This window comes from Dioscorea cayenensis, chromosome 15 (genome assembly GCF_009730915.1).
Source record: "Dioscorea cayenensis subsp. rotundata cultivar TDr96_F1 chromosome 15, TDr96_F1_v2_PseudoChromosome.rev07_lg8_w22 25.fasta, whole genome shotgun sequence".
NCBI classification, from domain to species: Eukaryota; Viridiplantae; Streptophyta; class Magnoliopsida; order Dioscoreales; family Dioscoreaceae; genus Dioscorea; species Dioscorea cayenensis.
The window spans coordinates 21,766,801-21,825,934 of NC_052485.1; the positions used below are offsets into that span (position 1 = coordinate 21,766,801).

At 34.3% G+C, this 59,134-nt stretch overlaps 5 protein-coding genes, 1 long non-coding RNA gene and 1 pseudogene across 10 annotated transcripts; 3 read left to right on the forward strand and 4 right to left on the reverse strand.

The window, feature by feature from the left end:
- Positions 1-3,800: 3,800 nt before the first annotated feature.
- LOC120277978 lies at positions 3,801-8,486 on the reverse strand. 3 transcript variants are annotated; one of them, XR_005541535.1, is made up of 4 exons: positions 8,367-8,486; positions 5,142-5,404; positions 4,424-4,492; positions 3,801-4,319 (listed from the first exon to the last, which is right to left on the reverse strand). It is a non-coding gene; the product is annotated as an uncharacterized LOC120277978 (long non-coding RNA). The 3 variants fall into 3 exon arrangements; XR_005541536.1 differs by lacking the exon at positions 4,424-4,492; XR_005541534.1 differs by having other exon boundaries at positions 3,801-4,492.
- Positions 8,487-11,044: 2,558 nt separating this feature from the next.
- Positions 11,045-15,108, forward strand: LOC120277318 (serine/threonine-protein kinase SRK2E). Of its 2 annotated transcripts, none has more exons than XM_039284110.1 (9): positions 11,045-11,476; positions 12,039-12,113; positions 12,203-12,304; positions 12,389-12,442; positions 12,527-12,619; positions 12,773-12,865; positions 13,682-13,786; positions 13,859-13,957; positions 14,599-15,108. In XM_039284110.1, exons 1-9 carry the CDS (start codon positions 11,333-11,335, stop codon positions 14,875-14,877), a joined length of 1,044 nt encoding a protein of 347 aa, XP_039140044.1. In that variant the 5' UTR covers positions 11,045-11,332; the 3' UTR covers positions 14,878-15,108. The 2 variants fall into 2 exon arrangements, with proteins under 2 accessions (XP_039140044.1, XP_039140045.1); XM_039284111.1 differs by having other exon boundaries at positions 12,410-12,442.
- Positions 15,109-15,204: 96 nt separating this feature from the next.
- On the reverse strand, positions 15,205-18,437 carry LOC120277317 (nucleobase-ascorbate transporter 3). 2 transcript variants are annotated; one of them, XM_039284108.1, is made up of 14 exons: positions 18,270-18,437; positions 17,722-17,819; positions 17,425-17,601; positions 17,206-17,306; positions 17,041-17,116; positions 16,897-16,956; positions 16,625-16,809; positions 16,442-16,538; positions 16,284-16,370; positions 16,141-16,199; positions 15,931-16,022; positions 15,777-15,854; positions 15,529-15,689; positions 15,205-15,457 (listed from the first exon to the last, which is right to left on the reverse strand). In XM_039284108.1, the coding sequence occupies exons 1-14, from the start codon at positions 18,412-18,414 to the stop codon at positions 15,239-15,241; spliced, it is 1,635 nt and encodes a 544-aa protein (XP_039140042.1). In that variant the 5' UTR covers positions 18,415-18,437; the 3' UTR covers positions 15,205-15,238. The 2 variants fall into 2 exon arrangements, with proteins under 2 accessions (XP_039140042.1, XP_039140043.1); XM_039284109.1 differs by lacking the exon at positions 16,897-16,956.
- A 4,313-nt stretch (positions 18,438-22,750) lies between these two features.
- Positions 22,751-23,354, forward strand: LOC120278089 (annotated as a pseudogene).
- A 695-nt stretch (positions 23,355-24,049) lies between these two features.
- Positions 24,050-27,449, reverse strand: LOC120278015. Its single transcript, XM_039284903.1, has 4 exons — positions 27,150-27,449; positions 26,724-26,794; positions 25,944-26,072; positions 24,050-24,599 (listed from the first exon to the last, which is right to left on the reverse strand). The coding sequence occupies exon 4, from the start codon at positions 24,588-24,590 to the stop codon at positions 24,165-24,167; it is 426 nt and encodes a 141-aa protein (XP_039140837.1). The 5' UTR covers positions 24,591-24,599; positions 25,944-26,072; positions 26,724-26,794; positions 27,150-27,449; the 3' UTR covers positions 24,050-24,164.
- On the forward strand, positions 24,640-25,944 carry LOC120278014. Its single transcript, XM_039284901.1, has one exon. The coding sequence runs from the start codon at positions 25,161-25,163 to the stop codon at positions 25,587-25,589; it is 429 nt and encodes a 142-aa protein (XP_039140835.1). The 5' UTR covers positions 24,640-25,160; the 3' UTR covers positions 25,590-25,944.
- Positions 27,450-33,396: 5,947 nt separating the features above from the next.
- On the reverse strand, positions 33,397-46,797 carry LOC120277797. The gene is given in 15 exon segments (XM_039284637.1): positions 33,397-33,842; positions 33,967-34,114; positions 34,201-34,438; positions 34,521-34,731; positions 34,813-34,964; positions 35,058-35,192; positions 36,818-38,129; positions 39,652-39,694; positions 42,915-43,219; positions 43,340-43,487; positions 43,572-43,809; positions 43,942-44,152; positions 44,230-44,351; positions 44,495-44,629; positions 45,428-46,797. Coding segments are annotated over 15 exon segments (4,989 nt in total). The 5' UTR covers positions 46,710-46,797; the 3' UTR covers positions 33,397-33,533.
- Positions 46,798-59,134: the final 12,337 nt, after the last annotated feature.

The window sequence follows — 59,134 nt, forward strand, 5'->3', positions numbered from 1 at the left end:
AGAAAAGAGAGTGAGATTCAATGAAAGCGGATTTCGGATCTTACCGGCCACGTGGCATTGTCGGTGATGACGTGGCTGATCGGTTCGCCGCGGGCGAGGATGTCCAGACGTGTGTCTTTTAGTGAAAGGCTGAGAATATTAAAAATAAGAAAAAGATAAAATAAAAAGAAGTGGGGCCCGGCCCAGGACGTGGAATGGGCCAGGACGTAGGGCCCACCTATCACCGGGATTCTCTCTGTTGTTTTTCCTAGTGGACCCGGCCCTGTTCCCAACTCCTGCTTCTCTTTCCCGCTTCGTCTCTTTCCCACACCCACTTTTTACTCATTTTACTTCCTTCCTTTATGTTCATAAATATAAAAAATAACCATAAATATATACATGCTGTAATTAGCCCTCAATTTCTAAATATATATATATATATATATATATATATATATATATAAAGATCATCTATGTAAAATCCCTAAATCTAAGAACGTTTTAAATCTAAACCGTTGAATTATCATCAATGGTTGATTGTTTATATAAACACTGTACAATTTTTTTTACTGTTCTAGAACGCGTTTTCCTACTGTTTATAATGAAAAGAGCCATCAGATTACCATCCAATGACTACTATGGACATCCCTAGATTTGAAATATAGAAACATCCCTAGATGATGGGTCATATATATATATATATATATATATATATATATATATATATATATATTTAAGGGTTAAAAAAACAAAGAGCGATCTTTATTGAGAAAATTATTTATTAGTCATTGTAATTTTTTAAATATCATTTACAATGACATTTCAATATTCTCTGCATTCTCTTATTTTTTAATTTAATTTTTTTAGTCCCACTCAAAAGATTCAATTTTGCTTCATGCTTATTAAATATATTTTTTATTTAACAATATATGTTTACGTGTAACCACATAAGTTAACTTAATATGTTATATTTTCATTTAATATTTATTTTTTATATTTAATATTTTAATTTTCTGTTCAATATTATATGTTTTCATTTAAACAAACTAAGAGAAGTGATATTTCGATCAACATAGCACTACTTTTATGATAAAAAAAACTAAAAAATAAATTGTCATAAATTTTTTTAAAAAAAAGAATACACAAATACCTAAATTTTTTTTTTTTTTGATAAAGTGAGAGTTGAAAAAGATGATATTAACAAATTTCTTTGAGACAATATATATTATATTATATTAATAAGGTTATCATAGAAGAATTTAAATGCACTTATTTGGTTAAATTTTTAGATATTTTATCCACCCTCTAAATTGTAATAACTAAAGCCACCACCGGCATACCTTTACCTTCTCTCTCTCTCTCTCTTTTAAAAAGATACTTTGTCCTTAGTGCACCAAAAAGCGTAATGAGTGAACGCACGGCTCAAAACGTGCCAAGATTTGGACTTGAGAATAATTAATAATTCAATGGGAAAAAGTAATAACTGTTGTTCTATCTTGTTTATTTTATTCACAAATATCACTTAAATAAAATAATTGAAGTAGTAATCAACTTGGATTAGATCCATTGTAACAGGGTCTATAAATATAGATTTATAGTTAGTGATTTGCTAGACTTGGACTGAGTTTTAATAATTTTTTTATCAAACAACAATTATCAATAAAAATGATATGTCAGATTATTAATACTAGATTTTTTTTTTTATAAAATTTAAATTTTAACTTACATAAAATGAATTTAAATATATTAAAATATTAATTTCACACTTATATCCGGCAAAGCTTGTGAATAAAATGGATAAACCAGCGATTTATTAGGAAAAATAAAACACCGAAATAACAAATAGAGCAACAAAAAGCAGTCAGAAAAAAAGCAGAGCAAAACAAAGATAAAAAGACGCTTACACGCAGTGATGACGATCCCACGACAAACGACAAAAAACGGAAGCATCAAACACCCCCAGCCTAAAACTGAGAAGATGAAGTATACCAAGAGACAACAAAGATCAACTCAGTCAGACCCGGCAAGCTTGTTAGTTTTGTATATATATATATATATATAATAACATGGACTGTGCACAGTACCAACTTGGAAAAGAGTTTGAATTGCAAGTGGACCCCTTTAATTTTAAAAAAATTAATTATAAAGGAGCATGAGCTAACTATAACTATAATTTTGGATTCTTAGAGGGGGAATAAGTTTATTCTGCCGACAATAGTAAAATTATTTAACTGGCAACGCATGCAACAACACTCAAATAAATAACCAAAGGTGAAAAAACTTATATTAAATGAATTTTTATTGTTATTTACTTAACCATAAAATGACAAAATATAAAATATGATAAAAACAATATTCAAGAACACATAAATAAAAATAAAAATTTACTTAGGAAATAATTGAGTGAAAAACTCCAAATAAAGGCAGAATTTAGGAAGACCAGGTTGGAAGGAATCTCAGATGTGAAATAAAATCTTCGGTGGAGAATAAATTTGACATGACAAAGCAGAAGACATGGGTTCCAATCACTAGTCTATTCAAACAAAGAATATAAAAAGGATTTCAAAAGGTTTGGTTGATGTCATTCTAAAGATAGATAAAAAAATAATAATAAACAAATCAATAATCAAAAGTGGTTCTAGTTCTACACATTGGCTCTCTTATCCAAGGGAATATTTAAATAGTCAATCAAGATAAGGACATGCTTAAAGAAGTATTGCATTTAAGATAACATTATGCTTTCCAACAAGAAGAAGGAATCCAAGTTATCCAACACCATCAGGGTTTTTTTTTTTTCTTGCCAACCAATCAATGCCTTAATTTGATGGATTCTAAAGTAAGCAAGACATACAAGATGTGGATTAAGGAATCTCATCTTTGCAAGGACAAACTAAGCAAGGAAACAAATACAAAACCATGATCACTCAAGTGGTGTTATTATTGTTGCTTCTCTTGAGATTCTAGTATTCTATAAGCTTCATCATGCCTTAGTTATTGAATTTACCACCAATAACAAGAGAGATTTCAGTAACAATGGTGACTTAATGATTAGATAAAAAATCATTTTTAGTTGATATACATTGTCTTTTTCAATCATATACATTCAGATGGAAAAGACTCCTGTTTTTAATGATATGACTTTAGTTTATATTAGCTCTAATATGCAAATGCTTGATCAGCTACAGTAGCTTTACAGTCACAATGGAGAAAGATAATCAAGAATATCAAATAACAAAGTTTTGAACCACTAGGAATTGGACAAGAATAGATCCTTAATCTGATGCTTTCTTTACATGTAATAGAATGGTGTATGGGAATCAACTTATGACTCAAAAGGAACATTAAATTGGTCTAAAAATAAAATAAAAAAAACTTAAATGAGAGAATCCAAAACCTTGCTTTACTTGGAATATAGTTTTCTTTGTTAATTGATAGTCAGTGGAACAACTTTGTCAAGAGCTGTCTATTTCCATGACCCAACAAACCTCATCTAGATTAGTCATCTCTTGGATTGTCTATAGGCCAATCATGACACTAAGATAATTCTAATTAGATGAAGTCCCTATATTAAATTAAGCCACTTGCATCCATCAATCAAATCATATTTGCATCAATGAGAATCTGAAATTTGACAAGGAAAGAGTGAATTGACTTGAGTAATATCCAATCTAATCTTCAATTAGAGATCAGAAGAAAAAGATAAGTCCTTAAAAGATGACCAAGTTTTCACAAATGGGCTGAGAGTGGAATAATAATTAAATCATCAGATTTCCTTTCCTCCAAACCACAGCTCTAAATAGTAAATACATAACATTCCTGATAATTTGATTGTTTGGATGAATTAGCAAATTATATTCAAGGTTAATAATAGAAAACATGAATATCCACTGAAACTGTACAAACTATTCCATCTTCAACCAATCCAGCCACTAGAGGTCAAGAATGCATAGGACCACATGAGGTCTTGTCCTTGTGTCCTGGAATCCAATTAGCTACTGAGGATGGAGAAATGGAATGTGCTTGGGTGGGTATGTGATATGAATCTCAAGCACTAGTTACTGTGTGGATTCCACTTTTGACTTTACAAGTACTGTTTGGCTTTTGGAACAGACCAAACGTTATCACACTAAGCCCACCTCTTCCTCCCACCTTATCCATATTAAAAAGATTTCTTTGACTTGCACTCCTTTGTGGTTTCAAGAATCTTCACGCTCCTCTAGACACCATCATTTGAGTTTCAGAATGAACCTCTATTATTAAACACCACTAATTATGATTCACTTTGCATAAGCATCAGCACTAATTATGGTTCAATGTTCCCTCCATCAAAAGGGTTGAGTCTGAAAGAGGACAATATTACTCTTCAGTTCTCACTATGTAGCAGAAATCTTGTTCACTATATTAATTTATTATTTAAAATGGTATTTAAACCGCTGAATTGTACAAGTTTATTCGTCTTGGCATCTTTGACTAGTGTGATATGCAGTACATTAGACATGTCTCCACATATAGTCTGAAAGAGCCAAAAAAAAAAAAATGTACAATTTAAACGCCAAAGTATAATAGCCTTCCTAATTAGAAGGACAAACATGAACAATAAGCCCACTTCATTTGGCACTGGTGGCTTTAAAACATCAAATCTATACCATAAATTGGAGGAGAAAAGTGAAAATAAATTGAATGATTTGGAAAGCAATAGAACAAGAGGAGGAATGGATGCTTTGGTCCTTTTGCTCAAATTGGACGGCTAAGAATGAGAGACAGGCTGATGCAAAGTGAGAACTAGAAACATCTCCTATAATGCACGTTGTGAAAGGAATCAATAATATTAGTGAAGAAGACGCAAGACAAGATTCCTAGTGTGCAGCTGTAGCAATTTAAGACCTGAAAGGGATCACCCCTTATGTGGCAATGAGCTGTTTGTTTCCTTTGGCTTGTGGGAAGGGATACCTTATTATTCCACCAACTCATACCAGAGAGATTCTCAAGAGGAAAAAGATATATTAAGAGTAGGTGAGTGCCCTTCAAAGGACCCACTTCACATGGACATTGGACCCCATGTTCCCTTCTATCTATCAATATGATTGGTGGCAGCATGCCAAATATGAAAGGAAATAACCAAATAAAAACATCAACTAGTTCGTCTGCATTTAAATGCATACCTGTTGTGATCTTGCTACAGATTTTGGATAAGATTGAAAAGAGTGAACGCTGGGGTAGGCCTTGCCTTGTACCTAGGATCAAAGCAATGGTCGCCGGAGATGTCCTCATCCTTCTCACTGTAATGTAGACAATAGAAATGAGGAAAAAATGTGAGAGAATCAAATGCTAAGTGGCAAACCGGCGAAGATATGCGGTGGATCTCTTGTCGGTTCTGATTAAGACTAGTAGATGCTTGATAACAAGGCTTTCCTTATCCCCTTCACTGTGGAAAGAAAAAGAAATATTAGCGTGTATCCTATTAATACTTCTCTATATAATATCTGATAGAGTAATGTGTTAAGATGTGTTACAAATAAGTTCACATAAGTAGAAATCACTACCATGAAGCATAGGATACCTTCTCTCAGTCATATTTAAAGGCCAATGGATGCTTATAAATCAACCTCATCTACTGATGAAGTTGAAAAGCAACAAAATACAGGTATACGGCATGTCAATTTATACAAACTTAATGAGAATAAATATCCAAGATATTTACTTACATGGAACAACATGAACTAGTCATGTAGTGTACAAGAAGAAAAGGATTTTTATTTTCTGATTTATATATTTGGTATACAGAGAAGTACTCACTTATTGAGAAGTGAAAGTGGGCAATGAAAGTACACAATGAAGCGGTAATTTCAACTTGGTAAAAATAATGTAGTAACATGTATTGTGATGTCTAATCTCTCTTGGTAGGAGATTACAACTAAATAATTGAGAAAAAAAAAAAAAACAAATAGTACATCTAGAGGAGGACAGGACCCCACATATTATGAAAGTTTGTACTAAAAGTCCAAAAAGCCGGTGCTTCCTCCATAAAGATGACTGGCATTTCTTGCATCTGCTTATGTAGTTATGTAAGCTCATAATAGCTAATCATGTTCACACTTAACAGAAAGCTTGGATGGGCAACTTCTAATACTTGATTTTCCTCAAACCCCCGGAATATAATTACAAGGAAGGCAAGCTATTGCTTGGGGGTTAAACTAAAGAAAAGACCAGCACCATATATAAATACAAAGTCCTATAAGCAAAGACAGAAAGACAATGTCCTCATTTGAGCTACAGAGCAACGTAGCAGATAAACTGTAACAAATCCCTATACCAGTTAGGCTACAATATGCTTCCAAGGAAAAAAGACAAGTTGATAAGACACAGCACAAGGAATTGTCATGTATACAAGCTATACACAACCATCTTGGCTCAAAATTGGCCGCTAAATGAGGACAGAAAATTCCACAAACATTGCATGACAGCACTTCCGAACAAGAAGCATTGTATTTCCAAACCATGTTAAGTCTTTTTTCTTTGGTGCTTTTCATCATGATCTGATTTACCTCAACAATCTAAATCATAGATACCAGGAAATACAAGTAACTTACAGACCAATCAATATAAAGAAGCCATAAAAATCAGGAAAGTGGAATAGTTCATTCGGATGTCTGGCAAGAAAGATTATCTGCTCTATGAAACTAATTAAACATAATACTTAATGTTTAATACAAGTGACCGACCATGTGAAAAATAAGTTTTATGAATGAAACTAGATATGAGAATACTTTATCATATTAAAATAAGATCTCATTCATGACCTCCATTTAGCTTGGCAGCTACTGACCCACTAAAAGCAACAGGTATCTCTTCTTCAAAGTCTAAAATGACATAAAAGATAACTCTAGCAAGCTGATTTAAGAAGGGAATTTTTGTATAATGAAATTGTTCTTGAATTTAAGTGGTGCTCCTATGCACACCCATTTAAACAAATACATGTGAAGGAATGAAATTCACACAGCATCCATGCGGTTTAATAAAAATACATTTAAAAAATCAAACAAAATAAATAAAACTGAATCAAATATGTTAAATTTCTACATCTTTTCAAGTAAAACAAAATTAGGACCAAATATGAAAGAAAATCCATTTTAAGGCTATAACTTCTCATGGCGGTCATGAAACCATAAAATATATATAAACAGATTAATGGGTTCCATCCCCACCATCAATTAACTAGAGATGGCGCATCCACTTTAGCCCATTTGACCATTATAATATACAGAAGCAAAGAATGCTTGCCCTTGCCCCAGAATGAGGCCCATATTAGAGAAGAATTGGATAGATGATCCTGAAATTGGGTTTCACAATATAAGCCCAGAGTTTCTTGACATCCAGAAATAAGGAACATTTGTTGAAAATATGAGATAATAAGCTCCAGAAACTATTTTCCATTAAGGAACTTACGCCAACGGTAAGTTTTAATTTGAAGCATTATATTTGTTCTGGTTAATACAAAAACACCAATGAACTTCTGAAATTGTTAGCAAAGGCTGACAGCCTGACAACACATTTCGTTATACTCATAACTCATTTTCTCAGTTTCTCACTGACTTCGTATTGCAAGGGAACAGCAGTAATGGAGCTGCATCTGGGCATGCTTAAATAAGGTGGCAATAAAAGAGGAAACATGGCCAATCCAACCTAGATATACCAAACAGAATATGAAATTCTCCAATTCCCATTTAAATCAAACATCATATAAAAGAGTACACACAATTGCAATTAACAAATAGGATACTAGTGGGAGAAGTGTTGCTTATCCAAGCGAGTTGTCAACACAATACAAACATGTTAAAACTTGAACCAGCATAGGAAAAACAAACAAAGACTTTGTGCATAGCATACTTCAAGATATTTTCCAGCACATGAATCATTTAGTAACCCTTTTGTGTCAACAAAATTTCTAACACATCATGATTTGAATGTGAAAGGTGCAAAATTGGATAAGCCTAATGTCAGATTCTCATCAACTCAAGCCATCATTAATGTAAGCCTTCATCCTATTTCAATTACATCTTTTGGCAAAATCAAACAACAATCAACAAGCATCAAAGCAATCAGAATGCTGCTCAAATTGCTAAACAAACTGAATATCAACTCAGAGACAATTAAGTGAAGAATAATCAATCAATCATCAAAATTCCATCAATAAAACTAATAGAAAAAAAAAATAATCAGAAAAACAAAATCCAATTGCGCCAATAAATCAACTACATGGTGTGACATTGATCTACAATCGCTAAAACACAATCCAATTTCACAATACATCAAATCAAAAAAACAAAAATCATCATAAATCTTCAATTATGAAAAAAAATCACATATATTACCAAAAAAACACTCACTATCTTCCCGCCATTGACACTTCTCAGTGAAATAATCACGCCCTCGATAATGAAGAGCTTCTTCGCCGATAAATCGATGCCGGAAACCTCCTCGAGATGCTCCGACGATCACCATCGTCGTCGTGGTGGAGAAGCTCGGTGCTCACTGGAATCCCAGCACGAGTATTTCAGTTACCGGTTTTGGGTTTCGGGTTTCGGGTCTGAAGAGGTGGATTATGGATCCGATAATGTTGAGTGATCTCCACCGTTGAATTGATATAGATTTTTTTATATTATTATTTTCATCTGTTAACTTCATAGTGTTAAATATGATGTATGAACTTTGATTTTTTTTTTCTTTTAATTTTTTCATGAATATTAGATATAATTAGAACTCGGTATTTATTTTTTATTTTAAAATAATTTATAAAAAGTTAACTTTCTAATATTTGATTAATAATAAAAATTGTAATGTGTAAATCAACTTTTTGTAATTAGTAAATTTCATAAAAGAGAAAATTCATTTGAAATATAAAACCAAATGAATCACGTGTAAAACCAATAAACAATTTATGAATAACCTCCTTAAAACACTTTGCCAATTTTATACTCTCTCTTCGAAGATTCTCTGATAATTATCAAGTGTAGTCTAAATTTTATGTGCACTTTTCTAATGATAAAAAGAGTTTTTCTCCAATTGAGGCTTTGATCAAAGGTCACTAGTATCTAATTTTCTAAAATGATAAAATTTACATGGACGAATAATCCGCTTGGGTAGTAATTTTTTTGAAACTCTTTTCTGTTTTTTTTGTGTATCTATTATCCTATTATTACTGGATTATTTAACTTTATTTTTTGTGGTTTCATATAATTCTAATTTCCTTTGTACCACATCATGTATTTATCCATATACTCCAACTCTTCATATATTTATATTACTTGTCTTTGCTCATATACATGTACTTGTATTTGTGATTATTATTTTTTTCTAATATATCTTAGGTAGTGTATCATTTTTTTTTTAAATATAGCAATTTATAAATAGATTTGAATAGATTATTTGGAGTTTCGTTGTTAATGAAAACTATTGGACACCTAAAGTCTTGTAACAAGAGAAACATGCCATTGAAAATTTGCAAGTTGAGCAACTATATTATTATTTTAAATATGATAAAATTTAAAATTCCTTCCCCCAAATATATATATATATATATATATGTGTGTATTTCTAGTCACGCATGATTGGTTTGGTAATATGTCCAAAAGTAGATGGAGTTCACGCATCATCAAACTCAAACTATATAAATGAAAATGAGATCATTAACATTGCAAACCTTATTATGAACTTTAAAATTAAAATAGTCCAATTGGTCAATGTCTTCACAATGAGAGACATTTCTATAATTTATTTGGCAACAAATTTCACTATTTGAACCGTGAATGTGATAAAAAACCATCTGATTCAATTTTTTTTTTACTAAACATGAACAAATTATGTGATTTGCACACATAGATGTGAAATTAATATTTTAAAAGACTTAGGCTTTCATCTACATAAGCTTAGGTTCATACCCACCTCCATAAAGAGACAAACACCTTATACGATTCGATATCAATAAACCAAGAGATGGTTGTCTATTTGATTTTAAATTTAATTCAATACACTCTATTTTTTATTTATTTTTTGATAAATGTGAAAAGCGTTGTTAGTGACGTGTGCACTGACTGAGAATTAAACATCCTGATAATGTAAAGTTTGGGTTATAAGCAAATTAACAATTGGGGGATCCATCATGATCATGAGTTGAAAAACCCATGGGCTGGTCCGAACCCATCCCAAAAAACATAGGATTTGGATTTAGGAAAAGAGCCCAAAGAGAGACTAGGCTCATATACATAGGCCTGATTGAATTTTGGGGTGAATTTGAATTATGTGAATTTTAGCCCAGTCCAACCCAAATAACTAATTAACTAAATAATATATAAATATCAATATATATATATATATATATAAGATGCAAAGATGTATTGCGAATTTAGGACTAGGCATCTTTTTGATCTTTCTGGTCTTTTTGATCTTTGCATTTGTCTTTTAATATATATATATATAAATGTAAGGATTTGTGTTTTTTTTTTTCACTTTGGTTTTGTCCATTTTGACTTTGGTTGTATTTATTTAATTATGTGGTAAAAATCATAAAATATTAATATTGTAGAAGTAGTTTTATTGTATTATTTTGTAAAAATAAAATAAAATTGTGTTTATTTTTTGTGTTTGGGCCTAATAAAATTCAGATGTAGTCGGACTTGAGTCAGAATAATTTTGTTTGATTGTGACCCAGTCGAGTTCAAGTATATTAGATATTTTTTTGAGTCTAGCCCAGTCTAATCCTGGTCCAGCCCAGTTCATATTTAGTCCTATCTGTTATTATTTTTGGGTTTAGGGGAACTTAAATTTGGATTTTTTTTTCATGTCCTATATTAACACCTTTTGTGGTGGAGCAACACAACTGATCTATGAACCTTTGGCTCAATGCATTTTTATTCAAAATCATACCCGAATTATATATATATATATATATATTATAAATGAGCGAAAAAAAAAATCATTTTCAGGCTAATTATTATTATTATTATTTTTCTCTATAAAGATGGTTTTTTAAAATCACGGGTATTGAGGTCATTTTATTGTCTAGATAAATAAGCGGGAAAAAAAAAGAGAAAAAAGACGCGGGTGGCGGGCGAGCTCTCAGTCTCCGTCCAAATCCAAAATCCCTAACCCTAGGAAGAAACGAAGCAATGAAGCCCTCTCGTTCTTGATCTCGTGCTCGATCTCATCCCCAAATCTAGGATCTCTCGCACTCTCTCACGGCCTCGCCACCTCGGGGCTGGTGCCGGAGGAGAGCTCGCTTTCAGCTGGGGTGGTGTTGTGAGAGTGGGATTTGGACTGGAGCATTGATCGGTCGGCGCTGACGGTTGGTTTGGGAATGGAGATGCCTATAATGCATGACAGTGATCGGTATGAGCTGGTGAGGGACATTGGGTCTGGGAACTTTGGGATTGCGAGGTTGATGCGGGACAAGCAGAGTGGGGAGCTCGTCGCAGTCAAATACATCGAGCGGGGTGAGAAGGTCCATGATTCCCCTTTTCGTTTGTATTGCTTCAATTCTTCTGACATGATGGAAATCATGGTTTTTGAGGAAAAATAGTGAAATTTAGTTTAGGGAAATATATGTTTTTTTTTTTTTAAATTTTTTTTTGTGTATTTGTGCAAATTTACGAGCTTTGCAGTGTTTTGAGTTAATTTTGAAGTAATTTTTGGGTTGAGTTTGAATTGTTTAACTTGCAATTGCTATTTAGCAGCTTCAGAGGCTTAGAAGCTATGATTTTTTTTCCTGAGCTTGTTTGACCAAGAACGGATTATTTGTTGCTTATGAATTGCATTATGATTGTACGTAGATTTTTCATATTGATTTGAACGAACTGATAGGTTGTCTGCAATTTTTGAATGCTTATGTTCATAAAACTTTTGAATAAATCCTAGCAAGTTAGTTCATTTATTTGTCTATTAAAATGAATTTTTTCTATATCTTTTTTGATTGATAAGGTTGTGGTTTATTTCAGCTCATTAATCTGTTTTAACATTTGATAGTGTGTAGAATGATGATTTTCATCGTGCCATCTTTTGAACAGATTGATGAACATGTGAAGCGAGAGATTATTAACCACAGATTATTGAAGCACCTGAATATTATTAGGTTCAAAGAGGTGAAGATTATAAGACCGAGTAATTACTTATTTTTTGTGAATAGGCAATGCATTTTCAGTTGACTATTCCACTAATAATCTATTTGTAGGTTATTTTAACTCCTACCCATCTGGCAATTGTTATGGAATATGCTTCTGGTGGAGAGCTTTTCAAGCGCATATGCAATGCTGGCCGCTTCAGTGAGGATGAGGTGTTGTAGTTGACCGGCATAATTTCCTTGCACTTTCTTTACCTGTTTGACGACTAATGTTGTGTCTTTCTGTTTGCCCGGAAGGCCCGCTTCTTTTTCCAACAGCTTATATCAGGTGTTAGCTATATTCATTCAATGGTATGCAATATGAAACTCCCACTGCGGTTGTTTGGCTTGAATTTTCTAGATCGGTGAATTATTCTCTATGTTTCTGCTGTCAAGCAAGTTTGTCATCGAGATCTAAAGCTGGAGAATACCTTGCTGGATGGAAGTGATGCTCCTCGCTTAAAGATATGTGATTTTGGCTATTCTAAGGTACGTTTTGCCCTTATTGACTCTATAAGTTAGCTAGTGGTAAATGATTGACTGTGACTCAACTCATTTAACATAAAGACTCCATAAATTCAATTGTTCACTTTGTGGGCTAGTATTTTATATCTAGCTAATTCTAACTCACTACTTTTTCAGTCATCAGTGCTGGATTCTCAACCGAATTCCACTGTTGGAACTCCTGCATATGTTGCCCCTGAAGTGCTAAGCAAGGAGCCATATGATGGCAAGGTAATTGCAATTCTAGTTTGAGAATGACCAGTATACTGTTTTATTTGAGTATATATGCTTTAATATTATATTCTGACCTGATTTAACATTTTTGACTTACTAATACACTCATCTGGTGATAACTGGAAATATGTGCAGACAGAATATTCCAGGGTCATGATGGGTAGTTTCCGGCTCCATTTTTCCTTTTTCTTTTTATTGTATAGAAAAGGAAAAAATGAATCAAGACGAACATTTTTTTAGAGGCTTGTTAGGCAGTATGTGTGCTTATTTCCAGGGCTGTGGTTATCTTGACCTTTCTTCGCTTTGAAGATGGGTTGAGAAGTAATTGAAGGTGATCTAAAGGTCTAAAACCAAGATGATGAGGTAGATGGAAGGGAATAATGGCAATGCATTATAGTGGCTCTTAGGATTACATATATTTGCTTGTTTTAGTATAAAGAAGTGTTGGTGTGATCATATGGATCTGCTTTGTTCTATAACGATTGTTATGTTCACACTTCACACTAAAACTTCTCTGTACTAGCATAGGTATATAACATCAAAAGCATCTTGACTGCTCCTGCACTTTTGTTGTCATTATCTCCTTCCATCTTCTTCTACTCATCATCTCACTTTTAGACACTTAAAATCAAAGTCACAGTTGTTCTTTATCAGAAGCTAATCTTATTTCTGCCCTTAACCCAATTTTTTTATTTGTTTACCATGCGGACAAGCAACTGCAGTATGATGCTCTGTTTTGACTTTTCTCCTCTCTGTTATAATTTTTGTTTGTTCACAATTTCTCACTTTGATATGTGCCTTGAATATCAAAAGGTTGCTGATGTGTGGTCATGTGGAGTGACTCTGTATGTGATGCTAGTCGGTGCATATCCTTTTGAGGACCCAGAAGATCCTAAAAACTGTTCAAAGGCTATAGAGGTGGAAATTAGTTTCTTATTGTTTTATTACAGTGTTTATCAGATTATTTGATCAAATTCTCTTCTGTAACAGAGAATTTTGGCTGTCAAATATTCTATTCCAGACTACGTTCACATATCGCATGGGTGCCGACACCTAATCTCAAGGATTTTTATTGCCGATCCTGCAAAGGTACATTCTATTTCTTGTGTCTTTATATTTTTGCCAGCCTGAGGGTGAAGTTGCTGTGAGTTCTAATCTATTGCCCAGCCATTTACAAATGTACTCATGGATTAAATTGGCTTGGATGAGTTGTTTTATATAAAAATAATTGGAAGACCTCAGGCATGATATTAATGCATTAACTGATCTAATACCCGCCAACCTGGACAGACAGAGGCGTAGGAGCTATATTTCTTTGTTTTGATTGCTAGTAATGGACTAAAATATGCTGTTTAGATTAAACAGGCTTCCTCAAAGGAAAAGAAAAAAGGGGAGGCACATTAATTACCTCCAAATTCATATTGTTATTAGAAATTTTTAATGAACTGGATGAGTAATTAGTACCAAGGCTATGATTTTAGGTTTTGTTTTAGTTTTGGTATTGGAATGAATCTACGATGCTTCAGCTTTGATAGTCTGTTTTAACTAAATATTATTAAGCAGATAAGATAAAAGACCTGTAACCCTGTATTTTCATCAAGGACAGTAGGCAAATTCTCATTTATTTATAGTGATATGGAGAATCTTTATCTTTAAAGTAGAGCTTCATTTTGTTTATTCCAACATCTACTGTTGCCATAACCCATTGTAATCTTAATGTGAATACACAGAGGATAACAATGAATGAGATTCGCAACCATGAATGGTTCCTGAAGAATCTTCCAGCAGAATTGATGGATGAGAACATGTCGAGTGACCAATACGAGGAGCCTGATCAACCAATGCAAAGCATTGACCAGATAATGCAGATCATTGAAGAAGCAACCATCCCTCCAGCTGCTACCCATAATTTTGGTGACGATCTCGATCTCGAAGACGACATGGAGGATTTGTACTCTGACCTTGATCTTGATGTGGAGACCAGTGGGGAAGTGGTGTTTGCCACATAATTTTTCGTGCTTTCTGTGTACCTTACTGGAATTTAGCCATAGTAGCAGAGTTTTGGAGAAACTGAGCTTGTTTTTAACTGAAGATACATGTATAGAAACAACTCTTGTTCCTCATACTATCCCCTTTGTCATCTTGGAGTAAACAGTACATCTATCATGTATTGTATGCATTGAGGTCATTTTACTGTGATACATGTTTGCAGTTTAACAAAAAAAAAAACCCATTTGTGATGCCCGCATAGGTTCATTGTTTCTCAACATAATACCAATTATGGTAGCTTTGAATGATAGATTTGAACAGGAAATAAACATTATGTAACAGTCTGTACTGAAGTTCACAGATTTAAAAAGGGAACAATTTTCAGAGGTATCTGGTTGGAATGATTTCATTTATTTTGATTGGAAAACTATAGAACTCTTCATTTCTAACATCCCCCTTCCTGTTTTGGAAGGGAAGCCACCATGCAAGACCTCTATCAGCGTCCGTGTTCACAACTTCCAGTGTGTTATCCAGCACCGTCGCGACTATCATTGCCACAGTCGGAGCCGATGAGAAAACAGTGTTTAGTATCTCATCGAACTGCAAATCCATAACAGATGATTAAAACACATTATCTGAGCTCGATTCTTATAGTATTTAGTTTTACTTACCCATCCAGCATTGGTCTTGACAGGTCCATGGCCTGCAGATGCAGTGAACTCTTTGAAATATTGCGGAACTGATATGCCGAGGAAGAGCGAGAGACCAATAATGTATAGGTTCCTCATTGAGTTATTGTTTGAGAACTGAATAAATGAGATTCCCACAGCAGCTGCAATTTTTGAACGGCAATGAGGCAAAGATGAGTACTGCATTATCCAGATAAGTAATGCTTTTGAATTACTCAGTGTCAACTCACCAACAATGCCGAAGAGAACACAGTATATTGCTGCAAATATCGGAAAAGGGATTGAAGCAAAGAAGGCGCCAAACTTACCTGAAAATACAGAGAAATTTTCCAGGCATCAGGTTAAGGTACTATTTATTCTGTTTTGGAGTTAAAAATAACATACCGAAGATTGAGAAAAATATCATAAAACCGGATGATATCTGCACAACTCTTCGACTTCCTACTCGAGTCAATCCAAGAAGTCCCGCATTTTCACTGCACAATCACTCCATTTACTCAGCAAGCAGTCATTGGAATACTTGACAAAATGAAAAGGAAGTGATACATAAAAAAAAACTTGCCCATTTCAGATTAGAGTTCATAATTGCCTTACACTGATGCAGTTGAACCAGCAGCAGCACCGAATATTCCTTCGAGCAGCATTCCGACACCCTGTTTCAGCCATTGTTAGCATCTAAGCACAACTTTGGAGAGCTCAATCATTAAGTGATACAACTGAACTAAGTCTAGACAAACCTGCAGACCAATGCTTCGACTAAGAACATGAGCAGGCGGTGGTGTTGCACCGGCTAGGCGCGCTGCCGCGTAATATGTTCCGCTTGACTGCAATGGCATGAAATGAATGAGACTGCGCATAACTAGATAGGCAAACTGATTTAACTCTTTCATTGTACCTCAACAGCTGCAACAAGTGTTGCACCCATCATTCCGAACACATGGCTTGCGCTAAATATTGGCGCACCCCACTGAAATGGGTATGGAATTTTTATCCTGGACGATTGAAATGAAGTATGGTGTTTATTTTCCAGCTAGGAACAACAATTAGTATGAAGTTTGAACAGATAAGTAGTTCTTACCATGGAGCAGATGACATAAGGTATGTTCGATCGGTTCGGCAATGAATCTTTGTCTTCTCAGGGACATTGTTGTATGCGCCACCGACAGTAAGGATTGCCGCAAAAGACCACACCACGACAATGCAGAGAAGTAACGCGAACCTCTCAAACATTAATTGTGTCCTGTCATGGATGTTCTTCATATACTGCAATAGAAAATGTGTATATATATAAATTCATGTCCTTGCAATATAAATATCATTTATGTATGGAATTGTTTAGCAGTATGTTACTTGTTGGATGATAACCAATATTATTAACATCGGCAATCCAATCTCCACACATTTTCCAACCTGATTCTCAAATAAAGAAAACATTAAAAGATACTCGAAACGAAAGTAATTGTTAAAGAGTTGCTAATAGATATCGAGATTTACCTGAGGGAAACCGCGCTCAAACTGGCCAAGACCGACGACACAAACAACGGGAACGATAACAACAGGACTAAAGAATCTGAAAATTCATCCGTTAAACTAAAACATTAATTACAAATACAATGGTTAAAGATTTAAGAAAAAATTAAAGCTAATGAGAAGAAGCACCTTGAGTAGTTACCCCATGCTTTGGTATATCCGATAACGATATTAAGGCACGAAGAAATGATTAAAGCTCCTTGAATAGCTCGCATAGTATGAACAAATCTCTGCAATCTCCCTGAAAGTTTGATCAGCACTGAATTGCACAAATGAACTTAAATTACAACACAAACACAAAGCAATGCAATCGGCGCAATCACACCGATTGTTATCAAGCAACATTACCTCGTGCTCATCGTCAAAAGGTCGCAAGGCGAAGTCACGGATTATAGACATCACAGGGATGATAAATGCAAAGGATGGGCTCATCACTGTTGGGAGTCTGGTTCCAATGAATGTTTGCAGTAAAGTATTCACTCCAGTTATAAACAACATCGTCTGAATTGTGCGTGCCTTATCGCCCTGTTTCCGAAGAAATCAAAGAAAAAAATAGCATAAAAACAGATTGCTTTCAAGTTTCAACAAACATATAAAATAAAAAACCATGAGAATGGAAATCAAGAGATGGGGAAAAGGATTCACATGGTTCCCTCCCATTTGGGGAACAAGAACAGTGGCTAGCATAACAGCTGTTCCCAGCATCACAATGTAGTGTTGAAATCCAAGTATAATTGCTTCATCTGTAGATTTTCAACCCATTAATGAATCAATTAACTCAGTATACATCATCAAAATCAAGAAAAGAAGGACATTACTTTCAGATTCATGACTAAAGACAGTAAATTATATCTAGAAAAGTTTCAAAAATCAACAAATCTTACACTTAAAAATGGGTCAAAGCCTCAAATTAAATTGCTTCAGTAAATCAATTACTCAATATACATCATCAAAATCATGAAAAAAGTCTCAAAAATCAACAAATCTATACTTTAAAATGACTAAAAATCTTAAACTAACTGCTACAGCTATAAGATTTAATACTAGTAATGAATCAAGTAACTCAATATACATCATGAAATGTAAGAAAATTTTTTTTAAGAAACAATAGAAAACTTACAAATCCCCATAAAAATATCATCTTGAAGAAAAAAAAAAATAAAAGCAGAGAAAAAGAGTTGCAAAGAGCTTACGCCAAGAGGGGTTGGAGTGAATGCAGAAGTGAAGGTGGTGGAGCTGCTCCAATGGAGGATGTACAGGGCCTCCGCCAGCCACCGGAGGCCTCAACGGCGGCGGTGGTTGAACCGGTGGATGTGCAGTGGTGCTGGTCTCCACCATCTCCTCTGAGTCCTCTCTGTTGCTTCTCAACGTTCCTGTTGTTGTTCTTCTTCTATGCACATATATATATATATTGTGTTTTTTTTTACTTAACCCCCTTATTCTTTTTATTATTATTAATTCTCTTTGTTTCTCTCCTTTAAATTGTATTTTTTGCACGTGAACCCTCATTATTTTATAATTATAAATGTTTTTTTCTTCGGTTCAAATCACATAAAATATTTATTTTTACATTTTAATTATAAATGTTTCTATCTTGAGTGGCCATAGCTCCATAAGCAAAGAGAAGCAAATTAAAAGATTAATTGCAATAGCTAACGCAATGTAGTATTCCTCGATCAGCATAAAAAATCAGGCTATGAGATGCTAGCAGAGTAGAGAGAGAGTGTTGAGAGCAAGCACTTTTGCTTTGCTTGCAGTTTAATGTCTTTCAGTTCCTAGAGATTCTTTTATCTTTGTTGTTTTCATTTTATTCCCTATTGGTGTTTGCATTTTTTTTTTGTTGTATCTCTTATGTGCTTTATTAACTTCCACTTTTAATGAACTGTCTTGTTGTTCATTCTTTTTAATACATGTGATTTATTCATTTTTTAACAAAAAAAAAATTAATAAAATTAAATATATTTTTTCTATAATTAATAGATTGAAATCATATTACTCTATCAAAAAAATTTATGCCCAATAAAATTAATCCCATTGTGTAAAACAAGTATGAAATATTTAAAAAAATTTCAATTTGAGTCTTAGTCACCGTGGTGAATATGAATTTTTGGTTAAGTTTTGATGTCAAAATCTTGTCCAAATTAAAACTCGCATGTGGCTTTTTTTTTTTAAAAAAAATCATAGTACTTTTGAATTAAATTAAATATTTGGTTACTTTCACTTTTTTTTTTTTCATCTCGTTTAAATTGTGGTTTTTCATTTAACTCCCTCTCTTTTGTTTATTATTATCAAGTCCTTGTCCTGGAACCGTGATGGCAAGCAAATAAATAAGACGTGAAGAGGGTATGGGCAGCAGCGTGGCGTGTGCCTCGAGATTTCTGACAAAGGGTACTCTATAGGCCAATATTTACGATTATGCCACTATTTAATAGGCGCATAGTAGTTAGTTGACGGGTAGTTTAGTAGTTATGAGTTTCATTAAGGGTATTTTGGGAAATAAAATAAAGGGCACGTGGTGAGATTTGACTTTGCATGGGACGTTATTAGGTTATTGGCACCGACACGCATCGTTTTGGGGTGAAGATGTAAATATATTAATATAAATATAATAGGAAGAAAGTAACACAATCTCCTAAGAAAAGCCCTTAACTTTTCCATATTCTCAAAACATCATTTTTTTTTTTAATTTTAAAATTTTTAAATATAAAATAAAGAGTAATATAAAACTCATTGATATAGGCCACGAGAAGATGTGAGTCCTATAGAAATTGCAAGGTCAAATTTTTTTTTAAATAAAATAAAATTTCTAAGATAATTCTTCTATTATAATCACTTTCTCAATTTTCTAAGAACCTTCGCAGAAATGCAATCTATGGACAGTGACGGTGCCAGGACTCGTCAGAGGGTGGGGCAAAAGTTGACGGAAAAAAAATTTCCAGCCGCCGAATAAACATTCCGACCGGTCAACAAAAAATTTGGCATACAAACATGAAACATAAATACATAAAAAACATATCAAAAGTCAATTGATCTATTCAATAACAAGAAAGATAAATTAATTCAAAAAAACTTCATTATTATACACAAGTACATGAATAACAACTAATTTTTCCTAACCAATGGAGTACTTCAAGCACCGGAACCTTTGAGAGGTTTCAAATAGTTTTTGCGAGATGCCAACTTTTGAAACCTTTGCATAATTGTTTCTTCATCAATGCTAATGAATATTTTTTTCTCAATGTAACACACCAAACAATCTGACAGTAGTTCATCTGCAAGTCGGTTGCTCAAATCGGTCTTCACAACATTCATTGCTGAAAAACATCTCTCAACAGTAGCTGTGGCAACTGGTAACACCAATGCTAGCTCAATGAGTCGATACACCAAAGGAAAACAAATATGATATTTATGCTTCACCATCTTTATTGCAAGAGCTCCAACATCAACAAGATTATAGAAATCTGGATCCCCTCTTACATCATCAATGTAGAGTTCAAGTTGGTAGTGAAGCTCAGCAAGCTCAGCAGTAGAGAAATCTTCAGAGTATAATCTAGCAAGATGGAGTATTTCATGATGATCAAAACGAGCAAAGTTGTTGGAAGGATCAAGACTCAATACACCCTTAAGCAAATTAGTGTTTGCCTCATTGTCTTGGTGTCTTTAGTTTTGAGTAGAAGGGTAATAGGTGTTTTCAGGTGTTTGAATGGTCGTTTTGTTCGTTGAGTTGTGACCAAGAATCAATCAAGGGCTGTGATGAATTTGATCAAGTGGAATGGCATTAGTTCGAGACAGCTACTGAAAAGAGAATGAAGAGAAGAATGGATGGCTGAGATTAAATCATCATGGATGGATAGCTTTAGTTCGAGGCAAGGCAAGTGGATGGTTGTTTTGTTCGTTGAGTTGTGACCGAGAATCAATCAAGGGTTGTGATGAATTTGATCAAGTGGAATGGCATTAGTTCGAGGCGACTCGAAAAGAGAATGAAGAGAAGCATGGATGGTCGAGATTAAATCATCATGGATGGATAGCTTTTAGTTCGAGGCAAGGCAAGTGGATGGACTTTTGTTCATTGAGTTGTGACCGAAAATCAATCAAGGGCTGTGATGAATTTGATCAAGTGGAATGGCATTAGTTTGAGGCAGCTACTGAAAAGAGAATGAAGAGAAGCATGGATGGCTGAGATTAAATCATGAAGTCTAGATGCACAACTCAATCCTCAGGGTTTTTTTTCCCGGTGGAGGGTGTGGCGGATGTCCCTCCTCGCCACACCCCGGCGCCGCCACTTTCTATGGATATTGATTCTTAGCCCTTCGATTATCAATCAACGGTTACGATCATCTCCAAAAATAGTTTCATTATATTATTAATAGTAGCACAGTGAAAAATGAGATGCACAGTATTTTAATTTGAATCGTAGATCACCATAATAGTGCTCGAATCAATCTAAATTGTCAATTCTGATTTTTACTAAATCCACAGTGGGGAGCAACCAAGCATATATTACACCCACAGCACAACACACCACCCAGATGAGGGCCAGTACAATATTTTTTACACTGTTAGGTTACTGTTCACTGTCTGTATCTTCCTATCTCTCTCCACTAATTCTCTCTCAATCTTTTAATCATTGGGGACGTTCCTGTCCCCAGATGATTTATTTCATATATATATATGACATGCGGCCTTTGAAAGTGATCTCGCTTAAAAAATAAAAAAAAAATATTTTTTTTAAAAATAAATAAATCACAAATTCATTAAAGATAAAGAAACCATACAAATAAACAACTGAGGAAACAAAAACAAACAACGATTGACCGAACAACGAACAAACCATCAAAAGAGAACCATATATAAATAGAAGAAAGAAGCGAAGAAGCCACTAGCTATCTAATATTTCTAGTGGGAATTAACCATTTGGAAGGCCTAATTCTTCTAACAACTCAAGGAATGTTGCCTAAATGAGTATATCATCATTGTGACATGTCTCAACAACTTTAGATGTCATTTTCCTCTCACTATTATTCTCTACCGACATTGCAAGCTAAAATCACACAAGTGACCAGAGAATGGAACTTAATATTTATATACACACACAGTGGTTGAAGAAAAAGAACGGGAATCTAAAAGCACTCAGTTCTTCTTCGATTTACTTCTATGTTGTCTAATTGTATTTTATTTTAACAGTTAGTTTATTATGTACCCTACCACAACTAGTGGCTATTATATCTTTGTAACCCTGCTTATCTTTTACAAATATAAGTGGTTTATTTATTTTATTTTTAAAAAAGAAAATTAGCTCCTTTTCCATCTTGCACCAGCTCTTTTGTATTTTGTTATCGTTTTGTTCAATGTACTCTGTTTCTCAGTTTTTTTCAGTTTTTAATGTATTGTGGAGTTGATCAAATTAAACTTGCAAACTAACTATAAACAATTAATTAATTTGGTAGAAACGTTCAAACAACTTCCCATAATCCGAAAATACTTTGACTTGGTCAAGTGTTTGCACTTTCAATTCCAATGGACACACTTATTATAAAGCCTACATATATTGACCATCTCCATGGATTCCATAGTTTTATTCCATATTCTTGAAATATGATTACCAATTTACCAGGTCAAGTTCAGGAAGCAAATGCATCTATAAATAGATACAACTCAAAGCATTCAACCACAACAAGCTTCAACGTATATACATTTACAAAACCTCACATTCTTTCTTCTTTATTGCTTCAATGGCATCTCAGACAATCCAGAGCTACCGCAATGGCGCTGAGATTTACAATGGAGATGATCTCTGCAAGAAGAAATCTATTAAACTGCTCGAAGAAATTGTCTTCCAAATGGTTTATTTCCATTGGAAGACATTGAAGAGTTTGGATATAACCGCGATGCCGGGTTTGTCTGGTTGATTCAAAAGAAGAAGAAGGACCATACCTTCAAGAAGATCAAAAGAGCAGTGTCATATGCTCATGAGGTAACTGCATTTGTCGAGAAAGGTAAGATGAAGAAGATGACCGGAGTGAAGACTAAAGAACTCATGCTTTGGCTCTCTGTTGTTGAGATGTACATTGAGGATCCTTCTTCTAAGAAGATCACTTTCAAGACTGGCACTGGCCTCTCTGATAGCTTCCCAGTTTCAGCATTTGAACTTGAAGAATAAAGAAAGCTAACTCTGTGTGATATTGTTCTCACTTGTACTATGATATTTTTGTGTTTTAAATCATGTTGTTGTCAAATAATTATTGTTGGAAGATCAATAAAATTTGATGCCTTTTGTATTATCAGGACATAATTAAGTTGCATGTATTACAATTCACAAACATTTGTGCTCTAAATACACTTCTTGAAAGCAAATATAACAAAGATGCAAGTTGATTAAAAATGAACATTAGAAACAATAAATAACAATTAATCATATGAGGATGGTGTGAAATACATGGAAATAAATGACTATTGATCAATGTAAGTTTTTTACTCATGGATTGGAAGTAATAATATTCATGGTGAAGCTTGGTCTGATGAAGTATATGCTAATAAACTCAATGTCAAACTGGTAGAGGTCAAAGATTAATGCATTTGGATGAAGTTAACGCAACATCTACTCTTTTTTTTTTATTTCAATATTCTGTCAATAAAATGTAGAGGCTTTTACGGAATGATATAAATATAAAAGCACAAAAACACTTGGTAGAGCTCATCATAAGGACTTTGATCAACGCATTATATATATATATATATATATATATTTTTTTTTTTGGATAAAGTACATTATATATATGAACATTTATTGACGGTTTACTAACCTAGTTCTGAGAGAATTAATTATTTTAAGATGAGCTTAAACCAATCCAAAAGCTAGGCCAACTATAAGAAAGACCAAGATATACATATATCCATCAATACCAGAATATGTTTAATTAATTGAAATGAGACTAGTAGTTGTAGTAAATCAGAAAACAACATTCACATTGAATTTTAGCAAAACAGAGTTGTAATTTTTATTCTTGCACAAAGCTTATTGAATGAAGATACAAAGAAAAACTAATGCACTCCTCTAGTGTTTCAAGACATTCTCAGCAATTCTACTACTACTCAAGTTGAAAAGCAGAAGATGGGAAGCTGTCAGAGAGCCCGGTGCCAGTCTTGAAGGTGATCTTCCCAGAAGAAGGGTCCTCAATGTACATCTCAACGACAGAGAGCCATAACATAAGCTCTTTGGTCTTCACTCCAGTCATCTTCTTCATCTTACCTTTTTCAACAAAAGCTGTGACTTCCTGAGCATATGATACCGCTCTCTTAATTTTCTTGAAATTGTGGTCCTTCTTCTTTTTCTGAAGGAGCCAAATGAAGCCTTCGCCGCGATTAAATCCAAACTCTTCAATGTCTTCAAGAGGGAAGAGCCCATTTGGAAGGCCGATTTCTTCTAACAACTCAATGGATTTCTTCTTACAGAGTGCATCTCCGTTGTAGATCTCTGCACCATTGCGATACTTCTCACCAACTTGGGAGGCCATTTTTCGCTTCTAAGAGAAAACAAGGGATGAGAAGCTAAGATTAATAGATGTTAGGCTGATGAGACAGAGAATATATTGGAACTATATATACACATTGATGGAAGAGTAAGAAAGGAGTTGGTCAAATGAGGCTTTCAAGCTAAATAAAAGAGTAGCCAAATTGCTTGAAAGATTCAGTCAATAAAGGTTAGCTAATATCATATACTAATAATTAGTACGTGAGACAACATTGATAGATTAAAAAAAAAAAAAAAATACTTGGTCAAGCTACTCTGCCTGTTTTGACAATGTCTAAAAGGCTACAATTCCATTTAATATAATATGAATCAATGCACTTATTCTACAACCTTTTTTGATTGACCCTTTCCATTGATTCCATACTGCATTTTATTGTAGAGGAGTAACAGGTCAAAGTCTTTTATGTTCCTCTTCATCAATAACCTTATGTATCTATAAATAACACACTTAATATTTCCATTCCATCAGCACTCAAAGCATCCATTCTCCAAAGCCTCTCTTATTTGCTTGCTTCTATCAGCCCTTAGCTGGAATCAAATAGAAACTCACACAATGGCATCACAGACCATCCAGAGCTACCGCAACGGCGCTGAGATATACAATGGAGATGCTTTCTGCAAGAAGAAATCCATCCAACTGCTCGAAGAGATCGGTCTTCCAAATGGTTTGTTTCCATTGGATGACATTGAAGAGTTTGGATATAACCGCGAGGCAGGGTTTGTCTGGTTGATTCAAAAGAAAAAGAAGGACCATACCTTCAAGAAGATCAAAAGAGCAGTGTCATATGCTCCCGAGGTAACTGCCTTTGTCGAGAATGGTAAGATGAAGAAGATGACCGGAGTGAAGACGAAAGAACTCATGCTTTGGCTCTCTGTAGTTGAGATGTATATCGAGGATCCTTCTTCCAAGAAGATCACCTTCAAGACTGGCACTGGTCTTTCAGATAGCTTCCCTGTGTCCGCATTCGAGCTTGAAGAGTAGAGTCTAAATATTCCAAGTGTTCCAATAATGCTATAAAGCTTGCATCTTGAAATTCTGTTATTCTTGTATTATCTTATCGTAGGTTTGTGTTTCTTGTGGTATAATTATGGAATGTTGAATTATCTATGTAATACAGTAATTGCTCAAAGATCTAAACTACAATTTCTCCACAGATATCAATGTATGTTGGGATGCATTGCTTGAGTAATATATATACGATAGAATTCATGTAAGTAAATTTGATTAAACAATAACAAAGATATCTGTTTCTAAGGACAGTGTTTAATTTAAGTAAACTGCTGTAACTTGTCGCAAATAATGTTTCTGAATGCTAGTTCCAAGGAAGGCAGAGACCTGTCATATTGATGAAGTCTGAAATTGCAATCTATCAGCAGCTAATCTTTGTCATCAGAGAGTTTGATTTTATCCCAGCTTTATCATAATGCAAAAGAAGGCAGCAGCACATCATGTAGTAGTCCAGAACTGTAGATTGCAGCATGACAAGCTCAGCTGCTAAAAAAAAACAGAGAAAAGAGAAGACAAGGCATTTTTGGAACAACAAACACATCAACAGACATAGATCAGGAGAAGAAAAAAACAGAAAGATTATAAATAAATAAATTACCAGGAAATTAGGTTCATAATTAGTTCATAATTGAGTTATCATCAAGATTATCATCATCTTATAAACACGAATAAGCACGAATAAGCTAATTAAGAGAAATTGGAACTTCTCTTTTCTCAGGTTTGTCAATCTCAGTACTTAAGAAACAAAAGTAAACTGAAAACATAACCTTTGGAAGTTCTATTTTAAGATTAAAAAGAAAAGAAAACATGATTTTTATACTCAAAAGACATCAAGGCTCCCACCAGCATAGAGGCCTGAAGAAGCTTAATTATACACGACTTCATTTATGAATGCACATATATGCTTCTACACCTAGAAGCAGTCCAACCTAGGTTGCTAGTACTATCTCTTAACATCACTCACATACAAGATGTTATACTCATTCTCAAAAAGAAAAACAATTCTAAAAACAAGATGTCAATGCTCACTTGATGCATGAATTTTTTTTAAAAAAAACAGAAGGATAAATGAATTAATTTTGAAAGAGATGTGTTATTGGGTGGTACCTCACAAGAAAATGCACAACCATCATGAAATAATACTCACTTTTCCAATCTTTGCTTTTCAATCCATATCCCTGAAAGAACAATAAAAATATACAGTATCATTTGCATTGCAAGGGCAAGACAATGACAAGGGATTTTTAGTGCAAGGATGACTGGTAATGGTTTATATTCTGTAAAAGAGAGTGGCAGGTGCTGTATAGGCAACCACACATATAAAAAAAATAAATAAATGGTAATAAATAAATAAAGAAGAGAATCATATCTTTGTAATAAGAAAAACCAAAATGAAAGCAAAAGATGAGATAATAAGTGAGGGAGATGGCTTTTGACATGAAGGGTTTTATGGTGGAATGGGAAAGCAAAGATGGAAAAGAAAACAAGGATGCATATGGGTCTTACATATAAGGTGCATGTCAGTGTATCTACCTTCTGTGTTTGAGGACAATGCCTTGGCACATATAGTTGCAAGTGTGACAGAGTGGCCTTTCTTTGAATTGATGCTTGAAAAGAACCCTCTCCTTTCTTCACACTTCTCTCCTTCATTTCTCAGAAATTAATTTACTAGCATTTAAAGAAATTCGTCAAGAAATGCAATATTATGCATTTCACCCATAATATATACTCTAGCATGTACAAGGCCAATAGGTTTCCATCCATGTTTTCTTCTCTCTGTCAAAAGGCAAGAGAAAATCAAGTAATATTCATATTTCAACCAAAAAATCAAGTAATTACCTAATCCAGGATCATTGACTTCTTCAATTACCTTATAAGAAGACCTAGCTATGAAAATATTATCACAAGTAAGCAAGACATTCACATTATACAGATAGATGAATGCTAATGTTGTAGTAATATATAATACAACTTACAATGATTTCCCAATAAGCAAGTTGTGGGAAGGTTGCTATTATATTCAGCAGTAAATGGACGCATGTAAGCATAACATCGTAGGAAGAAAACTTCATGGCTGAAGCTGGGACTAGCAATCTTGCAAATAATTATTTAACCTTTATCTTTTGCCTTTATTTGGCTTCAATAATGAGAATCAACCAGCAATGGCCACAATTGCAAGCAAATTAAGGTATCAATTCATCATATGTCTCTAACACTCATCCATCACTTCTTAACATGTGTGTGTGCGCATTGAGCGTGCACTTCATTAGCATAAGTTAATCTAACAGACATCACCAACATGATAAAGAAATAATCAGGCAAGCTTACAAAAACATCAACAGTCGATAGGATGTTGAGCAGTTTATTTGTAACCCACTTATCCTGCAATAAAAGATTAAACAGATGGCCAAAAAAAAAATTATTGTCACAAAAAAAGGAAAACAAAAAGATGTAATGATTGAACTTTGTAAAAATAAATTGATAAAAACCAAACCCTTTCTTCTGATTTTGTGTCTCTTAAATATTTCATGCTAAGCTGCGAGAGATTGAGCAAGAGAGATTCCGTGAAGGCAATCAAGATCTACTAAAATAGAAGATGTTCATGTTTATACACTACCTAACACTGTGAAAGTCAATGGCTACTGCTCAATGACTTTTCACACATGTAAGATTTCAAGCCAAAGCAGGACTGAGGAAGTTCTTTCTATTTGGTTCATCATCTGCAATCGAGCATTCTCAAACATTTCGAGATAAGTAAGGATGTCATCAATATGTATACCAGGGATATTTTTCTACTTGAAATTTCCAAATCAGGAATTCAAAGTTCAAACAAGAAATATTATGAATTCTCAATACATAGTGTCCCTTTGATATCTCATAAGCAGTTATCAAAGTCATCAAAGTCATCAAAATGCTTCTCACAAGATAACAACCAATGCAGAATTAACCTCTCCAAATATCAAACAAGAAATATTATGTGTTCCCAACACAAGGAGGCCCCTGATATCTCACAAGCACAATCAAATAAGTTCTTCACACTCATCACTTCCTAAAAAAGAGCCATTCACAATAATCCCAGCAAAGATCTCATAGCATAACCATAAATTTCTATCCAATAATAGCTACTACATTCGTTAGTAGTAATTAACATTTCATCAAGGACACTAAGCAAGAACTTGCTTGACAACAACAAACATCAATGGAGATTTAATTAGCCCCAACAAAATTCCATTTTAATTTTCATCATCAATACAAATTTAGTTCATATAATTATATAGATTCTATTCAACAGAAGTAAGCCCATTCCAAGCTTTCATGTACCTATTCATAAAAAATTAAAAATAAAAACACCTTTAACAATGCCAAAATTGAACACTTTCGTTTATGACAATTATGTCAATTTGATGTATTCTTCATTACACTCAAATCTAACCCACCTGAGTTTACTAATTTTATGTTCTCCCCTCGGTGTTGTTTAAGGTGGCCACAAAGAAGTCATCAAGGTGTTTAGGGGTTCACGCTAACTAGGCATTAGTTCTAGACAAACTAATTTATGCCCCAAGTAAACCTTTCAGCAAATGGAAAATGATAATGCCTTGTATAACAATGCAATTTAGTAATGAAGTAAACTGGGTACATGTAAGTTGATGAATCACTGAACATATCACCAAGAAATTTACTTTGATGCCCAAAGGGTCTTCCTAGATTGGCTCCTCATTAAGAGAATTATTGATCTTTATAGTGAAATTAGCAAGCCCAAGCTAAAAACCAATAAACCAAGCTAACTCAATTCAATAAGGTTTGGGGCAATTTTTCTTAAGAGAAATAACAAGAAGATCAAAATCAAGTAGGTTAGCAAAATCCAAACCACACATAAATAAATAGAATCACAAATCCACATAATTTATATCTCATTCCCATCAATAAGGAAAAAATAAACGACAACGATATCAAATTATTAAAAAAAAAAAGCAAGAATGAATTGGAGACTAAGCAATCGTTAATGATTAAAAAGATGAAACTTAGGGTAATTGTATACTTCCTTCTTGAGCTTGTTAGCATAAAAACTAATAGAAATCAAAATCTAATAGACCTCTACATCGTTAGCAAATAAAACTCAAAATAAAAATAATCATAAGATCATAAAAACCTAAGAACAATGACCATGGCAATTATTTCCTAAACATGGTCCTCATGATCTCACCTTTTAAAGAATGCGAGTGATGAGAATAGGCGTATCTCAATATTTCTAATTAAATTAAATAAAAATTCTAAATACATTGGTGAATTGAGTCATAAGCCATACTCTTGGCGAGCATCTAGAAACAGGATGAACTCCATCAAGGGCTTGTAACTCATCCCCGAGTAGAACAAAATTAAACAACAAGTGTTCATCAATGGAAGACCTACCAACCAGATTATAATAATTAAACAAGTTAGATTATGATGCAAGCATGCTCAATGGTTTACAATGATCATACTATCAATTGCATGTTCTAGTGAGCAAATATGGAACAACACACTATAAAAATCAGATTAGCATTAAAACATTTGTGAGTATGATCATACTGCTCGGTGAATAAAGAAACCACTACCTCAAGTAAATATCTATAAACCCCCACTAAAACACCAATATTGACACAAATATGCCTTTGTGATGTAAGGCAAAATGGAAGTTTTGTATCTTTTTTAATAATATTAATATCAATGTTGTTGAAGGGTTGATGACATAAATATAATTTTTTAAGAGGATATATACTGAATAATATTATTTTTTTATTAAAAACATAATATTTTTTTTATAAAAATTATGAGAGTATATGATCAAAGATGAGGAGAAAAAAACGAGTGAACCTCGGGGGTGTTGCTCATCGGCGGTGGTGGCCGAAAAAGAGTGTCCCAAATCTCGAAGAAGGCGGAGATGATGGCACGGTGGTGATGGCGAGAGTTGAGAGAGAGAAAGCAATGCAAGAGCTCTTCGAGATCGCGAGGGCTCGTCTGACTCCTTCTTCACACCATCATCTCCTCCATGGGTCACTAGAAATCGGAGCATGGGTCGTCGGATTTCTTCACCATCGCAAAGCTCTCCTTGAACATCAATTTCTCCACCTCCTTCCACGAGATTAATGGCGTCCAATGAGCCGATGAAGGAGAAGGAATTAGGGGTTTCGGGTCTCATCATCGTCATCGTCATCGTCTTCATCGCTCTCAATATTTAAGGGGTGAGAGAAGAGGTTTGGTCGAAGAGATCGAGGAGAACCAACCACTACCGCCGGAGGAGGAGCTGGGTCGGGGATTAGGTTTAGGGTTTTGGCGAGGAGGAGGAGGGGGAATCGTGGCATTAAGGGTTCTAATTTATATCTCCTCTCCTTGGGGTTTCCGCTAGAGCAAATGAAGAATGACTACGATTAGGGCGATGTCTCCTCATGGTCGCCGCTCGAGCAAATGAAGAAGCCCAGAGAACATCCTGAATAAAATCCAACTTTTTCATGCGGTTATCTTAAACCGGCTTTAAAACTGGGATATTTTTTTTTATTTCACTTATGGAGCCGGCTTTTAAAAACACCTCTATCAATGTGCCTTTAAAAGTAAAAATCGGTGTAGTGGCAGTGTCATATGCTCCCGAGGTAACTGCCTTTGTCGAGAATGGTAAGATGAAGAAGATGACCGGAGTGAAGACGAAAGAACTCATGCTTTGGCTCTCTGTAGTTGAGATGTATATCGAGGATCCTTCTTCCAAGAAGATCACCTTCAAGACTGGCACTGGTCTTTCAGATAGCTTCCCTGTGTCCGCATTCGAGCTTGAAGAGTAGAGTCTAAATATTCCAAGTGTTCCAATAATGCTATAAAGCTTGCATCTTGAAATTCTGTTATTCTTGTATTATCTTATCGTAGGTTTGTGTTTCTTGTGGTATAATTATGGAATGTTGAATTATCTATGTAATACAGTAATTGCTCAAAGATCTAAACTACAATTTCTCCACAGATATCAATGTATGTTGGGATGCATTGCTTGAGTAATATATATACGATAGAATTCATGTAAGTAAATTTGATTAAACAATAACAAAGATATCTGTTTCTAAGGACAATTGTTTAATTTAAGCAAACTGCTGTAACTTGTCGCAAATAATGTTTCTGAATGCTAGTGAATTATAAGAATAAAGTTCCAAGGAAGACAGAGACTGTCATATTGATGAAGTCTGAAATTGCAATCTATCAGCAGCTAATCTTTGTCATCAGAGAGTTTGATTTTATCCCAGCTTTATTTATTTATTTTTTTTGAATAATAGACGACAAACGCCCTTTTTTATGAATATAAACAATACTAAACAATATTGGAACCCGGATGTACAGTATATGTACAGTATGAGAATAGTATAGGAATCCCGGGTAAACAGTGTATGAACAGTATGGGGAACAATACTGTTGGGGGAGATATTTGAACAAATGACCTCCCCCTTACACTTTGATGTCATACCATTAGGCTATCAAATGGTTGACTATCCCAGCTTTATCATAATGCAAAAGAAGGCAGCAGCACATCATGTAGTAGTCCAGAACTGTAGATTGCAGCATGACAAGCTCAGCTGCTAAAAAAAACAGAGAAAAGAGAAGACAAGGCATTTTTGGAACAACAAACACATCAACAGACATAGATCAGGAGAAGAAAAAAACAGAAAGATTATAAATAAATAAATTACCAGGAAATTAGGTTCATAATTAGTTCATAATTGAGTTATCATCAAGATTATCAACATCTTATAAACACGAATAAGCACGAATAAGCTAATTAAGAGAAATTGGAAAGCACGAATAAGCTAATTAAGAGAAGCAGGAGAAAAGTTCTTTGGAAAGGTTAAAAAATATATATGAACAAAAAGGTAAAACCAAGGAAATTAAACAAGATTTCATAAAGCAAGTCCGGCAGCATGATAAAAAGAGATCCGAAATGGCAGACATAAACCAATGGAACAGATAAGAAAATTTCCCTCAACTAAAAGATATGATCTTCCCTCGGACTAAAAACTGGCAGCTTTCACAAAAAGTGAAAGATTTGACAAATCATTGGACAAAACATTGTGAATGAATAAAGAAGATTTGCATTGAATTGCAAAGGCAAAGCTTGATAGGAATAAAGAAGATTGGAATGAATAAAATGACTGAGATTCATGCAGATTCATTAGCAGTTACTAGCAGAAAGACATCATCTTTTGCATTCCAAACACAATCTACAAAAGCATCAGGAACACGAAGTCATCTCCCCTGGTTCTGAAACACTCTAAATATGATAAACAGGGATGGAATGAGAGAGAAAGTGGAGTAAGACCTCGTCTGCCAGCGCCCACTTCAACCTCGTGCCGGATGAAGATCTACCGGTGATGGAGAGGTTTGAGATACGGCCGGCGCTTTCATTCCAGCCTTGGGCCTCGTCGGAGAGCAAGCAAAAGGCCGACATGAAAATGAACTCCAGCTGAAAACCTCCAGCCTTCATCTCTGCTAGTCTGCTACACATCAGATGGATTATAGTTTATTTGCCCACACTATCATGAAAAATACATACATCATTTCTCCAATTTCCGAGAGTTAATACAACACTTTTTTTTTTTATTTTCTTTTTCAAATAGTAATCAATGAGAGTTCCAACAATACTTTTTCTTATATATATATATTACAAATAGAAATCAATGCATACATAAACACCACGGACAACACCATAGCATCATATTAATAGTATACACATAATAAATTAATACATTAAAAATGGGTATTTGAAATTTTTTAATAATGAAAGATAATTTTAGTATAAACTTCTACCTTTCAGGTTAACAGTGCATATAGATTACAAATGATCTGAAACATGGACTATGAGTTTCTCATTTGTTTAAGCTCTATATCATTCTATTACAAAAATCACTATCGACCTGTTTGCGGCTCTGTAAGTGTGACGATGTTAAAAGTATGCAACTCAGTCTGATTTGAGGCTAAATCAAGTTTAGTGGAAAAAATGGCTTTAAAACCTGGTGCTTTAGGCTCTAGTAATGGTGCATCATCATTGCCCAGCATGATAACCACTGATGACATGATTGGTCTGTCCTCCGGCTTTTCTTGAACACACAAGAGACCTATATTTACACATCTCATGACTTGAGGTACTGAACATGAGTTGCCAATTAATGGATCCAGTAAATCAAAAGCTTTTTTGTCGTTCCATAAGCTCCAAGCCTGGAAAGATTGCTTATTATAATTACTTTCAATGACAATCTTTTTTTTTTTTTTGGAAAAGATAGTAGTTATGCTATAATATATAAAAATAAATAGTTTAATACACACATATTGCACTACTTACTTTCCCAAGAAGATAAAGGTGGGGCTTTGAGAGAAAGACCCTATTTCTTTGGCCGCTTATGATTTCCAAAATTAATACCCCAAAGCTAAATACATCTGATTTCACTGAGAAAACCCCATCCAATGCATACTCTGGGGCCATATATCCACTGCATTGCAATCACTCATAATCATTAATATATAGATAAATTTCAATTCAAGCAATAAAATATAGAAATTGTGAAAGCAAACTTACTATGTGCCAACGACTTTCTTTGTTTTGGTCATCATTTCATGTTCTCCAAAATTTCTAGCAAGCCCAAAGTCTGAGATTTTGGGGTTCATATCATTGTCAAGAAGGATGTTGCTAGCCTTAAGATCCCTATGTATAATCCTCAATCTTGAGTCTTGATGAAGATATAAAAGGCCTCGGGCAATGCCTACAATGATATGGTAGCGTGTTTGCCAGTCCAAAAGCACTCTTTTTTCTTTGTCTAATTAAGTATAAGCAAAATATCAAGATGCAAATTAATGACTGTTGCAATGAAAAATATATACCTATCAAGAAAAACAAACCAAATAGAAATGCATCCAAGCTTCCATTGGGCATATACTCATAAACAAGAATCTTTTCATCTCCTTGAATGCAATATCCTAAAAGCCGCACAAGGTTGCGGTGTTGAAGCCTTGAAATGAAAGTAACTTCATTCTTAAACTCATCAATGCCTTGTGCTGAATCCCCAGAGAGTCTCTTCACCGCTATATCACGTCCCTCAGCTAGCTTCCCCTGTAGGAAATTATGCTTAATTAATTTAATCACAAGTTGTTAGATATAATAAATTATATAATACACCCTACATATATATACCTTGTAAACAAGACCAAAACCACCTTGTCCAAGAATATTTGTTTCAGCGAAGTTGTCCGTAGCTACCATTAAAGTACTCCATTGAAGTTGTGCTAGTTCTAATTCATCATCACCTCTTATGTCTTTCTGAAGTTGATGATATGCAACAAAATCTGAATATGTTGATAGTTTCATAAATAGATGAACATATATATTACAATGCTTGCATTTATTTCTGTGAGAATAATATTGATTAATTAGTTTACCTCTGTGCATCATCCTCTTCTTTCTCCATGAATAGAAACATATCAGTGAAATTATAAGTGCCACCACTGAGAAAATAGTGATCAACACCATAGCTATAGCTTGACGTTTCTTGCTATACTTGCTTGGAATTGAGGCTGTTGAATCATTATAATAAAATTAATGACAATGCAACTTTTTAGATGAGAAACAATTATTTTTCAATTGGGAAGTAACATTAACGTAAGAAAAAAAATTGATGTCTTCCAAAATGCACTTAGGTATTAAATTTTCAAAGTCAATAAAAGAGAATGCATCAAATGGAAAGATTATCTGAAATCAATGAAAAATTTGATTTAATACTTATAATTCTTAAAAAACAAATGAAAGTCATATCAGATTGAGTTAATGTAATTCTTTATTGATAGCATGATTTAGTAATTTTTAACAAAATTAAATACAATAAGAATCATCAACAAAATGATTAATATATCTGGAAATGAACAAAAAGTCCCTCCAAAGTTCGGGTATTCACAAAAAAACCCCATGACTTTGAGTATTCTCAAAAGGTTTTTCTTTTTTCTGACAGGTTATTTTTCAAACTTGTCTGACATAAAGGTGATTGATGTTGACATAAAGGTAACAGATGTTAACTGGGCTAGCTCTCAATTTTTAAGCGAAAACAACAAATTTTAAGCGGAAATCCATAATTTTAAGCGGAAAAGTCAAATTTTAAACTCAAATGTGCTATATGTTAAGTAAAAACTTGTGTGGTTAAGCGAAAACACCAAATTTTAAGCAGAAACCCATAATTTTAAGCGGAAAAGTCAAATTTTAAACGCAAATGTGCTATATATTAAGTGAAAACTTATGTGATTAAACAAAAACATGCTATGTTAAATGAAAACTATATATTTTAAGCGGGAAGTACATGTAAAATAGAATAAATTAACGGAGTAAGCTGCATTAATTGAAAAGTAAACTGTCAGGATTAAAAAGTAAACTGTCAAAAAAAGGAGGGACTGTCTGGTAAATTCAAATGTCAGAGAGTCTGTCTGGGATGTTTTGAAACTTTCAGGGACTAAAAAATAATTTTTCCTTAATATATTTGTTTGTAAACTTGATTTTGAACAAATTTGTTTGTATTTAAAATATTAGAGTACTAATAATTTACTCCAAATGATTTAAGGCTCAAAATTTATTATTTCCATTAGAGAAATATCTACTATATATATAAAAGTATTTTTCTAGAATATTTTAAACCAATTTTCTATAAGATATTGTAAAATATTTTTAAATATTGGAATTTAATGTAGAAAGCTCAAAGAGTTCTTTACAGTAAAGTTTTGTAGTTTATTTATTCAGCTGCAAATCACCTCTAATCATCTACTCTCACCAAACCTCTCAGATCATGCCAACAAAACATCCCTAGCTAAGAAACTTTTGACTTTGATGAGCATTAATTAGGACACTCAAACACGCCTTCTAATTAAATTCCTCAATTCCACTTGTCACATTGGCCTTACATAGTGGACCACAATCACTGATTGATGACAGTGACCCGATGATGTCAACCTCATGTAAATATTGGACCAAAAACATCTCCCAGAATCTAATTAATCTATAATTGTGGTAAATGACATTAAAAGCTTTCATTTGCATACTGTCAAGATATTCTACAGAAGAAAAACTCCAGTCTAACTAGGAATTAATTAGTAGTATAAAACATGATCATGTCATGCATAGTGTAATTCATGAACAGTTAGTTGGTGCATGGGCTTACCTAAATCAACAGCGGCAAGCCGGACAAAGACATCCTGTGTAGCATGAGAGGACAATCGCATGTCAATGAGCTCAGTGACCCAAATAACGCACCCAATTCCTGCACCACTGATGTTGGCTGTGGCATAGGCAGTGCACGAGCAATTCTTCAAACACCTACCTCTGCATTCATCCTGGCTGATGTTTGAGTATAGGATGGCGTTTGACGTTTCCGGCAGCGCTGCAATGGTGATAGTCATGAAGCCATCAGTCCTATTCTTGCAGTCCAAGGCTGTGAGGCGCTCACAAGCTGATGATGCATCCCTGAGAGGCCACTCCTGCGGTGACTTTCGCTTGAACCCATGCAAGCAACTGCATATGGGAAAGACATTGATGTCACACACGCTGTAAGGCCCACAAGTTGAGTATTCCTCACATTGGCTCTTGGGGTAGTACAAGAAGTTATTCCACATGCCAGCGCTCTCAACCCATGCAAACAGTTTCACCATGCCTGACCGGTCCAATACTGTCCGAGCCACAATCTTTCCGCCTGTTGTGTTGTACATGTGGTACACCTCGTCCTTGTTGCTAACCAAACCGAAACGGAAGCCAGTGAAGCTCGGCTGCTCTTCTATGTTGCTATACGTGATGCCAATCCATGGCCCAGAACGCCACCTTTTAGTTGAACCTGACCATAAATTGATTTGAGGAATCCTTTCAAGGTCCATGGATAAGGTGTAGGTCCCTGGAGATGGATCGTTGTTGCTCCGCTAGGAAGTGAGATTGCGGTTAAGACCAGTTGTCAAGTCCCATCCAAGCTTCATGCCAGAGAGAAGGGTGTCAGTCGGGTAGTCAAAGCTCTGCCAAGCGAACTCACTGCTGTTGGCTTCTCTGATAACAAAGTTGGCGTCATCTAAGAGCTGTGCCACTGGATTGGTAAGGGTCACTGTGGGCATGGGTAGGAAGATCATGGAGTTGATGGTGAGAGTTCCATTGCCATTTAGTTCTAAGCTTCCATTGGTGTCTGACAAGGGACTCTGGCGGTTGGCAACCCAAACGATTGTTGTTTGGCTTCGTGGGAGCTTGTTGTACCATATTCCAACGTATCGGTTCTTTGATCCGCCAGGACTGAAGAAGCCTAAGGAAAAGGTTTCTTTGGCTGAGACTAAGATTTGGCTATCGTGGAGGGACTGATTAGGGTTCAAGGTGTCTGTTGCAATGGAATAATGGAAGATAGCTAAGAGGAAGACAAGCTGGGAAAGTAACTGTGCCATTATTATGGACCTTCTCATCATGCTCATATTCAACTTGACCAACAAATGGATTGGTATTAACTATTAAGAGAGAGAGAGAGAGTCAATCAATCAGATCAATCAACTAACCTTTAATCTTGACTTTGGAGAGAAAAAAACACAAAGGTTCATAGAAAGAGCGGATAATTCCTTATTAAAAAAAAATGTAGTCATATACTGCCTTGTTTTGTTTAAACTCTACGATGAGATTGAAATCAGGTATCAAGTAATTTTTTTTAATTATCTTTTAAGTTTGTCTTGCTTTTTCTAATAATCTTTAATTTTGGTTTACTAAAACAATAACCTGTTGTGTGGACCCCACTTTTATTTAATTATTTTTCATAATTTTTTTTTCCAAAATTTAATTAGTTTCTTTTAAAATTTATCTTAATCTTCCAGTAACCATTCACCCACATTTTAGGCAACCTCTACTTGCGCGATCTTTTAAATTTAAAGAAAAGGATAACTTCGCCGTCTTCTCCCTATCATTTCTATAGCGTTGTGGTGGAAGAATCAAGACAATTGTCAAACGAGGATCCAAGTAACTTCCAAATTCAAGGTTAGGCTATCGCCTGTTTTTTTGGTGCCTTGGGTTGTTTTGTTGGGTAGTGTGGGGGTGTTGTTTGGGTTGCATGTTAGAGGTTCTCTATATGTTCTTCCTGTTATTTTAAGTTCCTCTGTTAAATACGGCTTTATAGTTTTTAATACTAGTTGTGTTGAAAACATGTTACTGGAATGTTAAACTTGCCTGGGGTGCATGCATGGTGTAGTGGATACATGCAAGCATTACTTCTCCATGTTTCGACTTGGTCAAGTTTCGTTTTATTTATTTTATTTTATTTTATTTTTTTTCTTTATCGTTAATTATAGGGAGGCTAAGTTGATGCCATATTAAGTGCTTTAAGTTATATAGTGATGTTTTATTAGATATGTATGCCATTATGATAGTATGGATCTGATGACAGTGGAGAATTGGACTTTTAATCAAAATTTTTATGGTGTTAGCAATCCCAACATTCACTTTTGATGGATGTGTGTGGTGTATATGTATGTGTGTGTTGTGTACATATGTATATATAGATGCTATTATGTGTGTGTATATATATATGTATTATCCTTCAGGAGTTAATTAGTAATGTTTTAACAGGTTAATTATGGACCATCGTGGAGGAACTGATTAGGGTTCAAGGTGTCTGTTGCGATGGAATAATGGAAGATAGCTAAGAGGAAGACAAGCTGGGAAAGTAACTGTGCCATTATTATGGACCTTCTCATCATGCTCGTATTCAACTTGACCAACAAATGGATTGGTATTAACGAGAGAGAAAAAAACACAAAAGTTGATAGAAAAAAGAGGACAAATTTATTTAAAAAAATTGTAAAGTCATATAGGTCAGTTAAATTTGATGTTTGGTTATATATATATATATATAGAGAAAGGCGAATCATCAGAACCTAACCTAAGGACGTGCACGTGTGGGGAGCAAAACTCAACGCCCACCCACGTGCCCTCACCTTGCGTAGGTTATGAGGTTCGATTCCGGGTCCTCCCCGAAACGAATACCTTACGTAAAGGACCCCATGCCAATTGACCCAAAGGCCGTTGGCTGTTTTGTTAGATATAACTACAGATGTTGTATTATAAGATTTTATATTTGGTTAGGAAAATTTATAAATTTAGAATTAAAAATCTTTTATATACCAAATATTTTAATATTAGTTTAATGATTTTAAGTAGTATTTATGGATTTTTCATGCATTTCTACTATGTTGTTTAATGATTTTAATTTATGGTATTGATCATTTAATTATTAATTTTATTATTAAATTATTTTTTACATAAGTTATTAAAATAATTATTAAATTTATTATTAGATTTTACAATTTTACACTCAATAAAAGTATCCATGAATGTTTGATAATACTTGCTTTTCATTAATTGGTCACAAGTTATGCATATGAAGAAATCTAAAAACAAGGGGTTTGGTTTTACGCCTAATTTGAGCGTAAAACCAAATCCTCATTGGATATAATCTGAGTTACAAGAGATTTTGGAATCATGTGAATCAAACACTAGATTTTTAAAAACCCATTAACTCAAGTTACGGTAGTGTTTGTTTGGAGGGTTTTTGAGTTACATGTAACTTGAGTTACTGGGTTTTCTGAAATCCAGTGTTTGGTTCACAGGATTTCAAAAACCAATGTAACTCATATTACATCCAATGTGGGATTTGGTTTTACGGCAAAAATGGGCGTAAAACCAAATCCCTTATCTTTAAATTTCTTCAAATCCATAAGTTGTGACCTATATGTGACCAATTAAAGAAAAACAAATATGATTAAATATTTATGGATATTTTTGTGGAGTGAAAAATTATAAAATTTAATAATTAATTTAATAATTAATTTGATAATTAATTTAATAAAAAAATTAAGAGTTAAAATGATCAATGCGATAATTAAAATCATTAATAAAATGCTAAAAATATATGAAAAGTTCAAAATAATTTTTTTATTGGTTAAAAATTAAATTTAAAAAATATTAAATATAATAAAATAAATAAATAAATATACTAATAAATTTGATAACTAATTTAATAATAAAATTAATAATAAAATTAATTAATACAGTACTTAAAATCATTAAAAAATTTATAATGTAAAAAATTTTCTAATTTCAAATTTATAAATATCTTTTATCAAATACAAAATCCTATAATACAGCATCTACAGTAAATCTAATCAAACACTAGATTTGACTGCACTGTATTATAAAATCTATGGATTTTCAGTTACATTGTAACTAGAAATCCACTGTATTTACAGTTACACTGAACCAAACGCCACATGTAACTCAAAATCCCTCCAAACAAATACTACCTAGTAAAACTCCTTCAAACTTCTTTTAATGGATGGTGATGGAGACGCTGGGATTGGAGAAGACAAAAGGCATTAATCTTGAACCCAAAGGGCCGGGGAGCAACATTAACTTGTTCTTGAGTGGTTGTCTTCAACTTTCAATCAAAACCCTACCCATCACTCAAACCCTTGACAAAAATTCCTCAATGAAACCTAGCTTTCGAGCTTTTAACTGCAGACCAAATAGTGCACGAGAGTTCCTTGGGTGTGTTTGACTTGTGTAAATTGCTGGCAGCGCTCGATACTCAAATCTTCGTGAAAATAGAATTTCTAGTAATTTACATTACCTTGAGCACGCATGTGTTTTGTGAAGCACGGCCGTGCTCTAGGCAAGGAGATCGTATAAGGGCTATGAGCTGAAAATTTCCAATTCCAATAATCTGCATGGCTGCTGCCTGTGCGCTTCTCTAGAATGATGCTTTTCCACACTTTATGCTCAGATTCACTCCTTTTTTTTTTGTCCCAAAACTTGTTTGCATGCACATTAAAGCACAAAATAGCCGAAGTAACAATAAAATAAAGAAATTCATGTTAGAATTCAAGTAAATTAAAAGTGCATGCAAATGTCATATAACAAATGTGTATATTTTGCACTCATCAACACATCCATACCAAGATGGTGCTTTTTCTGGAATTGTTCTTTTGTACTCATTTCATTCAGAATTGCATTGCTATTGTTTTTTTTTATCCCAAAACCAATTTACCTGCATATTAACCACATGAATAGAAGTCATGTGACTGTCCCACGCAGGTTCAAATCTAGCTTGGGTGGTTTTTACACTCCAATTTTTTCTTTTAAGAAGTTACACAGATTTCAAAATTTTAATAAAAATTTATAAAAAATTTAAAAATTGTTTTAAAATATATAAAGAATTTATGTAAACGCTATTTTTCATTAGAGATAATCGAGTTATTGAATAAATTTTTTGTACACTGCCTTTTAACTCCCTTACCAGAGGGTACTTGTTCCACCACTAGTTGTAGTGGTCCCTCAATGGTGGAAATGGATGCATTTAAACACCTAAAATCATTGGAAGATGGCTATGATTTTATGTTATATGAGTTATGCCTGTAATGTGCTCGATATAATGTCTGAGTGAACATGTCCTTATTTTTTTTATTGTTCTTCAATTTGAATTGTGAAATAGAGTGTCTCTATAAGAGAAGATTCCACCACCATGACTACGAGAGCCTTTGCATGCCCAAGCTTTGGAGATTTCTGATCCAGAAATCACAACGCTCCAAGTTAGACAATGAGTAGAGAAAGAAGTGTTGTTGGTTTCCTTTTAACAAATGGGTTCAAGTGACAAATGCATGACAAGCAATAGAAAACCCAAACATGGGTAAAGTAAAAAGGCTGAGTATTATCCTGGAATCCAATGCCCTCATAATATGCAAATATGGCTAAGAAAAACAAATGAAAACATAGAGATTTTTTACCTGATCATAATCTATTATATCATTGTAAAAAATCCGACATGCTTAAAAAACTACAACTAAAAACATTGTTATTATTTATACCCAATAGCTTATATAATTCTGTCGATCACTATTGTTATTTATATATTTATCCCTCTTTGCATCATTTAAAGCATCAAGTATAAATATGAAATTACGTATTTTACAAAGATGAGAAAATATAAAGATGAAAATATGTAATATTTTTTAATTTGCTTTTATTTATAGGGTATGCACATAAACAAAAAGAACTATGTTGTCGGGATATATTAACAAATATGCATGTTATAAAAGTATACAAATGTATATTAGCGATCACTCGTTTTCATATGACAAATGAGAAAGAAATCTCCAAGAGTACAAGATATTATGCGGTTAATATTGTATACACAATTAAATTAATACAATAAAAATGGGTATTTAGAATTTTTTTTTTTTTTTTAATGATGCTATCTACCTATTTGCTCTGTGAGTGTGATATCATTAAAAGTATGCAACTCATTCTGATTTAAAGCTGCATCATGTTTAGGGGAAAAAATAGCTTTAAACCCTGGTTCTTTAGGCTCTAGTAATGGGGCATCATCGTTGCCTAGCATGATAACTACTGATGACATGATTGGTCTATCTTCCGGCTTTTCTTGAACACACAAGAGACCTATATTTATACATCTCATAACTTGAGTCATTGAAAATGAGTTTCCGATTAATGGATCTAATAAATCCAAACCCTTCCCGTCATTCCATAATCTCCAAGCCTGCAATGATTGCTTAATTATTAGTTGCAATGATAATTTTTTTTCTTGGAAATAGTGGCTAAAATTTAATATATTAAAATAAATAGTCTAACATATATATACATATATTGCACTACTTACTTTCCCAAGAAGGTAAAGGTGTGGACTTGAGAGGAAAACCCTATTTCTTTGGCCACTTATGATTTCCAAGATTAATACCCCAAAGCTAAACACATCTGACTTCATTGAAAAAACTCCATCCAATGCATACTCCGGGGCCATATATCCACTGCATTGTTACCATTTATAATCATTGTTATACATAAATTTTGTTTAATATAAGATAATATAGAAATTGTGAAAGTGGACTCACTATGTTCCAACTACTTTTCTTGTCTTGATCATTGTTTCACGATCTCCAAAATTTCTGGCTAAACCAAAGTCTGAGATTTTAGGATTCATTTCAATGTCTAGAAGGATGTTACTTGCTTTGAGATCCCTATGAATGATTCTTAATCTTGAGTCTTGATGAAGATATAAAAGACCTCGAGCAATGCCTTCGATGATGTGGAAGCGTGTTTGCCATTCCAAATGATCTTTTTTTTCACTGTCTAATTAAGTGCAAGAAAAGAAAAGAAAAAGAAAAGAAAATCAAGAGATGCAAACCCATGGCTAATATAGTAAAGAATAGGCATATTTCAAGAGAAGCAAATTAAAACTAACCAACTAATTAAAAACCTAACCAAATAGAAATGCATCCAAGCTTCCATTGGGCATGTACTCGTAGACAAGAATCTTTTCATCTCCTTTAATGCAATATCCTAAAAGGCGGACAAGATTACGGTGTTGAAGCTTTGCAATAAAAGTAAGTTCATTTTCAAACTCATTAATGCCTTGTGTTGAATTCCATGAGAGTCTCTTAATCGCTATTTCACGTCCGTCTGCCAGCTTCCCCTTGTAGACAGTTAATGTTTTAATAACAAGTTCTTACATAGAAATCATTTAATCTGATCTACATATACATGCATTACCTTATAGACAAGGCCAAACCCACCTTCTCCGAGAATGTTTGTCTTAGCAAAGTTGTGTGTAGCCTCCATTAGAGTACTCCATTGAAGTTGTACTAGTTCAAATTCACCATTTCCTCTAATGTCTTCCTCAAATTGATTATGTGAAACAAAAGCATAATGTAAGGATAGCTTAAGGAAGAGATGAGTATCCATATATATATATATATATATCTTACAATAATGACATTTGATTTAATTTCTAGGAGAATATAATTAGTTTAGATACCTTTGTGTATCATCTTCTTCTTTCCCCATGAACAGAAGTATATTAATGGAATTATCAATGCCACCATTGAGAAAACTATGATCAAAACCACTGATTTGGATTGATACTTCTCACTAGACTTGTTTGAGATTGGGGCTGTTGAATCATTGGAATATAATCAAATGCATTGTTATTTTTTAGATGGGAAATTATCGTTTGCAATTGAGAACAATGAGATCAACAAAAAAAAAAAAATGTTTTCCAAAATGTGCTTTACGAAACACATTATAAGAGTTATCTCATAAATCCCAAGTTAATTCTGAAAAGACAAAATGTTTATGAAAGAAAAATTCGAGTCACAAAGTTGAGTTCATTGTTTTTATCCAATGATAATATGATTGATTTATTTTTACAATAAAATTAAATTCAGTAATAGTTATTGCGGAAATTATTAGGACATCCAAATACGCATTCAACCTATTCACTTGTCAATTCTCTCTCATCACAACCTTTCATAGCATTCTAAATTGTCCAATTTCACGCGCCAGATTTCGTCGTATAGGTCCAATTAGTGGATGACAATTACTGACTGCCGTGGTGCATATATATGGAAAGTAATGGTCAAAAATGCCGGCCAGATCTAATCCAGAACTAACTCACATGTCAACAATTCTCTCTCATCACAACCTAACATAGCATTCTAAATCGTCCAATTTCATTAGTGGATGGCAGTCAATGACTGCCGTAGTGCATTTTTATGTAAAGAAATGGTCAAAAATGCCGGCCAGATGTAATCCATATATATATATAATGACTTTAGTGATCTAACTTAATCTAGCAATCAAAATTTTCATTCGCGTACTGTCAGATGATCCGTGTGGTATTCTAACTCAAATTTAACAGTGGACTAACGCAATATTAGCAGATACTTAATTAGTTGGTCAGGGAGTTTACCTAGATCAGCTGCCGCAAGCCGGACAAAGATATCCTGTGTAGGATGAGAGGACATTCTCAGGTCGATGAGCTCCGTCACCCAAATAATGCACCCGTGTCCTGCACCACTGATGTTGGCTGTGGCATAGCCTGTGCACAAGCAATTCTTCAAACACCTACCTCTGCATTCATTCAAGCTGATGTTTGGGTATAGGATGGCGTTTGATGTTTCTGGCAGCGAGGCAAGGGTGACAGTCATGAACCCATCAGATCTGTTCTTGCAGTTCAGCGCTGTAAGACGCTCACAACTGAATGAGGCATCCATGGTAGGCCACTCCTGTGGCGACTTTGGCTTGAACCCTTGCAAGCACCTGCATATGGGCCAGACATCGATGGCGCACATGCCGTAAGGCCCACATCTTGAGTACTCCTGGCACTGGTTCACGGGGTAGTTCATGAACAGATTAATATTCCACATGCCAGTGCTCTCAATCCACACAAAATGTTTCGTCATGCCGGACGGGTCCAATAGCACCCGACACACAAGCTTTGTCCCCGTTGTGTTAAACATGTAGTAAACCTCGTCCTTGTTGTCAACAAAACCAAAACGGAGGCTGTAGGGGAGCGGCATTTCTTCTAGGTTGCTGAACTTGACACCACCAGTCCATGGCCCAGAGCGCCACTTTTTAGTTGAACCAGACCATACATTGATTTGAGGAATCCCTTCGAGGTCAATGGATAAAACGTAGCTCCCTGGAGATGCATCGTCTTTGCTCCTCCAAGAGGTCAGATTGCGGTTAAGACCAGTTCTCAAGTCCCAGCCAAGCTTCATGCCGGAGAGAAGGGTGTCAGTCGGGTAGTCAAAGCTTTGCCAAGCGAACTCGCTGCTGTTGGCTTCTCTGATGACAAAGTTGCCATCATCGAGGAGCTGTGCCACCGGATTGTCAAGGGTCACTGAGGACATAGGCAAGAAAACCATGGAGTTGATGGTCATAGTGCCATTACCATTCAGTTCCAAGCTTCCGTTGGTGCCTGATAATGGACTACTGCGGTTGGCAACCCATACTACTGTTGTTGTTTGGCCTCCTGGTAGCTTGTTGTACCATATCCCGACGTATCTATGCTTTGATTCGCCAGGGCTGAAGAAGCCTAAGGCAAAGGTTTCTTTGGCTGAGACTAAGGTTTGGCCATCGCGGAGAGGCTGATTAGGGTTCAAAGTGTCGGCTGCGATGGAGTAACGGAAGGTAACTGAGAGGAAGACAACCCCAGCAACTAAAGGTGCCATTACTTTGAAAATTAGCATACTAATCTTCTAACATTGTAACAAATGACTCGGTATTAACGCTACTCAAGCAAAGAAGAATAAATAAATAGAGAAGTAGAAAATCAATATTGACATCAACTTTTCTGCTCTAAAGAAAAGCAGAAAGCTTGACTATATATTGATGGAGAAAAGCAGTGCATTACTTTGAACTACCTTACAACTTCGTTCTCTTTTCTCCTATATAAATACTTATATATATATATATATATATATATATATATATATATATATATATATATATATATATATTTTTTTACAACAATAATAAATAAAATAAATAGATAAAAATAAAAGGTGAATAGCTACCAGGTGCATTTTATATTTGGATTTAGTTGTGCTTAAACCTAGCATTTATTTACATTCAAATATAAAATTTATAATATATTGTTAAATTTTCTTGAGATTCATAAATTTTTTTTTCTATTTTATATATTGTAAAGCTAAATGAAAATCTTTGAATAAATAAAAAAAATAAGAAAATAAAATAAAATAACTAGTTGACTTTAAAATAATTTAATAATACAACCAAATTAATAAGATGTTGATCTATATTAAAGAATTGAAGAGTCGTATTTGTGTGTTAGACTTAGTAATGAAATTTTGTTAAAAAAAATTATTAATTAAAGGGTAGACTAAAATAATCTTTGTGATTATTTTTATATTTACTTGTCAAATTAATTATGAATGTTTTGACTCAGTTTTAATTTTCTTACACTTATACATATTAGTAAAAAAAAATAATTAATGAAATGGAAGATTTAATTTTCTTACACTTGTAAATGTTTTAACTAGGTTTTAATTATGCCTTCTTTGAAATTCTGTTCTCCTAAAATTGTTAAGAACGGTGCTTTTACCCTATTTTGGCATGACAAATGGCTAGATAGTAGAACCCCTAAAGATTTATGGCTTGACCTCTTCGATGACTGTATTATCTTCTAGCAACTTTAAGAGACTTTTCCTCTGAACTTCATTCCCTAGAGAGGGTCTTTTGCACAGCTACCCCTAAGGAAATTGCTCCCCTCCTAACCACTATTCTAGGTCATCTTGATGAACAAGATGATGTGCCAATCTTGACCTTGGAAAGTAATAGGACTTTTTCAGTAAAATCCTTCTGTCAATTCTTGGTGGATGGTGGTGTTCGTAGTCTCTTTTATTCCCATTTTTGGAAAGTTGGATGCCCTAGTAAAATAACCTTCTTATGTTGGCTTGCTTGGGATAATAAAATTCTAACCCTTACCAATCTTGCAAAGAAAGATTGTAGCATCCAATGCGCAATAGATACTTTTGTGCTTCACCATAGGTGTTTAGAATCAGTGGATCATCTAATGCTTAAATGTGATTTTACCGATCGCATTTGGCACTTCTTCAAACATAATTTAGGACTCCATCTCCAAAGTCTGGGCTACCTAAATCCCATCCTTACAATCCCAACTTCAACCTTTTTGGGAACTCCTCTCAAGGGACATTTTCTAGAATTTTTGGCTAGAAAGATATAACCGTATTTTTAACATGCATGCAAATTCTTTGCATTCAGTTATCTCTAAAATTATTCGTATGACAATTGGATTTCTGCAGCTAGAGACTCAAACCAATACTCTCCTGGCGAGTCTACTTAGATTCTTATTTAAGTGTTCCCTTGATTTTCTGAGCACTAGAATAGAAGACCACATTGGTGCTACGACCTCACCTATTGCTCAGGAGTGATCCACTCCCCTTATCAGCTCAAGAAGGCCATGGATACCAGATGATGGACTTTGCCTCCTTAGTTGCTTTATCTTCCCTTTTGTTTTCTGTTTTTTTGTTTAGAGGTGCATTTCACCCCTGGTGATTGCCCTTGTCCTGCGTTCGGTCTCTAGCAGCGTTGTTTTTCTTCCCTTGTCTTCTGGTTTTTTTTGTGTGTTTGTACAGTGTTTTTCTTCTAATAAATTGGAGATTTATTCACTTTATTAAAAAAATTGATGGTGTTGTTAATTTGAATAGATTTTCTCGTCAGTGCCACCAACCTTTTTCTCTTAATAGTAAATAAATAAAAATAAAAGTAGATGCATCAGATTTTCATTTACGGTTGTACTTTTGTTTCTCATAATGTTTCATTAAAATAATTTGTTTTTACTTGAGATTCATTGTAATCCTTTTCTACTGTGGTGTATAAGCTAAATGAAAACCCCACATTAAAAAAATTAATAATTTTAAAAATTATTTTAATTACAAAATAATTTAAAAACATTGTTAGATAAAATGTTGATAAGATGAAAAACAAGGTCTTCTTCAAAAGTCATATTTGAGCATTAAATTTAGAACAAAAATTTAAAACTCGAGGCCTCAACAAGTGGTTCTTTTTGACTAGTTAACCATCACTTCCTCCACTGTCCCTTCACTACTCGAATATGGAATCACTATTGGTACATATTCATCCCTTTTCAGCTCCCCATATATGTTGATTATGTGGAGACTGATGGTTGCCTTGGCGATATTTTGATCTCATCACTTGCGAGAGTATGAGGGTGCGAGCACCTGGGTGGGGGTTTCGCTTGGGAGTTTTGGCCTGTTTAACTCTCTTTTATATAAATTTCTATGTATTGTAAACCCTAATTTTTTGTGGGAAAAAAATGATGTTGTGCGGTTGTCGATGTAGATCATAGATTGGCTTAATCACTTTTAAATCCTGTGTCTTTCTGTGTCTGCTTGCTTTTCTTGTTTTTATCATTGCTCAGGTTCACTTTTGATTGCTCAATCCTAAACAACTAATATTAGAGCTAGGTGCTCAGATGTATAGGAGAGATGGCCAAAGAAGAGAAAGTAAAAAAACAACAAGTTCAATGGTAATGGCTTCAGGCTTTGGAAGATGCAAATTGTAGATTACTTGCATCAGAAGAAGTTGCATGAGCCTTTGTCACGGTAGAAGCCAAATCAAATCAATCAAATAGATTGGTAATTGTTGGATCACCAGGCTCTAGGCATGGTTTGATTAATATTGCAAAGAAAATCTGCTACAACATTGACAAAGAGATGACTACCCACGGCTTAAGGTGTTGCCAAATATGTACAAAAAACCATATGCTTTGAATAAGATATTATGGATTCGCCAATTCGTCAACACAAAGATAAAGGAAGGTGCTTGTATTACGGATTATGTGAACAATTTATGTTGTACCCTGTCCAAATTTGGACCTAGGATCTTCTCTTATTTCTGTGAAATGCATTAGGGTAAAATGGTAATTTTGCATTAATAGATTTTTACTGGATTGCACAGTTGGTTATGTGCGAAAATCCTGCCAAAAACAGGGGGCAATTCGGTCATTTGGATTTTGTTTCCATTCATGTGTTAGAGGGGCAATAGAGTAATTTAGAAAAGAAAAAAAAACATTGTAGCAGCCCATTACTATAGTTAAACCAGCCTGTTTCTGTAGTTTTTTTGCACTCAACACTGTTGATTACATGCATTCATCGTAGCGACCCAGATAATGTAGCAAACCGACACTGTAGCAGGCCGGGAGTTAAAATCAAAATTCTTTTCTCTTCCTTCTTCTTTCCTTCTCCTTCTTTACTTCTCCATGCCGGCCGAAACCTCAAAATATAGAAATTTTTTTCCGCGACCAATTCCGCGAACCAACACCTAAAATTTATTCCCCACATCCTCTTGAGTAAGGTAAGAGCCTTTATCCGAGTTTTTACCATGTATTTCTTCCGTATTTTTCATCGTATTCATTATTTAGAAACCTAGACCAAAAACCTTAGATTTTTCCATGATTTGTGGGAGTTTTTTTGGGCTTAAAAATGAAACCCTTGATGTCGTCAATTGTTATTCATGAGAATTGAGGCAAAATTTCATCGTTTGATTTTGTAAAATGAGAGAAAATCATTTGTAAGGTTCGGGTTTTACTGTAGCAATCCCGAAGTTACTGTAGCACCGAAAAACTTTGGTCTTTTCTTTTATTTCTTTGATCCAAATTGAAGCTCTTCATTCACTGAACTTACTGGTACTAGGTTTACTCCATTCTGAGGTCGTTTGGGTTCAAAATGACAATGTTTTGCCTTAAAACCCTAAGGTTTCATATTAGGCATGTATAAATGCATTTGCATGCATTCTCTTTAGCTATCATTCTTGTGTTCATTAGTATTTGGATTCCCTGCTTGTATCTAGGGTGGCGAAGCATCCTCCAAGGGAAGGAAACCGCTAATCGATGTCTGGCGTCTCCACGCGAGGCAACATGTTACGTGAGTGGGTTATGTTGAGTGCACAATTCTAATTGAGTATTGAAAAATATTTTTAATTGTTTTTTTCTGAAAATGATTTCCATGGCTTTATTATGTTTTTTTAAATCACTAGCTATAGGAGAAAAAGAAAGTGTAAATAACCACTAGAGACTATGGTTTATTTAAAATGACTTGTGGTTTACTCTCTGAAAAATCATGAGAAAGCTTACTGATGATGTACTTGCGCTAGTTGAGATTGAATTTGAGGGCATACATGCTTGGTGGATAAATGGAAATTGTTAGTTATTACAACGAGTTCATTGAGCTTATGGGTTATAAGTGAAATTGATTATGTATGTTCAATGGATGATTAAATCTCCCTAATGATGCATAATTTCTGAAGTTTTGAGGCATGATGTGATAAACATGGTACATGGAACCTGATGAAGCCTTAAATGCTAAGACATATAATTACACTAGTACGTTGGAAATTGAATGACTTGTGGAACCTTATACATGATTTTTGGTAGTTAGTGAGATTTATACTAATATCTTCTTTGCAATATTTGAGAACCATGAATGACATAATTATACTTATGTTGTAGAATCATCAAAGTTGATGAGGTTTGTTCTTGTGAGCATAGTGTAGGGTGCTTAATTATGGTTTGATCATATCGGGATATACATATGTATATATATATCGGGTGGATGCCAATGTTATGATTATTATTTTAAATGAAATTTATTTAGAAGGTTGATGATGAATAGCTTGAGCTATATATGTGACAAGTGTTGAATTGCAAAGACTGAATATTCCTGTGAATTTTTAATAATAGTTTGATTTAATGCTGCTAAGAGGAGATAGTTAACTTTTGAGTATTTTGACAATGAGATTATTAATCGATGAAGTAAATATTGATGTTGAGGTAACGACACCATGATAAGGATTTAAGATATGATTGAGGATAAGAAAGGGTTAAATAGTAAAAACTTGTGGAAGTAAATACCTGATCATGTGTAAAGTAGGATTTAATCAATATATATTGGTAGGTGTAAATATACGTGATGGGATGAACACATTTTCATGACTTTTAAAGGACTTGGATATTGGGGTTGACTAGACTTTGGAGAGTAATCTTGTACTTTTAGGAAAACTTAGTGAGCTGAAGAAAGAGAAAGCTAGAATGATCCTAAGTAACTTGAGGTTTAACTAGAACAAAAGCTATGCTTGTTTTGATGACTTTTATTGTATTTCAAAACTTAATGTTTCTTTTCTACACTATTGGCATCAACTTTTAGAAATGGTTTGTATAACCTTTCACTTGTATAAGTAAGCTTTTGATATTGATAGTTATGAAAATAAAGGGTTTTTATTTCTGATTGGCATGTTCTTCTGGATTGTGAGTATTACAGTGTATTTGATATTAGCTGCTTTCTTGTCTAAGGCAATGTTTCAATCAACTTGAAGAGCTTCGCATGTTATTGGGTTATTCTTGGCATTTGGACAACAATGTTTTTGAATGTATTTGCACATCGGGATCAGAATATTATTTGAAAATTTATACGTATTGCTATGCTTTGGCTTTGGATTTGTGGAAATAATGTTTATTTCCGATATGTGAATGCTTGTCCTGGATAAGGACCCTGTGGTATGATTTATACAGATTATATTATGGCTACATTTACATGATGGTTTGGATGGTGACGGCGGGCTAAGGCCCGACTACTGCAGTAGTGGGTCCCCACGGGCCAGCCTTTAGAGGTGGCGTGGAGGACCTGGGTGTTGATTTGTCCAGATCAGGTGGGAGCGTAGATCCCTGATTGGATGATACATCGGGATCCCGGGGTCACCACACGGGACCGGTGGGCCAACGTCAAGGGTGCGAAGACCTTGACGGCTCTCAACTTAGTCGCGACGGCGGCTAATGTTAGAGAGAGTGTTTTAGGCCATTGTTTATTTGATCGAGATGAGATTTCAATATTTGAGGAAAAATTCTATTTTTCTTGCAATTGGTATATTCGAATTGTGATCTTTTTACATAGCATGTCGATATCTTAATGCTTTTTCGAACATGTATCATGCGAATTGAGGGTTTGTGATTATCGAGGACTTTTTTTATTTGTTTAAGTTGGTTTTTCTACTCATTTTGGGGAAATTATATCCGGGGCATTTGTTTTATACATGTTGATGTTTTTTTTGTCTATACTCGTGAGAATTTATGTTTTGGTTTTTAAATACCAAGGTTTCATATCCTGTATTTTCATTGTGTTGCAAATGTGAACGTTCTAGTTCATTTATGTTATTGTAAAAATGTGTTTATTGGAATTTCCTCGATTTGTTTTTGATATTACATTAGATTTGTGCTAACCCATTCACTGAGTGACTATGGTTACTCACCCCCCTCCTCTCTTCCAGGTTTTAGTGGTTTTTGGTCGTCATAGCGAGGCGAAGTGCTTGGCAATTTGTATCCCGAGTCAGGTTGTTTGTTTACTCTTAATCAGGTTGCATTATATGAGTGCAGTGGATCCACTAGTGTTATTAACTCTGTAAATGTGATTTGTATATCTTTCACTTTACTATTGATTCTTCGAGTGAAAGTTTTGTTTTTGGTACCTTTATTATTGCGGTGTTGTTTAGCAGGAGTTTGTGAGCCTTGCGATGACTCGAGGGTTGAGTGGTGTGTGTCCCTCCTCGGGATCGTCGCGGCGGTTGTCACGTGGCGGGCCCGCGGGTCGGGACGTGACAATTTAATTCTATACTATAGAGATTGGTCTAGGTAGATATAAAATTTGATGACGAAGTGCAAGCTTTGTTGTTGTTATCTTCATTGCGTGAGAGTTGGTTAGGGATAGTTATAGCCGTTAGTAGTCCATTTGGGACTACTAATTAAGCTGAACTTTGAAGGGATTCAAGATATATATGATCCTTGGAGAGGATATTCAAAGGAGAAATTCTAGAGAATCATCACATTCCTTGCTGAGTACAGAAAATAGAGACAAAAAAATTGAAAAGGGGAAGAATCTGTGGCATGGTAGGTCGAAGTCGAAGAAGAAGGGTTAGTCTAAAAATCACAAGGATATAACATACTAGAATTGCTAGAAGAATGGTCACTTTAGAAATCAGTGTACAGCTCCCTTAGCTCTCAGAAAGAAGGAAGATAAGTGAACCGTGTATGCTTGGGAAGCTAATATTGGAGCTAGGGAAAGTGATGGTTGAATGTTCCGACACGTTCTCATCAATTTGACACATTCTCATAAAGCTTCCAGGAAGATCATTGTACTTTTTCCATAAAGCTTGTTGAAAGTTCTAACACATTCTCATCAATTTGACAACTACTCAAGTTGAAAAGTATGATTCAGGAGCTATTAGAGATATTGGTTCAAGCCTTGAAGGTGATCTTTCAAAAAGAAGGGTCCTTAATGTACATCTTAATGAGGGAATCCATAACAAAAGATCTTTGGTCTACAACCATCTCCTCCATCTTGTCTTTACTAACAAAAGCAATGACTTCTTATACATATGATACTACTCAATTTTCTTTAAAATTATGGATCTTCTTTGTTCTGAAGAAGCCAAATGAAGCCTTTGTTGTGGTTAACTCTAAATCTTCAATATCTTCTAGAGGGAACAAACCATTTGGAAGGCCTTTGCCGTGGTTGTGTTGGTTTTGTTCAGGATTTAACTCCTGGTTTGGATAAGTTGTGCCCACATGCGCTTAAATGTGCCTTTGTCGGATATTCCCACACCCAACGTGGATATCATTTGTACCACCGGACTAGTCAGAAGTACTATATGTCTATGGATGTTACGTTTTTTGAGTCTCAATCTTTTTTTGCTGATTCGGGTTCTCACGATTTGTTGACTACATCGTCTGATATTATTCTCCCCATTCCTGTTTCGGTCACTCCACCTGTGCATGTGCCTAGTGTGACGCCTCCTCTAGTAGATCCAAATGATGGCCGTTTTGGACAAGTTTATCATCGCCGCCAACATGTACTACGGCCAGATCCACCTCCTCCGATTGTCTCCCCGGATGATGTAGACCCGTCTCTTGATCTTCCCATTGCCTTTCGCAAAGGTATTCGTTCTTGTACCAAACATCTTATCTCACTTTTCGTTTCTTATGATAATCTTCACCCGTCCTTCTGCACATTTGCTCTTTACTTATCTGTTGAGTCGATCTCCAGGAACTACTAGGATGCACGTCTACTTCCACAATGGCAGAAGGCAATCGATGAGGAAATAGAAGCCTTAAGATCTCGTGGTATATGGGAGCTCGTGCCTCACCCTGCTGATACCAGCGTCGTCACTTGCCGATGGGTCTTCTCTAGCAAGCACAAAGCTGATGGTACAGTTGATCGTTACAAAGCCCAGTTGGTGGCCCGTGGTTTTACTCAGACTTATGGTGTTGATTATGCTGAGACTTTTTCACCGGTTGCTCGTCTGAATTCCATTCGCATTCTACTGTCGGTAGCATATATGAATCAATCATGGGCACTCTGTCAACTCAATATAAAGAATGCCTTTCTCTATGGAAACTTAGTTGAGACAGTGTTTATGGAGCAACCTCCAGGGTATGTTGCTCAAGGGGAGAATCTAGTTTATCAGCTCAAGAAAGCGATCTATGGTCTGAAACAGAGTCCTCGTGCATGGTTTAAAAAGTGTAGTGTAATCGCAGTTGCAGATGGTTTTCGTAGGTGCAATGTGAATCACTCTGTGTTCTATAAGAACACCTCATCTGGATGTGTTGTACTTGCGATATATGTCAATGACATCTTGTTCATGGGTAGCGATTATCAGTACATTCAGAGAACTAAGGAGCATTTAATGAAGCATTTCATTACACGAGACATGGGACGACCCATATACTTCCTTGGTATTGAGTTTGCATATGCCAAAGGAAAGATGATGCTTTCACAGCGGAAGTATGTGTTGGACTTACTTGAGGAGACTGGTTTATTATGTTGTAAACCAGAGAGTACACCTATTGAGAGTACACCTATTGGTCGTCAAACCCCAAAACTTTAAATCTTTATCCCTCCACGATGCCAAGTTCAAACTAGAGAGGAGCTGCGCAGCCCTCGGGTCATTCACAAAAGGCGGTCTTTCCAGTAAAACGCCAAATCCCGAACCGTCCCATTAGGCAAATGGGACACACGGAATTCTTTTGGCCAGATGTACAAGACATACAAGATGTGGATTAAGGAATCTCATCTTTGCAAGGCCAAACTAAGCAAGGAAACAAATACAAAACCATGATAACTCAAGTGGTGTTATTATTGTTGCTTCTCTTGAGATTCTAGTATTCTATAAGCTTCATCATGCCTTAGTTATTGAATTTACCACCAATACCAAGAGAGATTTCAGTAACAATGGTGACTTAATGATTAGATAAAAAATCATTTTTAGTTGATGTACATAGTCTTTTTAAATCATATACATTCAGATGGAAAAGACTCCTGTTTTTAATGATATGACTTAGGACCCGTTTGGATCATGGATTGTCTCCTTGGGAGTGGGAATCACATGCACCCATGAATCCTTAGCCCATGTTTGGTAACCAGGAAAGGCATAAATAGTGTCTTTTCATGGTAATGGGACTAATGCATGTGGATGAGTGGCACTCCTTGACAAAATGGGGGGTTTAGCTCTCCTTAGCATGGAAATGTCTATTTAAAATTAATATAATTAATTAATAAATTTAATTATTACAATTTAAATAAATAATTATTAAAAATAATCATATTTAAATTATTTTTATAAGTGATTTTTTTATTTTTATTAATTAATTATATGTTAATAAAATTTTTTACTTTAAATAATTAATTATAATAATTTAAATTAAAAATTTAAATTGTTATAATATATATATTGATTAACATAATAAATTAATTTAAATATCATTATATTTTAACTATTATTATTATTATTATTAATTTTTATTATTAATTATTATAATTAAATATATTAATTAAATATGTGAATTAATTATATTAATTTTAATTATTTGATCATATTAAATTAAAATAAATAATTATATTCTAAATATTTAATAATAAATAATGGTAAATTTTTATTATTAAACATAATTCATTATTTTATACAAATGATTTTATTTATACAAAAAGGGTATAAATGTAATTTTGATCATATTTCTCTCTTACTTTTTCCTATTCCTAACCCTTATTCCCTCAAACCAAACACCTTCATATTATCTTCCTCTTTTCCCCTATTTTTATTCCCACTCCTCCCTTCTTCTCATTCCCCCCTTTCCCATTCCTATTCCGCAATCCAAACGGGCTCTTAGTTTATATTAGCTCTAATCTGCAAATGCCTGATCAGCTACAGTAGCTTTACAGTCACAATGGAGAAAGATAATCAAGAATATCAAATAACAAAGTTTTGAACCACTAGGAATTGGACAAGAATAGATCCTTAATCTGATGCTTTCTTTACATGTAATGGAATAGTGTATGGGAATCAACTTATGACTCAAAAGGAACATTAAGTTGGTCTAAACATAAAAAAAACTTAAATGAGATAATCCAAAACCTTGCTTTACTTGGAATATAGTTTTCTTTGTTAATTGATAGTCAGTGGAACAACTTTGTCAAGAGCTGTCTATTTCCATGACCCAACAAACCTCATCTAGATTAGTCATCTCTTGGATTGTCTATAGGCCAATTTTGACACTAAGATAATTCTAATTAGATGAAGTCCCTATATTAAATTCAGCCACTTGCATCAATCAAATCATATTTGCATCAATGAGAATCTGAAATTTGACAAGGAAAGAGTGAATTGACTTGAGTATTATCCAATCTAATCTTCAATTAGAGATCAGAAGAAAAAGTTAAGACCTTAAAAAAATAATAAAATATATATTTTTTTTATAGAAAAATAACTTAAAAGTAATTATAATTTTTTTATAAAATAAAATAAAATAATTGTAAAATTACAAGACTAAACAAAGAGAAAAAAATAAAAAACCATAAATTATTAAGTTGTAGAACATATTAGTATATATATATATGTATATATATTATATAAATATTTTAGTAATTTAAATTTCAGGTCGGGTACAGGTTCGGATACGGGTCGGGTATTAGAATTCTCATACCCGCACCAGCACCCGAACCCATTTCATACAAGTCGGGTTTTACTCGAACCCGACCCGAAACCCGGTCAAATCGGGTTTTGCCCGTCAAACTCGGGTCGGATAGGGTCGGGTTTGGATATTATTGCCATCCCTATATACATGTACTTGTACTTGTGATTATTATTTTTTTCTTAATATATCTTAAGTAGTGTATCATTTTTTTTTTAAAATATAGCAAGTTTCATTGTTAATGAAAACTATTGAACACCCAAGTCTTGTAACAAGAGAAACATGCCATTGAAAATTTGCAAGTTGAGCAACTATATTATTATTTTAAATATGTTAAAATTTAAAATTCCTTCCCCCAAATATATATCTATATATATGTGTGTGTGTTTCTAGTCACGCATGGTTGGTTTGGTAATATGTCCAAAAGTAGATGGAGTTAACGCATCATCAAACTATATAAATGAAAATGAGATCATTAACATTGCAAACCTTATTATGAACTTTAAAATTTAAAATAGTCCAATTGGTCAATGTCTCTCATTGTCTCTCATTGACAATGAGAGACATTTCTATAATTTATTTGGGAACAAATTTCACTATTGTTATTAAAAAGAAAAAAAAAACAAAAAAAAAAATTCACTATTTAAATGGTGAATGTGATAAAAAAAAAAGAAACCATTTGATTCAAAATTTTTTTTAACTGAATATGGACAAATCATGCCAGGAGGTATATACAGATATGGAGTTAGTATTTTAAAAGACTTATACCTCCATTTACATGAGCTTAGGTTCATACCCACCTCCTTGACAAGGACACAAACACCTTATAAGACTTAATATCAATAAACCAAAAGGTGGTTGCTTATTTGATTTTAAATTTAATTTAATAAATTTAATTTATTTAATTTTTTGATAAATGTGACAAACATTGTTAGTGATGTGTACACTGACTGAGAATTAAACTTTCAACTTATGTGCCCTCACATGATGACGTAGGGTTTGGAGGTATAAGCTTGAATTCATAATCGGAGGATCCATAAGTTGGGCGACCCATGGGTTAGCTCGAACCTATTTTAAAAAATATATGAATTTTAGCCC

Coding starts and splice junctions, on each gene's coding strand:
- LOC120277318 (XM_039284110.1), top strand. CDS start 11,333: ATGGAGATGCCTATAATGCATGACAGTGATCGGTATGAGCTGGTGAGG. Junction 12,620..12,772: donor GTGATTTTGGCTATTCTAAG/GTACGTTTTGCC, acceptor CTACTTTTTCAG/TCATCAGTGCTGGATTCTCA. Junction 13,958..14,598: donor TTATTGCCGATCCTGCAAAG/GTACATTCTATT, acceptor GTGAATACACAG/AGGATAACAATGAATGAGAT.
- LOC120277317 (XM_039284108.1), bottom strand. CDS start 18,414: ATGGTGGAGACCAGCACCACTGCACATCCACCGGTTCAACCACCGCCG. Junction 17,307..17,424: donor CTTTTGACGATGAGCACGAG/GTAATGTTGCTT, acceptor GGGAGATTGCAG/AGATTTGTTCATACTATGCG. Junction 16,023..16,140: donor GCTGGTTCAACTGCATCAGT/GTAAGGCAATTA, acceptor GTGATTGTGCAG/TGAAAATGCGGGACTTCTTG.
- LOC120278015 (XM_039284903.1), bottom strand. CDS start 24,590: ATGGCCTCCCAAGTTGGTGAGAAGTATCGCAATGGTGCAGAGATCTAC.
- LOC120278014 (XM_039284901.1), top strand. CDS start 25,161: ATGGCATCACAGACCATCCAGAGCTACCGCAACGGCGCTGAGATATAC.